This window comes from Zalophus californianus, chromosome 10 (assembly GCF_009762305.2).
Source record: "Zalophus californianus isolate mZalCal1 chromosome 10, mZalCal1.pri.v2, whole genome shotgun sequence".
NCBI lineage: Eukaryota > Metazoa > Chordata > Mammalia > Carnivora > Otariidae > Zalophus > Zalophus californianus.
This window is the reverse complement of record NC_045604.1, coordinates 56,454,679-56,526,767: the sequence shown is the minus strand read 5'-3', so window position 1 is coordinate 56,526,767 and position 72,089 is coordinate 56,454,679. Positions and strand designations below refer to the sequence as shown.

Here is a 72,089-nt window from a genome sequence, read left to right as displayed (position 1 = left end):
TTTCACGGATTTCTGCTTGATCTTTATTATTTCTCTTCTCCTGCTGGGTTTAGGCTTTATTTGCTGTTCTTTCTCCACTTCTTTAGGTGTAAGGTTAGGTTGTGTATTTGAGACCTTTGTTGTTTCTTGAGAAAGGCTTGTATTGCTATATACTTTCCTCTTAGGACTGCCTTTGCTTCATCACAAAGATTTTGAACAGTTGTGTTTTCATTTTCATTGGTTTACATGAATTTTTAAAAATCTGCTTTAATTTCCTGGTTGACCCATTCATTCTTTAGTAGGATGCTTTTAACCTCCATGTATTTGAGTTCTTTCTGACTTTCCTCTTGTGATCGAGTTCTGGTTTCAAAGCACTGTGGTCTGAAAATATGCAGGGACTGATCCCAATCTTTTGGTATTGGTTGAGACCTGATTTGTGACCTAGGATGTGATCTATTCTGGAGAATGTTTCATGGACACTAGAGAAGAATGTGCATTCCGTTGCTTTTGGATGGAATGTTCTGAATATGTCTGTGAAGTCTATTTGGTCCAGTGTGTCATTTAAAGTCTTTATTTCCTTGTTGATCTTTTGCTTAGATGATCTGTCCATTTCAGTGAGGGGGATGTTAAAGTCCCCCACTATTATGTATTGTTGTCAGTGTGTTTCTTTGCTTTTGTTATTAATTGCCTTATGTAATTAGCTGCTCCCATGTTTGGGGCATAGATATTTACAATTGTTAGATCTTCTTGTTGGAGAGACCCTTTAAGTAGGATATAGTGTCTTTCCTCATCTCTTATTACAGTCTTTGGTTTAAAATCTAATTTGTCTGATATGAGGATTGCCACCCCAGCTTTCTTTGATGTCCATTAGCATGGTAAATGGTTTTCCACCCCCTCACTTTCAATCTGGGAGTGTCTTTGGGTCTAAAATGAGTCTCTTGCAGACAGCATATCGATGGGTCTTGTTTTTAATCCAATCTGATAGCCTGTGTATTTTGATTGGGGCATTTAGCCCATTCTCATTCAGGGTAATTTTTGAAAGATATGAATTTAGTGCCATTGTATTGCCTGTCAGGTGACTGTTACTGTATATTGTCTGTGTTCCTTTCTGGTCTATGCTTCTTTTAGGTTCTCTCTTTGCTTAGAGGAGCCCTGTCAATATTTCTTGTAGGGCTGGTTTTGTGTTTGCAAATTCCTTCAGTTTTTGTTTGTCCTGGAAGCTTTTTATCTCCGCTTCTATTGTCCATGACAGGCTAGCTGGATATAGTATACATGGCTGCATGTTTTTCTCATTTAGTCCTCTGACTATATCATGTCAGTCCTTACTGAGCTGCCAGGTGTCTGTGGATAGGTCTGTTGTCAGTCTAATGTTTCCAGCATTGTAGGTTACAGATCTCTTGTCCCGAGCTGCTTTCAAGATTTTCTCTTTGTCTCTGAGATTAGTAAGTTTTACTATTAGATGTCAGGGTGTTGACCTATTTCTATTGATTTTGAGGGGGTTTCTCTGTGCCTCCTGGTTTTAGATGCCTGTTTCCTTCCCCAAATTAGGGAACTTCTCTGGTATAATTTGTTCCAATATACCTTCTGCCCCTCTCTTTCTTTCTTCTTCTTCTGGGATCCCAATTATTCTAATATTGTTTCATCTTATGGTAGCACTTATCTCTCAAATTCTGCCCTTGTGATTCGGTAGTTGTTTATCTCTCTTTTTCTCAGCTTCTTTACTTTCCATCATTTGGTCATCTAAATCACTAATTCTCTCTTCTGCCTCGTTTATCCTAGCAGTTAGAGCCTCCTTTTTGATTGCACCTCATTAATAGCCTTTTTGATTTCAACTTGGTTAGATTTTAGTTCTTTTATTTCTCCAGAAATTGTTTCTCTAATATCTTCCTTGCTTTCTTCAAGCCTAGGTAGTATCTTTAAAATCGTCATTCTGAACTCTAGTTCCAACATCTTACTAATGTCTGTATTGATTAGGTCCCTGGCATTCGGTACTGCCTCTTGTTCTTTTTTTTTTTTTTTGAGGTTTTTTTCTGTCTTGTCATTTTGTCCAGATGAGAATAGATGAATGAGAGAAAAAAATGCTAACAGGGTAACAATGACCCAGAAAAATATACACTAAACAAATCAGAAGAGGCCTGAAACCAGGGGAAAAGAAAGGGAAAGAAAGAAAAAAAGAAAAAGAAAAAGATAAAAAAAAAAAAACAAAGAAACAGAAAACCAGAATATGATCAAATACGATCAGGCTGTTGCATAGATCAGTGCCACACACTTGTTTTTGGGTGTATTTTGGTCTGTTAGAAGAAACTGCCCCCCAATATGTTAAAGAAAGAGAAACGTATATGTACAAAAATAAGGGTAAATATGATGAAGGGATGGAATATGACTGTAAAGATGAAAATTATAAAAGATTTTATAAAAGGAATTGATAAGATAAGAAGTTGGTTGAAAAGAGAAAGAAGAGGAATTAAAAAAAAAAAGGGAGAGAATGTGATCAGGCAGGAGACTAGAACAAAGCCATACACTGGAGATTAAGGGTATATTTTGGTCTGTTATAAGAAACTGTATCCCAAAATTTTAAAGAGAGAACAACTTATATATATACACCAAAAATAAGGTTAACTACTATGAAGGGATAGAATATGACTCTAAAAACGAAAAATAAAAAAGATTTTTTAACAAAGGGATTGAGAAGATATTGGTAGAAAAAGGGAAAAAATTTCAAAAGAAAAAAAGAAAATTAAAAAAATTAATTTTGAATGATTAAAGAATCAGAGAGAGAGAGAGAACAATTAGGCAGAGGGAGAGGGAGAAGTAGACACCCTGTTGGGCAGAGAGCCAGACATGGGGCTCTATCCCAGGAGCCGCCCAACTGGCTGGGCCACCCAGTCACTCCTACCCCTAACTTTTAATGTTTCTTGAAGCTATTGTAAGCGGTGCTATTTAAAATATTTTCCTAATTATTCATTGCTACCACATAGAAATGCTGTTGATTTTTGCCTATTGACTTTGTATTATGCAAAATTATTAAAATAGCTTATTAATTCTAGTAGTTTTCTAATAGATACTTTGGGAGTTTTTAATGCACATAATCATGTCATCTGCAAATACAATTTTTCCTTTTTCCATTTTAATGATTTTTTCTTTTGTCTTATTGTACAAGCTACATCTCCAGTATAACATTCAATAGAAGTGATTAGAATGACCATCTTTGTTTTGTTCCCAATCTTAGGGGAAATTGCATTCACTATTTCACTATTAGGTGTAATATTGACTGTGAACTTTTTGTAGATGTCTTTTATAAGGTTGCAGAAGTTTTCTTCTGTTATTATGTGGTGAAAGGTTTTTTTTTTTATCATGAATGTGTGAAATGCTTTTTCTGCATCTACTGAATAATCATAATACTTTTCTTCTTTGATTTGTTGATGTGGTGATTTATATTGAGTATTTTTCAAATGTTAAAGAAACTTTGTATTCTGGTGCTAAATCCAATTTATCATGATATATTGTCCTTTTTATCTAGTGCTGGATTTAATTTGCTCATTTGTGCTAAGGAATTTTGCATCTATGTTCATGTTGGTCTGCAGTTTTTGTTTCTTTTGTTTTTGTTTTCTTTGGTTTTAGTATCAGGGTAATACTAGCCTCATAAAACCAGCTAGTATATAAGTGTATACACTTATATATATATATATGTATACAGCTAGTATATATAGTGTATACACTATAAGTGTCCCCACCTCCTCTTTTTAAAAACTTTTTGTACAATATTCATAGCATTTATTTTAATTTTTTAAAATTTAGATAGTTTTTATTTTACAGTATAATATTATCATGAGGGTTAACTTTATTATTTTTATTTTATTTAAAATCAATTAATTAACACATAGTGTATTATTAGTTTCAAAGGTAGAGCTTAGTGATTCATCAATTGCATATAACACCCAGTGCTCATTACAAGTGCCCCCCTTAATGCCCATCACCCGGTAACCCCATCTCCCCACCCACCTCCCCTCCAGCAACCTTCAGTTATTTCCTATAGCTAAGAGTCTCTTGTTTGTCTTCCTCTCTGATTTCATCTTATTTTATTTTTCCCTCCCTTACCCTGTTTTGTCTCTTAAATTCCACATATGAGTGAAATCATGTGATAATTGTCTTTCTCTGATTGACTTATTTCACTTAGCATAATGCCCTCTAGTTCTATCCATGTCGTTGTGAATGGTAAGATTTCATTTTTGATGACTGAGTAATATTCCATTATATATATATGCCACTTCTTTATCCATTCGTCTGTCAATGGATCTCTGGGCTCTTTTGGACATTGCTGCTATAAACGTTGGGGTGCATGTGCCCCTTGGAATCACTATGTTTGTATCCTTTGCATAAATACCTAGTACTGCAATTTCTGGGTCATAGGGTAGCTCTACTTTAAAATTTTTGAGGGACCTCCACTATTTTCCAGAGTGGCTGTACCAGTTTGCATTCCCACTAACAATGTAAGAGGGTTCCCTTTTCTCCACATCCTCACCAAAATCTGTTGTTTCCTGACTTGTCTATTTTAGCCATCCAGATGGTGTGAGGTGGAATCTCATTGTGGTTTTTATTTGTATTTCCCTGATGCCAAGGGATCTATTGAGCATTTTTTTTTTCATGTGTCTGTTGGCCATTTGTATGCCTTTTTTTGAGAAATGTCTGTTCATGTCTTCTGCCCATTTCTTGACCGGATTATTTGTTTTTTAGGTGTTGAGTTTGATAAGTTCTTTATAGATTTTGGATACTAGCCCTTTATCTGATGAGACATTTGCAAATATCTTCTCCCATTCTGTAGGTTCTCTTTTAGTTTTGTTGACTGTTTCTTTGCTGTGCAAAAGCTTTTTATCTCGATGCAGTCCCAATAGTTCATTTTTGCTTTTGTTTCCCTTGCCTTTGGAGATGTGTCTAGCAAAATGTTGCTGAGGCCGAGGTCACAAAGGTTGCTGCCTGTGTTCTACTTTAGGATTTTGATGGATTTCTGTCTCACATTTAGGTCTTTCAGCCATTTTCAGCCATGGTGTAAGAAAATAGTCCAGTTTCATTCTTCTGCATGTGGCTGTCCAATTTTCCCAACACCATTTGTTGAAGAGACTATCTCTTTTCCATCGGATATTCTTTCCTGCTTTGTCAAAGATTAGTTGGCCATAGAGTTGAGGGTCCATTTCTGAGTCCTCTATTTTGTTCCATTGATCTCTGACTCTGCTTTTGTGGCAGTACCATACTGTCTTGATTATTACAGTTTTGTAACAGAGCTTAAGGTCCAAATTGTGATGCCACCAGCTTTGGTTTACTTTTTAAATGTTCCTTTGGCTCTTCAGGGTCTTTTCTGGCTCCATACAAATTTTAGGATTATTTGTTCCAGCTCTGTGAAAAAAGTTGATGGTCTTTTGATAGGGGTTGCTTTGAATATGTGTATTCCATGAGTATGGAATGTTTTTCCATTTTCATTGTGTCTTTCTCAATTTCTTTCATAAGTGTTCTATAGTTTTCAGAGTACAGATCTTTTACCTTTTTGGTCAGGGTTATTCCTATGTATGTTTTGGTTTTTGGTGCTGTTGTAAATGGGATTAGTTCCTTGATTTCTTTCTTCTGTCTCATTGTTAATATATAGAAATGCAACAGACTTCTGAGCATTGATTTTATATCCTGCTACTTTACTGAATTCCTGCATGAGTTCTAGCAATTTTGGGGTGGAGTCTTTTGGTTTTTCAACATAGAGTATCATGTCATCTGTGAAAGTTAAAGTTTGACTTCATCTATTTTGGTTGCCTTTCATTTCTTTTTGTTGTCTGATTGCTGAGGTTAGGACTTCCAGTATTATTGAATAAAAGTGGTGAGAGTAAACAACCCTGCCGTGTTCCTGACTTTAGGGGAAAAGCTCTCAGTTTTTCCCCATTGAGGATGATATTTGCTGTGGGTTTTTTGTATATGGTTTTTATGATATTGAGGTATGTTCTGTCTATCCCTACATTGCAGAGAGCTTTAATCAAGAAATGATGCTGTATTTTGTCAAATGCTTTTTCTGCATCTATTGAGAGTATCATATGGTTCTTGTCCTTTCTTTTATTAATATTCTTTCTTTTATTAATTATTCTCACATTGATTTATTTGTGGATGTTGAACAACCCTTGCAGCCCATGAATAAATTCCACTTGGTCATGGTGAATAATCCTTTTAATGTACTGTTGGATCCTATTAGCTAGGATCTTGGTGAGAATTTTTGCATCCATGTTCATCAAGGAAATTGGTCTCTAATTCTCCCTTTTTATTGGGGTCTTTGTCTGGTTTTGAGATCAAGGTAATGCTGGCCTCATAGAATGAGTTTGGAAGTTTTCCTTCCATTTCTATTTTTTGAAATAGCTTCAGAAAAATAGGTACTGATTCTTCTTTAAATGTTTGTAGAATTCTTCTGGGAGGACATCTGGTCCCAGACTCTTGTTTGTTGGGAGACTTTTGATTACTGTTTCAATTTCTTTGGTGCTTATTGGTCTGTTCAGGTTTTCTATTTCTTCCTGTTTCAGTTTTGGTAGTTTATATGTTTCTAGGAATGCATCCATTTTTTTCCAGATTGCCTAATTTGTTGGCATATAGTTGCTCATATTATGCTCTTATAATTGCTTGTGTTTCTTTAGTGTTGGTTGTGATCTCCCCTCTTTCATTTATGATTTTATTTATTTGGGTCCTTTCCCTTTTCTTTTTGAAAAGTCTGGCTAGGGTTTATTGAACTTATTAATTCTTTTTTTTTTTTTGAAGATTTTATTTATTTGACAGAGATAGACACAGCAAGAGAGGGAACCCAAGCAGGGGGAGTGGGAGAGGGAGAAGCAGGCCTCCCGTGGAGCAGGGAGCCCAATGCGGGGCTCGATCCCAGCACCCTGGGATGACGACCTGAGCCAAAGGCAGACGCCCAACGACCGAGCCACCCAGGCGCCCTGAACTTATTAATTCTTTCAAAGAACCAGCTCATATTTTATTGACCTGTTCTACTGTTCTTTTGATATTTTTACATTAATTTCTGCTCTAATCTTTTTTTTTTGGTTAAGATTTTTTTTTAATTTTATTTATTTGACATAGAGAGAGACAGAGAGAGAGAGGGAACACAAGCAGGGGGAGTAAGAGAAGGAGAAGCCAGGCTTACTGCTGAGCAGGAAGCCTGATGTGGGGCTCGATCCGAGGACTCTGGGATCATGACCTGAGCTGAAGGCAGATGCTTAACCATCTGAGCCATCCAGGTGCCCCTGCTCTAATCTTTATTATTTCTCTTCTCCTGCTGGAATTAGGCATTATTTGCTGTTCTTTCTCCAGCCCCTTTAGGTGTAATGTTAGGTCATGTATTTGAGACTTTTCTTGTTTCTTGAGAAAGGCCTGTATTGCTACATACTTCCCTCTTAGGACCTTCTTTGCTGAAGGAGGTTCTGAACTGTTTTCATTTTCATTTCTTTCCATGAGTTTTTTAATTTCTTTAACTTCCTGTTTGACCCATTCATTCTTTAGTATGATGCTCTTTAACTTCCATGTATTCGTGGTCCTTCCAAAATTTTTCTTGTAATTGAGTTCAATTTAAATTGAGAAAATTTTAAAGCATTGTGGTCTGAGAATATGCATGGTATAATCTTGACCTTTTGGTACTGGTTGAGACCTGATTTGTGACCGAGTATGTGATCTATTCTGGAGAATGTTCCATGTACACTTGTGAAGAATGTACATTCTGTTCCTTTAGGATGAAATGCTTGAATATATCTGTGAAGTTCATCCAGTCCCATGTGTCATTCAAAGCCCTGTTTCCTTGTTGATCTTCTGCTTAGATGATCTGTCCATTGCAGTGAGTGGGGTGTTAAAAGTCCCCTATTATTATTGTATTATCAGTGCATTTCTTTAACTTTGTTATTAATTGGTTTATATAACTGGCTGCTCCCAAGGCAGGGGCATAAATATTTACAATTGTTAGATCTTCTTGTTGGATAGACCCTTTTACTAAGATATAGTGTCCTTTATCTGTTATTACTGCCTTTGGTTTAAAATCTAGTTTGTCTGATATAAGGATTGCTACCCAGCTTTCTTTTCATGTCCATTAGCATGATAAATCATTCCCCACCCTCTCACTTTCAATCTGGGGGGTGCCTTTGGGTCTAAAATGAGTCTTTTGAAAACAGCATATTGATGGGTCTTGAATCCAATCTGATACCCTGTGTCTTTTGATTGGAGCATTTATCCATTTACATTAAAGTAATTATCAAAAGATATGAATTTAGTGCCATTGTATTACCTGCAAAGTAACTGTTTCTCTAGATTGTCTCTGTTCCTTTCTGGTCTTTGTTAACTCTTTGGCTCTCTCTTCATTCAAAGGATCCCCTTTAATATTTCTTGCAGGGCTGGTTTAGTGTTCACAAAATCTGTTAGCTTTTGTTTGTCCTGGAAACTCTTGATCTCTCCTATTCTGAATGACAGCCTTGCTGGATAAAGTATTCTTGGCTGCATATTTTTCCCATTTAGCACATTGAATATATCATGCCAGTCCCTTCTGGCCTGTGAGGTCTCTGTGGACAGGTCTGCTGCCAGCCTTATGTTTCTACCCTTGTAGGTTAAGGACTGCTTGTCCCAAACTGCTTTCAGGATTTTCTCTTTATCTCTGAAATTTGCAAGCTTCACTATTAAATGTTGAGGTGTTGACTTATTTTTATTGATTTTGAGGGGGGGATCTCTGTGCCTTCTAGACATGAATGCCTGTTATCTTCCTCAGATTAGGGAAGTTCTCAGCTGTAATTTGTTCAAATAAAACTTCTGCTCCCCTTCCTCTGGGACCCATATTATTCTAATATTATTTTGCTTTATGGTATCGTTGATTTCCTGGATCCTCCCTTTGTGATCCAGTAGTTGTTTTTCTCTCTATTTCTCAGCTTCCTTTTTCTCCATCATTTTGTATTCTATATCACTAACTCTCTCTTGTGCCTCATTTATCCCAGTAGAGCCTCCATTTTATTACTGTATCTCAATAATACCCATCTTGATTTCGACCTGATTAGATTTTAGTTCTTTTATTTCTCTAGAAAGGGATTCTCTAGTGTCTTCTATGCTTTTTCAAACCAGGTAGTATCTTTATAATCACTATTTTGATTTCTAGTTCCAACACTTAATTGTATCCATATTGATTAAATCCCTGGCAGTGAGTGCTGCCTCCTGTTCTTTCTTTTTGGGTGACTTTCTCTGCCTCATCACTACATCCAGAAAAGAATAGATGAAAGGGAGAGAAAGTACAAAAAATAGCAACAAAAACACCAGAAAAATACGAACAAAACAAATCAGAAGAAAACAGAAACCAAAAAAGAAAAAAGAAAAAAATCAAACAAGAAATAAAAACAGAACACAACAATAAACTATATCCTGGGTGTATTTTGGTCTGTTTGTTAGAAGAAACTAGATCCCAAAATAGGAAGGAAAGAAAAACTTGTATATATATAATCAAAAATAGAATTGAATACAATGGACGGAAACCAAAAATGAAAAAAAAATATAACATAAATCTAAAAATAAAAATTAAAAAGACTTAAAAAAAAAAGTTGGTAAAGTAAGAAATAGCTGAAGAGGGAAAAAAAAACCTGTAAGACTAAAGAATAATAATAAAAAAACATGGATGCTCTATACTGTTTTCTGCTAGCGCTGGAGTTTTGCAGTTCTCTATAATCCATAAACTTGGTGTTAGCTGGATGTTCCTGCTGGTCTTCTGGGGGAGGGTCCTGTTGTGCTGATTCTCAGAGGTCTTTCAGGACTGCACTCCCTTGCCAGGGGGCTGGGCTCAGTGCAAGCAGCTCCAGATTGCTCTATGTGGCTGTTTTGCTCCCTGAAGTCTTTCAACACCAATGAGGGGTGGGGGCTTTGAAAATGATGGCGCCCTGATCTCTAGCCCTGGAGCTGAAAATTCCCACCTCCCACTCTTCAGTGAGCCCTCACAGAAAAGCAGTCAGTAATTCATGTCTCCCTGGTTTCAGTCCAGACTCTGTGTTCATCCACCTGTGACTGAGCATTTTTATCTCAGGCATGCAACCCTCTTTCCAGTCTCCAAATTTATAGACTCCTATGGCATGGACCCGCCATTCCTCCTTGGGGGAGAAGTGGGGGGTCTCCCTACTGTTCTGCCTCTTACTGGGCTGCTGCTCAGAGAGCAGTTGCCTGACCACGCAGCGGTTCACGGTTTATGGCAACACTGAGCAGAAAGCCCTCTCCTGGGCTCTCTGAAGCTGGCTTCCCTGCTCTGATGCTTGGGAACTCTGCCACAATCAGGCACCTCTGTTCTTTTTGTGACCCTGGGGATCCTGAGACCATGCTGTCCCACCTGGGATTTTGCCCCACTTTGCCACCTGGGCACCTTTCAGGCAGGGAAGTCCCTTACTGGAGCAGACTTCTAAAAGTTCCAATTTTGGGGGCGCCTGGGTGGCTCCGTCGTTAAGCGTCTGCCTTTGGCTCAGGTCATGGTCCCAGGGTCCTGGGATCGAGCCCCGCATCGGGCTCCCTGCTCAGCAGGAGGCCTGCTTCTCCCTCTCCCACTCCCCCTGCTTGGGTTCCCTCTCTCGCTGTGTCTCTCTCTGTCAAATACATAAAATCTTTTAAAAAAATTAAAAAAATAAAAGTTCCAATTTTGTGCTCCACTGCTATATCACTTTTCAGTAGCTGGCTTACAGAGGCTCCCTCCCCCCACCATTTATCTTCTGCTATATCGCTTCAGGTTCACTTCTCCACACCTCCTACCTTGCAAAAAGTGGTTGTTTTTCTATTTGTAGAATTGCAGCAATTCTTTTCTCAGGTTTCCAGTTGATTTCACAGGTGTTCAGAATGATTTGATAACTATCTGAATTTCAGGGACCAGACAAAACTAGGGTCCCCCACTCCTCTGCCATCTTAACTCCTCCCTCCCATAGTATTTCTTTTTAAAATGTTTTATAGAATTCACCAATACTTCCTTTTGGGTTTGTTCAATGATTCTTTTCTCTGCTATTCCTAATTTGCTGATAAACTTATTGAAAGTATTATCCATCCCCAGCATTCTGTTTTGTCATTTCTAGATTTTCCATTTGAGTTATTTTATATAAAATAATCTCTTTGCTGTAATTCCCCATTTATTCATGTAGGTTGTCCATTTTTTCCATTCGATTTTAAAAAACATTTTTATCATAATTATTTTAAAGTCCTTGTCTAGTAATTCCAATATGTGGGCTACTCCTGGGTTTGTTCCATTTTATCATTTCATCATGGGTCATATTTTCTTGTTTTTTGATTGTATCTCATAATTTTTGAGTGAATGCAAGACACGGAGTAGAAATATAATATATAATGTAGTAAATAACATTTACTCTCTGAAAAGGGCATTTCTCTTCTTCTGTGAGGTCATTAATTACAGAATTCATTTAAAGTAGTCTGTAATTTGGGCACCTGGGTGGCTCAGTTGGTTAAGCAGCTGCCTCAGAATTTAGCAGGCCTATGTATCTATGTAAAAAGGTGATCTTCTCTCATTCTTCTTCCTCTCCTCTAGAATTGGACTACTATTGCCTCATCTTTGGCAGTGCCTAGAGTGCAGGAGGGTTTTCTCAGTTCTGCTGCTCCTCCCTTAGATTTGGGGAGAGTTGTGTTCTTGTGTCTTCAGAGTGCCATCTCTCTCAATGCTCCTTTGCTTCCCTCAGCATCAGACTGCTCTTGCCTAGGGCTTGGTGCAAGGCTTGGAGGGTGTGTGGGGGGGTCTAGGGGAAGATAGAGGAGATTCCACTTGCTTTTCTATCTGCCCTTGGACTTAAGCAGCCCTTGCTTGCCAGAGCCTCAGAAGGAATCTCTTTCAAGTCTCGTTTTCCTTCTCCAGTGGCAGACAGTTACTGTCTTATACTCAGTGCAGTGTCCAGAGCACAGAGGGGCTTCACTGACTTTCCCCACTCTGTCCTCAGGCTTAGGCATGCTCCGCATACCTGTGACTTAGCAGACAACTTTCTACTCTCCTGCCCTGTTCTCAATCTTTTCATGAACTCTCAGCTAAAGACAATGAAAAGAGTGGATGAATACTGAAGACTCTCCTTGTGTCCAGAACTCTCAAGATTTTATAATGCTGTGTCAGCCCACATGTAGCCTCTTGACCTTTAAAATTTCAACTGTTTTCTTCTTACTCATGGCTGTGGTAACTTCCTTCCCATTCTGCTGCTCTTTTAAAGGTGAAACAGTCATGCATATTGTTTCTCCTTAAAGGAACTTGCCACTCTTCTGGTTCTAGTTCATTAGGTTACTTTTTGACATCAGACTGAAGCCTTAACTTAGTTAAGTCATATTATCATTTACATTTAGCTTAACCTTCATTTCTTAAGTGAGAGTTTCTATGTTCTACATCATAAAATGCCCCTTTTTTCCCTCCCATAGGTTTTTGTTCCCCTCCCCTGTTTATAGTAGTTATCATACTTTTACAGACATTTTAAAATGTCTGTAACTTTCTTGAAGGCAGAGATTATGCCTGTATTAACTCACTGTTATATACCCTAGACTCTACTGTGGAGCCTGGTATTAGGGGGCACTCAAGAAAATATTTGTTGAATGGAATTGAAATTGTCACTTGATTTCCTGGAAGATATTTTGGGTTCTTGGCTGAATGATAAAGGAAGGGTGATCACTTCTTTTTGGATTTGAACAGGGCCACCTAAACCCTAGTTGTTTCATTAACAGTTTGAATTATCATCTCCTTCCATTCCTAGTGTTGTTGGGAATGTCATATATCCTTGAAGTTATGATCATGGTCTGGCATTATATAGTCTGTTTTTGTCCCATCTCCTCAACTAGTAGCTGATTGACCTTAGGCAATTATTTAATGACTCAGAATCTCATTTTCCTTATTCATTAAATATCTATCTCATTGAGTTGGTGTAAGAATTAACTGAACTAATGTGTACAAAGACCCAGAACCTAGTACATATTCAATAAGAGGTAGGTATTGTTTTCACTACTTTTTGATCCCCTCCTTATTGTTTTTCTAAGAAGGGAAGAAAGTTACCATCCATTAAAAGGACTTTCTAAGAAGGAACAAGCAATTTCACATATTTCCGTCTTCTAGATCCAGTATATTATTAAATTGCCTCTTTTCTTTCTTCTTTACTTGGTTTTATCTTAACTGATTTACTCAGGAGCTGTTGACAAAACAGAACAAAAGAAAGCCAAAAAGAATCTTGAGAGTCAAATATGGGTGTGTCCATATTAATATACTGAAATTTAATCAGGCAAGAACTATTTTATCCACTTTGAGGAGGTGCTGATATATAGAGACTGTAAACTATCCAGACACCTAAATATTCTTTATCTTTAAGAATTTTAACATTAGGGTGCCTGGGTGGCTCAGTCGGTTAAGTGTCTGCCTTCGGCTCAGGTCATGATCTCGGGGTCTTGGGATCGAGCCCCATGTCAGGCTCCCTGGTCAGTGGGGAGTCTGCTTCTCCCTCTGCCCTTCACCCACTCATGCTGTCTCTCTCTCTCTCTTTAATAAATAAATTTTAAAAAAAATTCTAGCATCCAGTTAGGTTTACAGGCACTGTGGGAGTGCTGAGAGTTAAGCCTTCTAACACTAAAGTAAACTCAGGGCATTCCTCTGAGAGCTGAAGTTTTTGTATGTCCTTTGAGCCCTTTCTTTGGACTCTTTTCCTTCTCTGGAAAAAGGGGCTGGAGAGGGCACCTGGGTGGCTCAGTTGGTTAAGCGACTGCCTTCGGCTCGGGTCATGATCCTGGAGTCCCGGGATCGAGTCCCGCATCGGGCTCCCTGCTCGATGGGGAGTCTGCTTCTCCCTCTGACCCTCTTCCCTCTCGTGCTCTCTATCTCTCATTCTCTCTCTCGCAAATAAATAAATAAAATCTTAAAAAAAAAGGGGGGGGGCTGGAGAGCAGGTCTGTCTGCATCCAAGGGTCTCCTATTGTGATTTGTTTATCCCAGGAGCACATTTTAATTTCTTCATTGACAGTATCTGATCTAACCTACCCAATCTTCTGGTTTAACTGCATGAACATGGTTTGGCTACTATTGCTTTTAAGCAGAAGCCAACCAATATTGGCACAGTAACAACACTGCCAGGAGAAAAGGTTTGGACCACTTGGTAACATTACTCAGAAATAGTGTCATGAGTACTAAACCAAATCCTCAATCAACTGGGGCAATCAAAGATCAAGATTAGGTTACAGGTTGGCCTGAGAAACAGATTAGCATGAAGGACATAACAGATGCAGCAGTTATGCATCTAGTTAAGTCCTGCTTATTCCTCAGAGCTCAGCTCAAGGGTGACTTTCCCAGGACAATGTTCCCTGACTAGAACATATCCTCCTCTGATGGGTTTTCATGGCATGCATGTCTTTCCTTCTTAGCACTCATCATAAAGACATGCTTTCATGTGTCTGTGATTATCTGGCCAATTCTTATTGTCCTCACTAGGCTGTAAACTTCATGAGAATAACGGATTGAGATTATGTTTGTTCACTACTTGATCTTTGGTGCCCTGTACAGTGGCAGGATCATGCTAGGTGTTCAAAAACCTATTTTTAAATGAATACATAGGTGTAGAATAGGGTGTTTAGACATGAATTTTCATTCTATATTAGATCTTATCCAACCATCAATGTTCCATGATTCCCCCAAACTACAGGTGTTCTAAGCTTTAGGGTTTGCTCCCTCTCAGGTGATACGCAGTAAAGTCTACAAAGTCCTAGATGATCTGTACACCTGCTCTTCTGCTGGTCCTCCTTTTGTAAATAGCTGCTTTGTGTGCCTCTTCAAATCTGGAATTTTGATTTCAATCACTTGAATACTGACAATTGAATATTAACATTAATTAATATTAAAATTACTATCAATTTTATATTATTCTGGTCTCACATTGGTTAATGCTGATTTTAAATGTGGTTCTAGAGTTACCTGATTTTAAGAACAACCAATCCTCATGGTTTCCTAAAAATGTGTATATCTTAATTTTTTAGTTATTTGGTAAAACTGCTCTGAGTATGTACAGAACTTTCACACATGTCAAAAACCTACGACGACTTTCAGGCCTTGATAAAACCTCCAGAGTCCAGATAAAAGAAGTGTAGGAGATGAGGAGAGGAACAGGGAATGAGCGATGGAAAAATAGAAAAAGCAAGGAGGGGACAGTGTGGATAAGTGAATTGCCACCAGGAATTTTTTTGCACTGGGTTTCTAATCCTTGTTCTATAGAATATGTGGAAGTGTAAAAAAATCTGGCTGATGTTTGGCTTATGGCATTTGGTTTCAAGATTCATTTTCATTTTGAGAGGGAAGAATTCTCTGTATAATGATTATTTTACTGGCCTCATCAGTAAATCTAGGAGTTGTTTTTCTACCAGAGGTGATGGATTTGCTGTTGATGTAGCCCTCATCTTTTACTCAGTCCCACCACTGGCAGGTTTTACAGATTTATAAAAGAGATGAGTCAATTAGGAATCCAGCCTGCAGTTATAAAGTGGAACAAAAGTTAGAAGGTTTAATTTGGCTTCAAATGCAAGTCTGCCTCACTTATTCTCTAGATACCGTGGATGTACACATGCGAATGCTAATAGACACAATATTTTAAATGACATCCCTGAACCCGCCAACGTTCCCAACTGCACAAAATATACTTGCTGGCCAAAACACTATTAACATCAGCCCGAAAAATGACCCAAGGGAGTCAAGTAGTTTATGACTTTGGTTGTCACTAGTTATTTAATTCATTCAAAGTACCTTTATAACTGGAATGATAGGAGCTTTCACAGTGATCTCAGAGATCTTGATAGATACACCAGGAGCAAAGGAGGGACAGCTTTTCAGCATCACTCCATTTTTGTCTGGCTTTCATCAGAGAGCCAGAGCAGTTGGAGAGTGGTCTACTGAGTCTGTGCAGAGAAGGGCCAGTCAGTGAAGCTGCAGGGCTCACCCTAGCCTCACGTTGGTATTTCACATTAATGTTTTTGTGTGATGCATACAATTGAATTGCTGGTGTCACCTATGCCCAGGATTTATACAATCATTCTTTTGGACATAGTGGAACTAAAACAAATATGTTCTATCCTTAGTATCAATCAGAAGACAACTTTAGCTTAAAAAAAAAAAAAGGAAAAGCAAAACATACTTGGTCTAAGAAGTTACCCTGTGTGAAAAAGGAAGACTGTCCAGCACATATAAATCATGGCGACTTCTCTCTGCAGTAAGCCCTTTTTTCCCCTCAGAATTATCATTTTGTAATCAGAAAAGCCCTGGAGTTTAAAGTATACCTCGTACAAATGTCACTTCCAAGCTTCAGTGCTAATCCAGAGGAAATATTATCCTAGTGGTCTCCAAGGCCCAATGTCTAGGTGTTGGATACATGATAAACTTACATGGAGCTTTCTTAGTGAGATATAGTCCTCCAGAGGATTGAATTTTTCAAGGCTTAGTACAACCCAACCCCTTAAATAAGATTTAAGCTTCCCTTGTCAGGTTCTTTTAAGAGCTTTTTAAATTTTTTTTATTTGCTGCTTTGACCAGGTTCTAATCCCTAGTCCCCAGTGACAACCTTTGGGCATCTCAACTATTCTGAGTCTGCTTTCCCAGGGCCCGGTACAGCTTACACAACAGGAGATTTTTTTTTCCTCTCCCACAGAAGAGCCTCATTGAAATAATTTGAGATGGAAAATTGTAACAATAAGACTGTCTTGTTACTTTACTGATAATATGACAGATTTTTTTTTACTATTTTTTCCCCATTTTATAGACAGTTCTCTTGAATGGATTAAATCATGATAGAACACTAAGTATTGGAAATAAAGAATGGGTCTACCAGTTTGTACCTGAATCTTGGACTTCCCAGTCTCCAGAACTGTGAAAAATAAATATCTGTGTTTAAGCTACCCAGTCTACGGTATTTTTTACAGCAGCCTGACAAAAATTACAAATTTTAAACACTTTCTTGTGCCTAAAAATAATGGGGAAATTTCAAGGCCCCAGAAACAAGAAGGGAACTCAAAGCGAGAGTGAAAAGTTGGAATGGTTACCATTGCATCTCATGGAATTAGCTGATTAATATATATTTTCATATATATATTACTACATTAATATACATATTTTCCAAGGAAGACAGCAGAGCAATGAAGGTAGGGAAAAGTTCCTCACTGTATTTATATAACTGTCTAATTCTTAAAAAATAAAATAATCTGAAGCTTACATGGTATACTACATTTGATTACATTAGATGGTCACATGAATGCTTGTTTTAGAAAGAGAGAATATTTTATTTTGTATTATATATTGTGGATGGGGCAGCATATTCTTTTCTGTACTTAGGGCTCCTAAAAATTTATATCTGGTCCTGACCTATGTTCAGTTTCACAATATCAGAGATTAGTTTAAACAGAATGCTTAACCCCAAACCTAGTTTGCTAAATGCACAATGGGTTAAGTATGGAGGCTCATATACTTATGAAAACATTGTTGAGTAGAAAGCCAGGGGCAAATTAAGTAGGAGCCAGGGTATCAGGTGGAAGGGAAGTATGATGAAGGGGGGGATGGGAGCACAGCACTGTTTTCAAAGATAAGTCTACCAGAATTCTCATATATAAAAATTAAAGTCTGCTCTTCTGGCCCATGAGAGGGTGGGGAGAGAGTCCACTTGCTTGTCCACTTCATCATGCTCAGGCCCTAATCTTTAAAGAAGACCTATTAGTACTGATAAGGCAAATTCTCTTCACATTCCAATCCACATTTCAACTTCTTCCCTCAACTTGCCTTCCTACCGAAAGGGGAAATAAGGGTTGAAAACTGAAATATGAGGATATCAGTCTGAGACTTCATCATACTTATTAACTCTAACTAAGATGAAGAAAAGAAGTATAACTTTATTTTATTATATTAATAACTATTATCTAATATTTTTTGGTTAAGGTGTAAAGATTAATTTGCCTAGATAGTGTTCTATGCACTTTTATCTATTCAAAGTCCTATTGAAATATGAAATTATGGAAATTATGTGAAATCAAGCTTCATGATATTTTAAAGGAGAGTTTGATAAGAAGTTGAATGTTCTATTATATTATCTATAATACAATAATATATATAATTTTTATATAATGTTTTATAATTCTATAGTTTATACTTTCTTCAACTAACATTAAGTGAGGAAAAAGAGAAAAGTACACACACACAGACACACACACACACACCCCAAACAGATGCTTTAGACAGGGACATTATTCCCTTTATTAGAGATGTGAATATATATTTTTTTAAATTTAAATGTTTGGGGAATCAAACCCCCTAATGAGAACTAGACAGGAAGGAGTCCTTCAAGGACCGCTTCCACCTTTCCATCTGTTAAATTGAATGACTTGACCTGAAAACTATGGGCTTAAATATTTCTTCAGCTGCAAAGGTTCACTTATCTCAAACCCCATTTTAATTTAATAAGGAACATGAAGTTGAAATCTGACTGCTAACCTTTAATCTAATTGGTTTATATACCCAACAGGCAGCCTTTCTGTACTCTGTGAAGTTCTATGGTGGATGTAAATAGTCAACTAAACTTGACTCTTGTACCATATATTCCAATCACATATCAGGTAATGGACTTTGTTAAGACTTCCAAATTATAATCAGGAGTAATCTTGATTGGGTGCCTGTTCCTTAAACAAAACAAGATAAAGAAAGAGGCAAATACTCTATATGAAGTTGGACCAGTACAGGGTGGAGTGAGGCCTGGTGGTCAGTTTGAGTTGCTCCTTTTTTCAACTATTTTTCATACTGCTGTCTCATTCTAGCTTAAAGTCTACTTCCATGCCCACTTTAGCAGAAAGACGCATTGAATTTATCAAGCAGAATTACTTATTCTGTATTCTCATCATTAATTTTTACTAAAACCTGTATATGAGAATATACATTGATGATTTTATCCTAAATTTAATTTCACTGATTTTGGATTATTATTTTAGCCTTCTAAATCTACCTCCCTGGGTTGCAGTTGAGAATCCTCATTCAGGTGCTTTTATTTCAGCCTTGCTTTAGCCACCAATCTATATATATTATTCTTCATCTTTTTTTCTATAAGATTGTTTGTGTTATTCTACCAGTTTGTACCTGAATCTTGGACTTTTTTTTTTTTATAGGAACTATTCTTTTATAGGAACTATTCTTTTATAGGAACTATTTATTTAGTACCCAAATTTTTCTTTTTAGGAACTTTTCCTAAATTCTTTTATAGGAACTATTTATTTAGTACACAAATTTTTATTGATTATTGATGCTCTAAATATTTCTTATCTTTTTGTTAGCTGATCTTTCACTTTCTTTTTGGTTTCTTTTGATGACTAGAAGTTCATTATTCAAATATTAATCTAGTCAAATTAATTAACTCTTTTCCTGTATTTTTAAAAAATATTTTATTTATTTATTTGAGAGAGAGAGAGAGCATGAGCAGGGGAGGGGGCTGAGAGAGAAGCAGACTCACTGCCATGGGGTTTTGCTCCATCCCAGGACCACGGGATCATGACCTGAACCAAAGGCAGATGCTTAAGTGACTGAGCCACCCAGGCACCCCCTATGGTTTTTGTTTTTTTGCATCTTAAAAAAACGTATTCTTTTTCACCCTGGTATCCTAAATATGTTTCCCTATAACTTGTTCAAAGAGTTTTAAAATTGTGCTTTCCACCCTTAAGTCTTCAATCTACCTGGAGTTGGTTTGTGCAGGACATGAGGTAGGGACCCAATTTGTACCAACATCAGGACTTTTATTAAAAATATTTTTTCCCTATTGCAATACTGTCTCTGTCTTATATCAACTTACTATGTATAAATAGATTTGTTTTGGAGCTCTACCTTGTTTTAGTAATCTTTTTACCTATTCCTGTACTAATAATACACTGTCCTCATTTTCTTCTCCTGAAGTAGATTTTTTAAGTTAATTTTTCAGTGAGTGCCTATGAATGGTAAATTCAGTCTTGGCCTGAAAATAACTTTATTTTATCCGTTTTGTTGAATTTTCAGTATCAAGTATTATGGAATTTTAATTTGATAGGCAGTTTATATTTAGTAGAATTTCCAAAATACTTAGCTTATCATACTACTGAATGAAAATGTTTTCTATATATTTTTTCCTTTATCTTTTTTTACTCTGGGTCTCTCTTCATGATCATCTGTGAGAAGGCAAACCAATCTGAATAAATTCAGAGTTCCCACCTTCTCTTGCTACTGTCATGTTTCCTTCCTCTACATTTGTTGCTTTCCTTTCCTGCCTGGAAATTAGATGCCTGTGGTAGACTCAAGATCTAGATCTTAACCTCACTCACTCTGTGTGAATATAGGTGAGTGGTGTGAGGTGGTAACAAAGAGAGCATTTCAGCTGGGAAGGAAAAATTATTTGCATAAGGAAACAAATGCAATGAGCCAGAAACTTGGTGCAAGCTATACCAGTATGAGAAATAGTCACAAAATCTAGCACGACTCATAGAGATAAACAAAAGCTGACAAAGGCATTTTGTATAAACCAATCAGTCTTTCATCTCCACTCAGGAATTATGGGTCTGAAATATAGAGGTTTTAGAGCATTTAATAATCCTTCTCCAAACACAAATAATTAATGTCCATTTTATAGTGAAAGAAATTAATTTTTTATGTAAAAACAGAGAAACTTGCCAATATCCATTGCCAAATAAAGAATACTGGGTAGCTGAGGTCAGTGACTGCCAGTCTCTTTCCTAGGACCAAATATCCCAACCTTTTCAGCATATCAAAGGCCATCAAAACGTCACTGATGTTGAGGTTAAGAACCTGCCTCCTATTAGATGTATTGACAAAAGCAAGTAACAAAGGAAGATCCCTTAGTTTTCTTCTGCTGCTGCTTAGTTTTCCCTATAGCAATAGAAAATTCTGAAGAATAGATGACTGAGCTCTAATGGCACATTTCATTTGGATTTATTTTCTTTTCAACTTTGAAATGCATCCTGTACAAATAATGTCCTGAGTAGGTGGTGAAATTTCAAGGTAAGAGGCACATTGAAAATACCCCACACATTTCACATTGAAAATAACCCAAGAAGAGCCATATAGACAAAGTATTTTCAAAACCTATAACTTACCAACTTTCTTCCAAAGATCATAATGATAATACCTAGCACTTATTGAACATATACTGTGTGACAACCAGGGTGCTTTTTTTTTTTTTTACATGGAGTATATTTGGTTCTCACAATGATTATATGACATATATACTATCATCATTATACTCCTATTACAGAAGAGGGAAGTGAGGCTCAGAGACTAAGAATTCATCAAGGTTGTTCAGTATGTAAGTGGTAGAAATGAGCTTCTATCTTAGACAAAGCTGCTTCAGTTAAGAACTTTTCCTCTTAACACCATGAAATGCTCACTTTGTTTCCCTGTTCTGTATGGTATCATCTACTTTATATCCATCTTCATGAGAACTGAGTACAAATGAGGCAGGATGGTATTTGTGTTAGATGAGACTCCATGTTGCCAGCAATGCCAACCGAAGCTGGCATTAAAAACAATAGATTTAGATAATGTATCAGCTTCCAACTGAAAATGGGACCTGGGAGAACACTGTGTATTGATTGGCTCAGGATGGGATGTTGTACCCCTCCATGAAACACACGCTGCAGCAAGGGGAAAATGGATAACTCAGATTGCAATTTGGGCAATTCCTGAAGCCAGGGATGGGGACAATTTCATCAAAATTGAATGGCTGCCCCTTGAGGTGGATTGAGGGGAAATGAGAAAATAGAAGCTTAGGAAAATAAAGGAAAATAAGTCAGAGTCAAGCAAATGGAATCCTTACTTCCTTGTCCAGTAAAATTAACATGTAAATTAAACATAAAGAAAGATCATGGTTAGATTCCACATCTTAGAAAACTTCCACTGATGATGTGTGAATTAGCTATCTATTGTTGTGTTGAAACAAATTATCCCAAAATTAGGTGCTTAAAAGAAGAGACATTTATTTCCATAGGTCAGTAACTTGGGCATAGCTTAGTTGGCTCAGGGATTTTTGCCAAGTTGGCTGGGGGAAGATCTTCTTCCAAGCTCACTCAGTATTGTTGGTAGAATCTAGTTCCTCCTGTTGCACTCCAGGCCTGCTGTACGGAGGGCCTCTCCATAGGGCAGCTCCCAACAGGCACTGGCTTCCCTCAGAGCAAGCAAGCAACAGAGGAAAAAAAAAAAAGTCCAAGATAGTCTTTTTATATCCTGATCTTAGAAGTGACATCCTGTCATGTCTGCCATATTTTATTCTTTAGAAGTGAGTCAGTAAGTCTACCCCACTTTTTAGAAAGAGGATGATGCAAATGTGTGAATATCAAGCAGGAGCAGGGGATCTTTAGGGGCCATCTTAGATGCTGCCTACCATATTGTATGCATTGATGCATCTGTGTTTGTGTGTCTACATTTGGAGTTGGTGGGTGGTCTGGAGTCACACATGATATGGGTCCAATAGAGTATTGAGGTCTTATGGACTTTCCTGTTAAGGACATTAGGGGGATAAAATGGTAGTCATGTTTCCTATAAGAAACAAATGGCATTTGCAAGTTGAGAGTTTGAGCCAGTTTAATAAAGGGACTATTTACAAAGGTGTAGGTAAGTATAGCAAAATTGCAAGGAATAGTGCATTACTCCAGGGTTTGGAACAGCCTGACACATCACTACCCCAAGGGCTGAAACAGTAAAGGAGGGAGCAGTTATCAGAAGTAGGACAAGATATCTGTATGAGAAGACGCTGGGCAGGAGCTGTGACTTTCCACCAAAGGAAGCAGTCAGCCTATGGCATCTCCACAGGGAAAGGGCCAGGGGAAATAAATATATCAGCTCACTCTCCTCCAGTCTCTTGCTTTCACTACCCATTGGCTGAACTCAACTAGAACCAAGAAGGCAAGGGAGTCCACTGGTGTTGTCAACACAGGTCAGCCTCGGGGATACACAGTATGTGGGAAGAGTGGAGAATGGACCCAGAGGGATGATCAGAAGTACAGAAACCAAGTGAGTACTTATGAGGAAAATCATCCCCATGATAGAGAGAGAAGAAGAAACAGGCTTACAGGATGAGGTGTTGTTTAGAGCAAGCTAGATGGAAGGGTTTGGTTTGCTGGCAGAGATGGGTATTTAACATCAAAACAGGCTTTCATATAGTTGTGTCTCTTGAAGAACCCTTAGAAATGGGAAACACATATCCACCCTTATGACATGATTTGGGCAAGATTGCACTGATGAGAGGAGCATGGTTGGCTAGGATGACTTAGAAGGGTCCTTGTAACTTGAGGATTCTGCGTTCCAGGAGGCGTGATGGAAATCAGGAAACAGGATCTCCTGCGAAATATTCCCCATGCTTTGAAATGGAAATTGAGCTATTCCAATTTAGGAATCAAATTAAAACAAATAGGGTGTTAGTGGGTCGTGCTCCCCCCTGTTTGAAGTGGCAGCTAAAGAAGGCACGCTGCTTTTTCCTGGATGAAGCAGGATCACACTCAGCCTGTTTTCATCTTTACTTAGCACCTGCTGACTTGGAGTGGTGTCGCCCAAGCAGTCAGACAGGGGGGACGTGCCAGGAGCTTGACCTCCCGCGCATGCTGCCCCTCCCCCACGCCCCATGACAGCCTCTCTTGATACAGATGGACAGGGGCTGGTTTAAAATGACAGTCTCAAGTTCGTGTAGGAAGAGAGGGCTAATTCAAAGAAACAGCCAGGCAAGCTTCCTTTCTCTGTAGGAATAATTATCATCCCCCTTCACCATGGCTCACCTGGGAGCCCATTTTGCCTTTAGATCCCGCTGGCAGAGGACCGATGATGAACTCTGTCGACACAGCATGTCCTTTATCCTTCACAAAGCCATTCGCAGTGACTTCTTTCAGAGTTATCGCTACCTGCTGGAAAAAATTCCCCTGGGTAAGTGAGTCAGAACTACTAGATAAGGGACAAGAAAGGGGGACTGTGTGAAGTCGTGGGACCTCTGCAAGAGTTCTTGTCCTTAGAACAAGGACACTTTTCAGATAAGAAGAACCCACAACCAGTGTCGGGGGCTTAAATGTTTCAATGGCACTCTTTCTTGCAGGGTGCAAAGATCAGGTGCTGCCTGGCAAGTCAGGCCTCTATTTTGGGATTCCCATGCACACTCAGGAACTGTGATTTGCTTCCCTGGGTGTTGGTTGGCCTGAGTACCAGGCTTACAGAAATTCATTTCCTGATTTTTGAAGGACATTTTTAATATTTGCCAAAATTGAGAAGGGGGGCAAATTAGGTAACTCAAAGATGAGAGTATTAATGTGGTAGTATGGCAACTAAGAGTTAAAAAGAAAGACTAAACGATAAGGTGTCCTTGTTCTGTGTGTGTGTGTGTGTGTGTGTGTGTGTGTGTGTGTGTGTGTACATGAGCCCACACTCCACACAATCCTTTCTGGTTTTCCTGAGTCACAGTAATAGAGAGCCGAAAAGGAGCAGATTTTAGTCTGTTCTTTGAATATTAAGAAAAAAACCTGGGGCAGTGGTCTGGCTCCCTTTTCCCTATTTCCTCTAGTTTTCAGGGAATTAGACAATAGGGCTATAAAAAGCTTATCGGGTTTGTCTACACTACTTTTCTCAGCCTCTGTGAAAGGGGTTACTTCAAGGAACTCTTAACAGCACTGAAGAGGAAATAACTTGTGATTAAAGAGTGAAGTGTCCCCCTTTGATTTATATTTCCCCCCCAATGAAAGCAGGACCAGTATGTATGACCCCCAGTCTGTTTTCTTAAGCCCCATTGTGCACTTGATGTGGCCAGCATTTCTAGACATCATAGGAGCTATGTAACTCTTTGTACTGCATTCAAGAAACTAGTTGCTAGAAGCCTACCAGATTTTCTTTGTATAAACCCATTTCTGAAGGGATCTTTAAATCTATACATACAATGCTTTCATCTCATATTTATGCAATGCTTCTTTAAAAATTTCCTTATTTATGATTTTATTTGATCCTCACAGCTACATTAGGGATGGATAGGATAAGTATCACTATTTTTCTACTCCCACCTTCGCACCGTCACCCCCCATCTTACTTTTTCAAATGGGGAAAAGAAAATTTAGAGATGATGAGATCTTATCTAGACAGATCTCATTTAGATATCAAAGCAAGAACCAAGACAAGAGCTTTTTCCGGTAGATCACACTGCCCGTAAGTAATTCTTTTAGGATGTATTATGCGTCTCATTTGTATCCAAATGGGAAAACTAGAGCAGTCCATTTGGAAGGTGAGAACGTTCTGGTTGCTCCACACACTAGCAGAGCACTGCTTTTCTAGAGACACTCTTGAGAGTCTTGTGTGTCGCATCTCAATAACAGTAGCTTGGTGGCCTTAGCTACAGTAGACTGGAGAAAGATATCAATTACAATGACTAAGATACTCACTAAGGGGCAGATGGCTGCCAAATTTTAAAAATAATTACTAGAGAGGAAAAGGAACTCAACTCTGAAAGTAGCAGAAGATGAATTAAAAAGGAAGAATAAAACAGTATCTTCTGAAAATCAGGTGAAAATTAATTGGGGAAAAGGAGACTATAATTTATTTTTGGTCTCAATCCCTTTTTTCTGATCAGTAGAGTCATTCTGATTATACTAATTTTTCTCCTCTGTAAGTGTGCTGATGGTTTATCAGTGATTTCCAATCTTTAAAAAATTATTAAAAAAAACAAACGTTTTGACAAAGTCTTCCACGGAAGCCCAGTGTAAAACAGGAAAAAGTGAAAATTTTCTGCTTAGGGCTGGGGACAGGGTGTGTTCCCTGCTCTATCCCAGCCTCACCAGTGGCTCCTGAGGCACTTCTGTAACACCCATCGGTTTCCATTAATACTGTTTGAAAACCCTTAGTCCATTTCTAAGCCAAACATGACTCCATTTTACGTAGTCCATTTTCCATAAATAGGTACTGCTTATTTTCTCTGACTCTGATAATTCAGCCCAGGAATTGGTTTCCCCTGAGAGTAACAGAGGTAGCTTATCCACAGTATCTCACTGATTTTAGCAATCAGGGGCTATATTAGTCTGTATGGACGATGCTATCCTGCAATAACAAACTAACCCTAAAATCCCAATGGCTGAGCATATAAAAGTTTATTTTATGTTTTTGCTGTATCATTTCAACACGCATTATGGGGGAGGGGAGCTGTGTTCCACATAGGCATTCAGGGATCTAGGATGATGAAGGCTCCACCCTCTGGGACACTGCTAGTCACCATGGTAAGGAAAGATAGGAGCTAAAGTTTTGCCTTTTAGCCCGGAAATATTTCATCCCAGAGGGACATACATTACAAGTATTTAGATACCATTGCTCAGAACCAGTTATATGGCCCTGTCAAACTGCAAGGATGCTGAGCAATGTAAGGGAGTATATGTATATCTGGTCACTGGCAAATGTTTCTGCTGGGGGGAAAACATTGCATTTTAGAGATAGAAACACTGGACATTTCTGATCAATTCAATTTAGTGTAAGAGACATTTACAGAGCTCTGTCGTGCAAAACGCTGTTTGGTGTATTGGAGAAGATTCAAACAATAAAACACAGTCTCTGTTCTTCAGAATTTTATAAACTGGAAATGGAGGCAAATAAACAAATAACTTTTTATTAATCCTTAAAAGGTTTAAATTAAGATTACAGGAAAGGCAGGCTGTCAACTTTGTGAAAACTCAGCTTTTTTGCAGGGTTTTCTTCTCATGGCAGAAGATAAAGCCTCTCCAGGAGACCATAAGCTACTTGCAGGTGCAGAAAGGAACCAACACATGTGTCTCATCCGCCAGTATGACTTTTATCCAATCACCAGTCTTCTGCAAACCCTTGATTATCTTGCTTAACCCTTGGGTTTTGCCCCTAGGAGATTTATAAGTTCTATTTGTGGAATGCATGTACCTCTATTAGTTCCCTGATGGGAATCTAGTTCCCATGACTCATTTATCTCATCCTCTTCTATATCTATAGAATTTAGCATTTACCATGGTTCCTGGCACATAGAAAGAACTCAGTATCTGTTCACAGCAGATTAAATGCCCCCTTAGTAATAAATGCAGATCACTAAAGTCTTGAGTTCAAATCCTGATACTGCTACTGATAGAGAAAGTCACCACTGCAAGTTACTAAAGTCTCTGACTATCATTTTCCTCAGGGCAATTGAAAGCATATGTATATAGTAAATAGTCAATGCTCAATAAGGATGAGTTTTTTCTTTTCCTTCCTCAGAGCCAGGCCTCTTTTAATGTTACCATGTGGTCTTCTCTAGAACAGGCATTACCAAAGACAATAGGCTTAGCTCGCTGTATGGGACTTTTCAGGCAGCAGGGGATAGTAAGCTTTTCAGTTTGAAATGAAAACTTAGCCAGTGGAGCCCTCCCCAGCTCCACTCAAGTGTTTTGGAATTGGTTTCCCCTCCTTTTTGATGATTTCAAAACTTCATAGAAATGAAAATAAAGCCCTACTTTTGAAAGGTTAGGGAATGGATAGTGTAGGGTCCGCACAGAGAGTTTATTGTTTCGGGTAATTCTTTGATTCCCTCTTTCCTGCCTTCCTCCTTCCAACTCCCTGCATTAGGTAGCCAGTCCCACAAGCACACTATGCAGGGACATTCAGTCATGGGGACATTTGCTGGAATAGCCATGGCTAGCTTCAGAAATTTGTGGAGAAGCAAGAGCACACATACTGCAAATCTCCAATGAAGGCTTAGCTATGCCACCAAATACAACACCTGTTCAGGAAGAAATGGGAGCAAGCCTGTTACTGTTCTCAGTGGTTTGCATGTTACTATCTCAGGGACTCCTGACAGTGTGCCTATTAGGTGGTACTGTTTTTTTCCGCACCTTATATACAAGGGACTGATGTGCCCTGGAGTTAAGTAACCTACTGAATGTCACGTGGCTGTGAGTGGGGGAGCAGGGTTAGAACTCAGGCAGACTGACTCCAGAGTCTGCCTTTTTTGAGTCTCAAAATCAGGTTGCCTCCCAGTGAAAATGGCAACTTGAGTTATGTAGGCAGCGATTTAAGTTTTACCACGTTTTTTTTTGACAGGAACATAAAACCTAGTCTATGAAGAGCATTGGCTTTGTACTGAGATAATCAACAAGATGGGCAGGCCGGTGAGTAGGTTCACGTCATCTAGTTATACCAGCAAAAGTGCACTTGGGGGTTTGGAGTGAATGATTTTTCCAAAGGTGGCCGTTTGCGATCAAATAGGAAATAAATAGGAAAAAAATTGTATACATCTCCAGTTTGTATACCAGTGCTCAAGGGGGCTTATTTAAGGCCCATTGGAGATGTTTCTATAAGTTAACCACTCAGTAATCCTCTAACGCTTATCCACAGTGTATTTCCGAGTACATAGAAGTCAATGACTATTTGTTAATCATATGCTGACTAAGAGTCTATTACTCCTGTACATTGTTAAAGGCTTAGTCTTACTTCACATTTAGAACAGTGGTTCCAGAGAGTTTAGCAGAATAGGGATGGGGTAGGACATGGCTATGACACTTCAATTCTATGTGATATTAAGTTACTAAATCTTTCTGAGTCTCTCACCACTCATCTGCAAAATGGTGAATATAACCCAAGTTTTGTGTTATTATTGTGAGGATTGAAAGAGATAATGTGAAGAGATAATATGAAAGTGCTTAGTATAATGCCTGGTGCCTGGGAGGTACCCACCAATTTTTAGTGCACATCCTTCACTTACCTCTGTCTTTCACCTGGAATAAGTTCCTAAGGAGGAAATTGATAACAATGGTCACCTCTTTGCCATCACAATTAAAAGCCAGAGTTAATAGAAACACTTCCCATAAGACATGTGGGACTGTCAAATAAAACTCAGCATATAACCATTGGCATTTTTGAAATTGATTTTACCCCTGTGGAGGCATGGCTGCACAACTCATTGAAGAGTGATACATTGTTCAAACGTTTGCTGTTTTAAATTATTATCTTATGTTAATCACCATACATGACATCATTAGTCTTTGATGTAGTGTTCCATGATTCACTGTTTGCATATAACACACAGTGCTCCATGCAGTACGTGCCCTCTTTAATACCCATCACCAGGCTAACCCATCCGCCAACCCCTCTGGAACCCTCAGTTTGTTTCTCAGAGTCCATAGTCTCTCATGGTTTGTCTCCCCTCTGATTTCCCCCCCTTCATTTTCCCCTTCCTGCTATCTTCTTCTTCTTTTTTTAACGTATAATGTATTATTTGTTTCAGAGGTACAGGGCTGTGATTCAACAGTCTTACACAATTCACAGCGCTCACCATAGCACATACCCTCCCCAATGTCTATCACCCTCAGTTTGTTTCATGAGATTAAGAATTCCTCATATCAGTGAGATCATATGATACATTTCTTTCTCTGATTGACTAATTTCGCTCAGCATAACACCCTCCAGTTCCATCCGCGTCATTGCAAATGGCAAGATTTCATTTCTTTTGATGGCTTCATAATATTCTATTGTAAATATATACCACATCTTCTTTATCCATTCATCTGTCAATGGACATCTTGGCTCTTTCCATAGTTTGGCTATTGTGGACATTGCTGCTACAAACATCGGGGTGCACGTACCCCTTTGGATCCCTACATTTGTGTCTTTGGAGTAAATATCCAGTAGTGCAGTTGCTGGGTCATAGGGTAACTCTATTTTCAACTTTTTGAGGAACCTCCATACTGTTTTCCAGAGAGGCTGCACCAGCTTGCATTCCCACCAACAGTGTAGGAGGGTTCCCCTTTCTCTGCATCCCCGCCAACATCTGTCATTTCCTGACTTGTTAATTCTAGCCATTCTGACGGGTGTGAGGTGGTATCTCATTGAGGTTTTGATTTGGATTTCCCTGATCCCGAGTGATGTTGAGCACTTTTTTCATGTGTCTGTTGGCCATTTGGATGTCTTCTTTGGAAAAATGTCTGTTCCTGTCTTCTGCCCATTTCTTGATTGGATCATTTGTTCTTTGGGTGTTGAGTTTCATAAGTTCTTTATAGATTTTGGATACTAGCCCTTTATCTGATATGTCATTGGCAAAGATCTTCTCCCATTCGGTCGGTTGTCTTTTGGTTTTGTGGACTGTTTCTTTTGCTGTGCAAAAGCTTCTTATCTTGATGAAGTCCCAATAGTTCACTTTTGCCCTTCCTTCCCTTGCCTTTGGTGGTGTTTCTAGGAAGAAGTTGCTGTGGCTGAGGTCGAAGAGGTTGCTACCTGTGTTCTCCTTTAGGATTTTGATGGACTCCTATCTCACATTTAGGTCTTTCAACTATTTTGAGTCTCTTTTTGTGTGTGTGGTGTAAGGAAATGGTCCAGTTTCATTCTTCTGCATGGGGCTGTCCAATTTTCCCAGTACCATTTGTTGAAGAGACTGTCTTTTTTCCATTGGACATTCTTTCCTGCTTTGTCGAAGATTAGTTGACCATAGAGTTGAGGGTCCACTTCTGGGCTCTCTAATCTGTTCCACTGATCTAAGTGTCTGTTTTTGTGCCAGTACCATACTGTCTTGATGATGACAGCTTTGTAAAAGAGCTGGAAGTCCACGACTGTGATGCCGCCAGCTTTGCTTTTCTTTTTCAACATTCCACTAGCTATTCGGGGTCTTTTCTGGTTCCATACAAGTTTTAGGATTCTTTGTTCCATTTCTTTGAAAAAAGTGGATGGTATTTTGATAGGATTGCTTTGAATGTGTAGATTGCTCTAGATAGCATTGGCATCTTCACAATATGTGTTCTTCCAATCCATGAGCATGGAACGTTTTTCCATTTCCTTGTGTCTTCCTCAATTTCTTTCATGAGTTTTCTGAGTACAGATTCTTTGCCTCTTTCATTAGATTTACTCCTAGGTATCTTATGGTTTTGCATGCAATTGTAAATGGGATCGACTCCTTAATTTCTCTTTCTTCTGTCTTGTTTTTGGCGTATAAGAATGCCACTGATTTCTGTGCATTGATTTTATATCCTGCCACTTACTGAATTCCTGTATGAGTTCTAGCAGTTTTGGGGTGGAGTCTTTTGGGTTTTCCACACAAAGTGTCATATCATCTGCCAAGAGTGAGAGTTTGACTTCTTCTTTGCCAATTTGGATGGCTTTGATTTCTTTTTGTTGTCTAATTGCTGTGACTAGGACTCCTAATACTATGTTGAATAGCAGTGGCGATAGTGGACATCCTAGCTGTGTTCCTGACCTGAGGGGGAAAGTGTTCAGTTTTCCCCCATTGATAATGATATTTGCTGTGGGTTTTTCATAGATGGCTTTTATGATCTTGAGGTATGTACCCTCTATACCTCTACTCTGAAGAGTTTTGATCAAGAAAGGATGCTGGACTTTGTCAAATGCTTTTTCTGCATCTATTGAGAGGATATATGGTTCTTGTTCTTTCTTTTATTAATGTATTGTAGCACATGGATTGATTTGCAGATGTGGAACCAACCTTGCAGCCCAGGGATAAATCCCACTTGGTCATGGTGAATAATCCTTTTAATGTACTTTTGGATCCTATTGGCTAGTATTTTGGTGAGAAGTTTTGCATCCATGTTCATCAAGGATATTGGTCTGTAATTCTCCTTTTGAATGGGGTCTTTATCTGGTTTTGGGATCAAGGTAATGGTGGCCTCATAAAAGAAGTTTGGACGTTTTCCTTCCATTTCTATTTTTTGGAACAGTTTCAGGAGAATAGGTATTAATTCTTCTTGAAATGTTTGGTAGAATTCCCCTGAGAAGCCATCTGGCCCTGGGCTTTTGTTTGTTGGGAGATTTTTGATGATGGCTTCAATTTCCTTAGTGGCTATAGGTCTGTTCAGGTTTTCTATTTCTTCCTGGTTCAGTTTTGGTAGTTGATACATCTCTAGGAATTCATCTATTTCTTCCAGATTATCTAATTTGCTGGCATAGAGTTGCTCATAATATGTTCTTTTTTTTTAAATTTTTTATTGTTATGTTAATCACCATATATTACATCATTAGTTTTTTGGTGCAGTGTTCCATGATTCATTGTTTGTTCATAACACCCAGTGCTCCATGCAGAACGTGCCCTCCTCAATACCCATCACCAGGCTAACCCATCCCCCTACCCCCTCCCCTCTAGAACCCTCAGTTTGTTTTTCAGAGTCCATCATCTCTCATGGTTCGTCTCCCCCTCTGACATACTTCCCTTTTCTTCCTCTCCTGTTATCTTCTTTTTTTTTTTTTCTTAAAATATGTTGCGTTATTTGTTTCAGAAGTACAGATCTGTGATTCAACAGTCTTGCACAATTCACAGCGCTCACCGTAGCACATACCCTCCCCAATGTCTATCACCCAGCCACCCCCTCCCTCCCACCCCCAACCACTCCAGTAACACTCAGTTTGTTTCCTGAGATTAAGAATTCCTCATATCAGTGAGGTCATGTGATACATGTCTTTCTCTGATTGACTTATTTCACTCAGCATAACACCCTCCAGTTCCATCCACGTCGTTGCAAATGGCAAGATCTCATTCCTTTTGATGGCTGCATAATATTCCATTGTGTATATATACCACCTCTTCTTTATCCATTCATCTGTCGATGGGCATCTTGGCTCTTTCCACAGTTTGGCTATTGTGGACATTGCTGCTATAAACATTGGGGTACACGTACCCCTTCGTGTCCCTACATTTGTATCTTTGTGGTAAATACCCAGTAGTGCAATTGCTGGATCGAACGGTAGCTCTAATTTCAACTGTTTGAGGAACCTCCACACTGTTTTCCAGAGGGGTTGCACCAGCTTGCATTCCCACCAACAGTGTAGGAGGGTTCCCCTTTCTCCACATCCCCGCCAACATCTGTCGTTCCCTGACTTGTTAATTTTAGCCATTCTGACGGGTGTGAGGTGGTATCTCATTGAGGTTTTGATTTGGATTTCCCTGATGCCGAGCGATGTTGAGCACTTTTTCATGTGCCTGTTGGCCATTTGGATGTCTTCTTTGGAGAAATGTCTGTTCATGTATTCTGCCCATTTCTTGATTGGATTATTTGTTCTTTGGGTGTTGAGTTTGATAAGTTCTTTATAGATTTTGGATACTAGCCCTTTATCTGATATGTCGTTTGCAAATATTTTCTCCCATTCTGTCGGTTGTCTTTTGGTTTTGTGGACTGTTTCTTTTGCTGTGCAAAAGCTTTTTATCTTGATGAAATCCCAATAGTTCATTTTTGCCCTGGCTTCCCGTGCCTTTGGCGATGTTTCTAGGAAGAAGTTGCTGCGGCTAAGGTCGAAAAGGTTGCTACCTGTGTTCTCCTTTAGGATTTGGATGGACTCCTGTCTCACGTTTAGGTCTTTCAACCATTTGGAGTCTATTTTTGTGTGTGGTGTAAGGAAATGGTCCAGTTTCATTCTTCTGCACGTGGCTGTCCAATTTTCCCAACACCATTTCTTGAAGAGACTGTCTTTTTGCCATTGGACATTCTTTCCTACTTTGTCAAAAATAAGTTGACCATAGAGTTGAGGGTCCATTTCTGGGCTCTCGATTCTGTTCCATTGATCTATGTGTCTGTTTTTGTGCCAGTACCATACTGTCTTTATGATGACAGCTTTGTAATAGAGCTGGAAGTCCGGAATTGTGATGCCGCCAGCTTTGCTTTTCTTTTTCAGTATTCCTCTGGCTATTCTGGGTCTCTTCTGGTTCCATACAAATTTTAGGATTATTTGTTCCATTTCTTTGAAAAAAGTGGATGGTATTTTGATGGGGATTGCATTGAATGTGTAGACTGCTCTAGGTAGCATTGACATCTTCACAATGTTGATTCTCCCAATCCATGAGCATGGAACATTTTTCCATTTCTTTGTGTCTTCTTCAATTTCTTTCATGAGTATTTTATAGTTTTCTGAGTACAGATCCTTTGCCTCTTTGGTTAGATTTATTCCTAGGTATCTAATGGTTTTGGGTGCAATTGTAAATGGGATAGACTCCTTGATTTGTCTCTCTTCTGTCTTGTTGTTGGTGTATAGGAATGCCACTGATTTCTGTGCATTGATTTTATATCCTGCTACTTTACTGAATTCCTGTATGAGTTCTAGCAGTTTTGGGGTGGAGTCTTTTGGGTTTTCCACATACAGTATCATATCATCTGCAAAGAGTGAGAGTTTGACTTCCTCTTTGCCGATTTGGATGCCTTTGATTTCTTTTTGTTGTCTGATTGCTGTGGCTAGGACTTCTAATAGTATGTTGAATAGCAGTGGTGAGAGTGGACATCCCTGCCGCGTTCCTGACCTTAGGGGAAAAGCTCTCAGCCTTTCCCCATTGAGAATGATATTCGCTGTAGGTTTTTCATAGATGGCTTTTATGATATTGAGGTATGTACCCTCTATCCCTATACTCTGAAGAGTTTTGATCAAGAAAGGATGCTGTACTTTGTCAAATGCTTTTTCTGCATCTATTGAGAGGATCATATGATTCTTGCTCTTTCTTTTGTTAATGTATTGTATCACGTTGATTGATTTGCGGATGTTGAACCAGCCTTGCAGCCCAGGAATAAATCCCACTTGGTCGTGGTGAATAATCCTTTGAATGTACTGTTGGATCCTATTGGCTAGTATTTTGGTGAGAATTTTTGCATCCATGTTCATCAGGGATATTGGTCTGTAATTCTCCTTTTTGATGGGGTCTTTGTCTGGTTTTGGGATCAAGGTAATGCTGGCCTCATAAAATGAGTTTGGAAGTTTCCCTTCCATTTCTATTTTTTGGAACAGTTTCAGGAGAATAGGTATTAATTCTGCTTGAAATGTCTGATGGAATTCCCCTGGGAAGCCATCTGGCCCTGGGCTTTTGTTTCTTAGGAGATTTTTGATGACTGTTTCAATTTCCTTAGTGGTTATAGGTCTGTTCAGGTTTTCTATTTCTTCCTGGTTCAATTTTGGTAGTTGATACATCTCTAGGAATGCACCCATTTCTTCCAGGTTATCTAATTTGCTGGCATATAGTTGCTCATAATATGTTCTTATAATTGTTTGGATTTCTTTGGTGTTGGTTGTGATCTCTCCTCTTTCATTCATGATTTTGTTGATTTGGGTCATTTCTCTTTTCTTTTTGATCAGTCTGGCCAGGGGTTTATCAATCTTGTTAATTCTTTCAAAGAACCAGCTCCTAGTTTGGTTGATCTGTTCTACTGTTCTTTTGGTTTCTATTTCATTGATTTCTGCTCTGATCTTTATGATTTCTCTTCTCCTGCTGGGTTTAGGCTTTATTTGCTGTTCTTTCTCCAGCTCCTTTAGGTGTAGGGTTAGGTTGTGTATTTGAGACCTTTCTTGTTTCTTGAGAAAGGCTTGTATTGCTATATACTTTCCTCTCAGGACTGCCTTTGCTGTATCCCAAATATTTTGAACAGTTGTGTTTTCATTTTCATTGGTTTCCATGAATTTTTTTAATTCTTCTTTAATTTCTTGGTTGACCCATTCATTCTTTAGTAGGATGCTCTTTAGCCTCCATGTATTTGAGTTCTTTCCGACTTTCCTCTTGTGGTTGAGTTCTAGTTTCAAAGCATTGTGGTCTGAAAATATGCAGGGAATGATCCCAATCTTTTGGTACCGGTTGAGACCTGATTTGTGACCTAGGATGTGATCAATTCTGGAGAATGTTCCATGGGCACTAGAGAAGAATGTGTATTCCGTTGCTTTGGGATGGAATGTTCTGAATATGTCTGTGAAGTCCATTTGGTCCAGTGTGTCATTTAAAGTCTTTATTTCCTTGTTGATCTTTTGCTTAGATGATCTGTCCATTTCAGTCAGGGGGGTGTTAAAGTCCCCCACTATTATTGTATTGTTGTCAATGTGTTTCTTTGCTTTTGTTATTAATTGCCTTATATAATTGGCTGCTCCCATGTTCGGGGCATAGATATTTACAATTGTTAGATCTTCTTGTTGGATAGACCCTTTAAGTAGGATATAGTGTCCTTCCTCATCTCTTATTACAGTCTTTGTTTTAAAATCTAGTTTGTCTGATATAAGGATTGCCACCCCAGCTTTCTTTTGGTGTCCATTAGCATGGTAAATAGTTTTCCACCCCCTCACTTTCAATCTGGGGGTGTCTTTGGGTCTAAAATGAGTCTCTTGCAGACACCATATTGATGGGTCTTGTTTTTTAATCCAATCTGATAGCCTGTGTCTTTTGATTGGGGCATTGAGCCCATTTACATTCAGGGTAACTATTGAAAGGTATGAATTTAGTGCCATTGTATTTACTGTAAGGTGACTGTTAACTGTCTGTTGTCTGTGTTCATTTCTGCTCTTTGCTGCTTTTAGGTTCTCTCTTTGCTTAGAGGACCCCTCTCAATATTTCTTGGAGGGCTGGTTTCGTGTTTGCAAATTCCTTTAGTTTTTGTTTGTTCTGGAAGCTTTTTATCTCTCCTTCTATTTTCAGTGATAGCCTAGCTGGATATAGTATTCTTGGCTGCATATGTTTCTCGTTTAGTGCTCTGAAGATATCTTGCCAGTCCTTTCTGGCCTGCCAGGTCTCTGTGGATAGGTCTGTTGCCAATCTAATGTTTCTACCATTGTAGGTTACATATCTCTTCTCCCGAGCTGCTTTCAGGATTTTCTCTTTGTCTCTGAGACTCGTAAGTTTTACTATTAGATGTCGGGGTGTTGACCTATTATTATTGATTTTGAGAGGGATTCTCTGTGCCTCCTGGATTTTGATGCCTGTTTCCTTCCTCACATTAGGGAAGTTCTCTGCTATAATTTGCTCCAATATACCTTCTGCCCCTCTCTCTCTCTCTTCTTCTTCTGGGATCCCAATTATTCTAATGTTGTTTCGTCTTATCGTATCACTTATCTCTCGAATTCTGCCCTCGTGATCCTGTAGTTGTTTCTCTCTCTTTTTCTCAGCCTCTTTATTTTCCATCATTTGGTCTTCTATATCGCTGATTCTCTCTTCTGCCTCATTTATCCTAGCATTTAGTGCCCCCATTTTTGATTGCACCTCATCAATAGCCTTTTTGATTTCGATTTGGTTAGATTTTAGTTCTTTTATTTCTCCAGAAAGGGTTTCTCTAATAACTTCCACGCTTTTTTCAAGCCCAGCTAGTATCTTTAAAGTCATGATTCTGAACTCTAGGTCCGACATCGTACTAATGTCCATATTGAGTAGGTCCCTGGCTGACGGTACTACCTCTTGTTCTTTTTGCTGAGGTGATTTCTTTCGTCTTGTCATTTTGTCCAGAGGAGAATAGATGAATGAGAGAACAAAATGCTAACAGGTTTACAACGTCCCCAGGAAATATACTGTATACAAATCAGAAAAGACCTGAAACCAGGGGAAAAGAAAGGGAAAGAAAGAAAAAAGAAAGAGAAAAAGAAGAAGAAAAAAAAAAGAAAATAAAAGATAAAAACAAAAACAAAACAATACAAAAAAAAGCAGAATATGATCAAATATGATCAGGCTAGTGCATAGATCAGTGCCACACACTAGATTTTGGGCGTATTTTGGTCTGTTAGAAAAAAGTGCCTCCTAAATTTTAAAGGAAGAAAGACATATATGTACAAAATAAGGGTTGATACAATGAAGGGATGGAAGATGACTGTAAAGATGAAAGTTATAAAAGATTTTATAAAAGGACTTGGTAAGATAAGTTGTTTGAAAAAAGAAAGAAGATTTAAGAAAAAAAAAGAAAAAAAAAAGGAGAAAGGGAGAGAATGTGATCAGGCAGGAGACTAGAACAAAGCCATGCACTAGTGATTTAGGGTATATTTTGATCTGTTAGAAGAAACTGTACCTCAAAGTTTTAAAGAGAGAACAACTTATATATATATGCCAAAAATAAGGGTAACTACTATGAAGGGATAAAATATGACTCTAAAAATGAAAAATAAAAAATGTTTTTTTTTTCTTTAAAAAAAAAAGGGATTGATAAGATGTTGGTTGAAAAAGGGAAAAAGAAAAATAAAAAAAAAACAGTCAACAAAAATTAACTTTGATGAAATAATGAATCATGGTAAAAAAAAAAAAAAAAAGCCATGAATCTATGTGCAGTATTCCCCTAGCGTTGGAGTTCTCCCATTCTCCTTGATCGATCAACTTGGTCTTGGCTTGCTGGCTGTTCGTGCTGATCTTCTGGGGGAGGGGCCTGTTGCTGTGGTTTCCAAATGTCTTTGCCGGAGGCGGAATTGCCCTGCCCTTGTCGGTCCGGGCTAAGGAAGCTGCTCCGGTTTGCTCTCAGGAGCTTTTGTTCCCTGCAAGCTCTCGGTACAGCTTTGGAGGACCAGGGCAGAAATGGTGGCCTCCCAATCTCCACTCGGAGGAGCTGAGAACTCGGGGCCCCGCTCCTCAGTGCGCCCCCAGAGAAAAGCAGTCACTTCCGTGTCCCCGGTCTCCGGCCGCACTCCGTGCTCACCCGGTCTGTGACCGAGCGTTGCTATCTCTGGCACCCGACCCCGCACGGAGTCTCCAAACCCAGCAGATCCCTGCAGTGCGTTCCCGCACCGCTCCTCCCCGGGAAGGAAGGGGAGTCTCCCCGGATCTGCTGCTTGTTGGGTCCCTGCTGGGGGAGCCGTGCCCCGACTGGGCCGCAGATCACAGTTTATGGCAACCCCGAGCTGAGAGCCCGCGCCTCGGCTCCGTCTCTGCAGCCGGCTTCCCTGCTCTGATATCTGGGAGCTCTGGCGCACTCAGGCACACCCGGTCTCTCTGTGACCCCAAGGGTCCTGAGACCACACTGTCCCGGGAGGATTCCACCCCCCCGCTTAGCCACTGCAGCGACGTCCCTCCGCCGAGCCAACTTCTAAAAGGTCCGATTTTGTGCTCCGCGGCTCTAGCACTTGCCAGAAGCGGCTGGCGGAGGCCCCTCCCCCGCCGTCTATCCTCCCAAATATCGCCTCGGATTCACTTCTCCGCACGTCCTACCTTCCAGTAAGTGGTCGCTTCTCTGTTCAGAGAGTTGTTGCTACTCTCCTGTTCGATCTCCTGTTGAGTTTGTAGGTGTTCAGAATGGTTTGATCCCTATTCAGCTGAATTCCTGAGACCAGACGAAATCTAGGTCTCCTACTCCTCCGCCATCTTGCTCCGCCCCCCCATAATATGTTCTTATAATTGTTTGTATTTCTTTGGTGTTGGTTGTGATCTCTCCTCTTTCATTCATGATTTTGTTGAGTTGGGTCATTTCTCTTTTCTTTTTGATAAGTCTGGCCAGGGGTTTATCAATCTTGTTAAATCTTTCAGAGAACCAGCTCCTAGTTTCGTTGATCTGTTCTCCTGTTCTTTTGGTTTCTATTTCATGGATTTCTGCTTGATTTTTATAAATTCTCTTCTCCTGCTGGGTTTAGGCTTTATTTGCTGTTCTTTCTCCAGCTCCTTTAGGTGTAAGGTTAGGTTGTGTATTTGAGACCTTTCTTGTTTCTTGAGAAAGGCTTGGATTGCTATATACTTTCCTCTTAGGACTGCCTTTGCAGCATCCCAAAGATTTTGAACAGTTGTGTTTTCATTTCATTGTTTTTCATGAATTTTTTTTAATTCTTCTTTAATTTCCTGGTTGACCCATTCATTCTTTACTAGGATGCTCTTTAGCCTCCATGTATTTGAGTTCTTTCCGACTTTCCTCTTATAATTGAGTTCTAGTTTTAAAGCACTGTGGTCTGAAAATATGCAGGGACTGATCCCAATCTTTTGGTACCGGTTGAGACCTGATTTGAGACCTAAGATGTGACCTATTTTGGATAATGTTCCATGGGCACTAGAGAAGAATGTGTATTCTGTTGCTTTCGGATGGAATGTTCTGAATATATCTGTGAAGTCCATTCGGTCCAGTGTGTTGTTTAAAGTTTTTATTTCCTTGTTGATCTTTTGCTTAGATGATCTGTCCATTTCAGTGAGGGGGATGTTAAAGTCCCCCACTATTATTGTATTATTGTCGATGTGTTTCTCTGCCTTTGTTATTAATTGCCTTATGTAATTGGCTGCTCCCATGTTAGGGGCATAGATATTTACAATTGTTAGATCTTCCTGTTGGAGAGACCCTTTAAGTAGGATATAGTGTCCTTCCTCATCTCTTATTACAGTCTTTGGTTTAAAATCTAATTTGTCTGATATGAGGATTGCCACCCCAGCTTTCTTTTGGTGTCCATTAGCATGGTAAATGGTTTTCCACCCCCTCACTTTCAATCTGGGAGTGTCTTTGGGTCTAAAATGAGTCTCTTGCAGACAGCATATCGATGGGTCTTGTTTTTAATCCAACCTGATAGCCTGTGTATTTTGATTGGGGCATTTAGCCCATTTACATTCAGGGTAACTATTGAAAGATATGAATTTAGTGCCATTGTATTGCCTGTCAGGTGACTGTTACTGTATACTGTCTGTGCTCCTTTCAGGTCTATGTTACTTTTAGGCTCTCTGCTTAGAGGACCCCTTTCAATATTTCTGGTAGGGCTGGTTTTGTATTTGCAAATTCCTTTAATTTTGTTTCTCCTGGAAGATTTTTATCTCTCCCTCTATTTTCAATGACAGCCTAGCTGGATATAGTATTCTTGGCTGCATATTTTTCTCATTTAGTGCTCTGAATATATCATGCTAGCCCTTCTAGCCTACCAGGTCTCTGTGGATAAGTCTGTTGTCAATCTAATGTTTCTACCATTGTAGGTTACAGATCTCTTGTCCTGAGCTGCTTTCAGGATTTTCTCTTTGTCTCTGAGACTCATAGTTTTACTATTAGGTTTCGGGGTGCTGACCTAATTTTATTGATTTTGAGGGGGTTTCTCTGTGCCTCCTGGATTTTGATGCCTGTTTCCTTCCCCAAATTAGGTACGTTCTCTGCTATAATTTGCTCCAATATACCTTCTGCCCCTCCCTTCTTCTTCTGGGATCCCAATTATTCTAATATTGTTTCATCTTATGGTATCACCTATCTCTCAAATTCTGCCCTCGTGATCCAGTAGTTGTTTAGCTCTCCTTTTCTCAGCTTCTTTATTTTCCATCATTTGGTCTTCTATATCACTAATTCTCTCTTCTGCCTCATTTATCCTAGCAGTTAGAGCCTCCCTTTTTGATTGCACCTCATTAATAGCTTTTTTGATTTCGACTTGGTTAGATTTTAGTTCTTTTATTTCTCCAGAAATGGGTTCTCTAATATCTTCCATGCTTTCTTCAAGCCCAGCTAGTATCTTTAAAATCGTCATTCTGAACTCTAGTTTTGACATCTTACATTAGTAAGATTAATGTCCATATTGATTAGGTCCCTGGCAGTTGGTACTGCCTCTTGTTCTTTTCGTTGAGGTGACTTTTTTCTGTCTTGTCATTTTGTCCAGAGGGGAATAGATGAATGAGAGAACAAATGCTAACAGGGTAACAACAACCTCAGAAAAATATACACTAAACAAATCAGAAGAGACCTGAAACCAGGAGAAAAGAAAGGGAAGGAATGAAAAAAGAAAACAAACAAACAAACAAACAAACACCAGAATATGATCAAATATGATCAGGCTGTTGCATAGATCAGTGCCACACACTAGATTTTGGGCATATTTTGGTCTCTTAGAAGAAAAGTGCCTCCCAAATTTTAAAGAAAGGAAAACTTATGTATGTTCAAAAATAAGGGTAAGTACAATGAAGGGATGGAATGTGACTGTAAAGATGAAAATTATAAAAGATTTTATAAAAGGAATTGATAAGATGAGAAGTTGGTTGACAAAAGAAGAGGAATTAAAAAAAAAAGAGGGAAAGAATGTGATCTGGCGGGAGACTAGAATAAAGCCATACACTAGAGATTTAGGGTATATTTTGGTCTGTTAGAAGAAACTATCCCAAAATTTTAAAGAGAGAACAACTTATATATATACCAAAAATAAGGGTAACTACTATGAAGGGATAGAATATGACTGTAAATATGAAAAATAAAAAATATTTTTTAAAAAAAGGATTGATAAGATGTTGGTTGAAAAAGGGAAAAAGAAAAATTCAAAAAAAAGAAAAGGAAAGGTAAAAAAAATTTAACTTTGAAAGACTAAAGAATCATAGGAAAAAAATGAATTCTATGTGCAGTATTCCCCTAGCGCTGGAATTCTGCCATTCTCATTGCTCAGTAAACTTGGTCTTGGCTGGCTGTTCTTGCTGATCTTCTGGGGGAGGGGCCTGTTGCCGTGGTTCTCAGATGTCTTTGCTGGAGGCGGAATTGCCCTGCCCTTGCTGGTCCGGGCTAAGTAATCTGCTTGGTTTTGCTCTCCTTAGCTTTTGTTCCCTGCAAGCTTTCCTTACAGCATTGAAGGACGAGAGTGAAAATGGCGGCCTCCCAATCTCCGTCCTGGAGGAGCCGAGAACTTGGGCCCTGCTCCTCAGTGCGCCCCCAGAGAAAAGCAGTCAATCACTCCCATCTCCCCGGTCTCCGGCCACACTCCATGCTCACCCGGCCTGTGACCAAGCATTTCTATCTCTGGCACCCGACCCTGTGTAGAGTCTCCAAACCCAGCAGATCCCTGTGGTGCACTAGCACTGCTCCTCCCAGGGGAGGAAGGGGAGTCTCCCCAGATTTGTCGCTTGTTGGGTCCCTGCTGGAAGAGCAGAGGCCTGACTGTGCCGCGGATCATGGTTTATGGCAACCCCGAGCTGAGAGCCTGCTCCTTGGCTTCATCTTTGCAGCCGGCTTCCCTGCTCCGATACCTGGGAGCTCTGCCGCACTCAGGCACCCCTGACCTTTTTGTGACCCTGAGGGTCCTGAGACCACACTGTCCCAGTGAGGGTTCCACCCTCTGCTTAGCCACTGGAGCGACGTCCCTCAGCAGAGCTGACTTCTAAAAGTTCCAATTTTGTGCTCCGCTCTCTATCATTTGCCAGAAGCAGCTGATGGAGGTCCCCTCCCCCCGCCATCTAGCCTCCCAAATATCACCTCAGAGTCACTTCTCCTCATGTCCTACCTTCCAGAAAGTGGCCGCTTTTCTGTTCAGAGAGTTGTTGCTATTCTTTTCTTTGATCTCCTGTTGAGTTTGTAGGTGTTCAGAATGGTTTGATCCCTATCCAGCTGAATTCCTGGGACCAGATGAAATTTAGGTCTCCTACTCCTCTGCCATCTTGCTCTTCCCCCCATTTGCCATTACTTTTGCAATGCAGATGCTGTAAGATTATTTTGGTTTAAAGAAGTGGAGAACCAGATAACTTCCTTTTTTATTTAGCAGGCTTTTAGATACACACATGGCATGAGAAGGATGAGATATGGGTTTTGGATTTAAATAGACCTGGGTTTAAATTCCAGTTGTGTCCTCACTAGCTACTCGATCTTGGGTAATTTAGGTAACCCCTTGCTGTCTTGTGTTCTTCCATAGTAATAATATCCATCTTACCTATTCTGTTAGATATGAACACTAAGCATTGGTAGTGCATACATCCATGTTTGATCAATGGTAGTTACTATTTTTTTATTATATGGGTATGCCTAGTTAGGAGGATAGATATCTTATAAACTATTTGAAAAGTGTAACTTGTGTCACTTATGTCAGCTTTTCCCTCTAGCCACTCTCTACTTTGTTGAACTTGTATGCTATTAAAAGAACAAAAAGTGAGACAATATTCATTTAGTTTGTGGAAAGAGGCCAACTATGTGTTAAGATAATGGTAAGTGCTGGGTTGCAAAAACAAGTAAGATACAGCCTTATCCTGAATAATTCAGTGTAGGAGAGAGACCTACAGAGAGATTTTTTGTGGAATATAGAAATAGAGTGATAGAGACCCCCACAGGACGCAGCAGAGGTGCACAGGACATGTGGGTGACTGCTGAATCAGTGTCTGACTCTTCCGATGCAAATCTCCCCACGAGAAATCTGTCCCTACTATCTTGGCCTGACTTCTAGACTTCTAAAATTTGATAATAGGTGAGGTGGAATGCTCAAGTAGGAATAGAGAGTTGGGAAGACGTTCAGCCAAGTGGGTAGGGAATGTGACGTGGGGTGGTAGATCCTTGCTGAAGTGGGGAAAGTGTGCTGTCCCTCCTGCCCTCCCTTTGGTCACCTCATTTGTGTTCAAACCTGGAAAGAATTAGGAACAACTGAATTAGCCCTCAGCTGAAAAAGAAGAAGCCCTCTAAAACTTTCAGGGTAGGTAGTGCATTATTTTAGAGATAAAAAACACCAGACACCTAAAGCATTCAGGGAGCAAATCAAACTTAGAGGGCCCCTCAGGGCAATTCCAAGACTTGATAATGACAAGTATTCTAGTATTATGACACACCAGACCTTTGGATTCCACCAGAAACACTGATAAAGTTTTACTTCCCACTCTCCCCTGCTAGTGAAAAAAATAGAAATGAGTTCACTTTTTTAATGATTCCACATATAAGGTGTTTATCTTTCCCTGTCTAACTTATATCACTTAACATAATGCCCTCAGGGTCCATCTGTGTTGTCATAAATGAAGGATTTCCTTCTTTTTATTGGTTGAATAATATTCCATGGTACCTAGATACTTTCTCCCTCCCTCCCTCCCTTCTTTCTTTCCTTCCTTCCTTCCATCCTTCTTTCCATTTTTACCATTAATTCTTTAATGGCTAAATTAGGAAGTGCTCATTTGCAAATCTCTTTTATGGAAGGTCTTACCCTTCATAAAGCCATCTCCTAATTGGGCTTTTTAAAAAAAATAATAAATAAAAGGCTAACATGATCTAATATCCTATCTCAAATCATTTCAAACTAAATGTCTAAACTTAACCTACCTATCCTCTCAGATCACTTTTCAGTTGACAAACAGTTTTAACATCTGAAACGAAGTGTAAAATAACCTCAACCAACCATTTAGAAATACAAAAAAGGAAGGAAATGGAAAGAAAAAGACAAGAAGATACTCAGCAGACATAAGTGCTTAGCGTTTAACAAAATTTTCCTTAGAGAGTTCACAAGATCCAAATTCTTCTTCAGGGCAAATCACCTTATGTACTACTTTCCTTTTTGTAACAAGTAAACCATTGCAAGGGTCTTGGGAGTTCAGCCCATAATGTAGGACAAGACATAAGTACCATATTATATCAAGAACGACTAGAACTCTATCAAGAACTCTGTCTTAGACTACCCCAAATTTCACAGAGGCATTGCAATCCTACAAGAATGAGCTGCTAGATGTATTTCTATAATAAAAAAGCACAGGCTGATGACTGATTACCTTATCTGAGTCAACTTGCACCATTGCGGGAGTTATCAAGAAAGGAGAACCTGGGGCTTGCCATGACACCTCATATATCGTTTTAGTGAAATGCTCCTGTCAATTAGGTGAAAATGAGAACTCAAGCCCATAACCATAAAAACCTACCCATTGAGTCTGACCCCTGCTGGGCTTGGCATTCATTTGTGGTCTAAATGTTGCTGGCATAATGGACCATTCCCATTTCCAGATTAAGGGTTTTAATAGACTTCACCAACTAGTTGACTTAAGCAGGTGATGATGAGTGTGGCTGCTTTGCTGCTTTGGTTGGATCAACGAGAGTACTGGCCTGTGGCTTGCTTGTGATCCTGGGCAGCATGCAACTTGGGGAAGACTCTATGAGCTGTGATTTCTTAGCTTGGTTTTCTGAGACATATAGAAGAATTTGGAGCACTCATGTGTTACTGGGATGACTATACTTGATTTTTGTCATCCCTGTAGAATTTATTGAGCCACCTGCTGTTTACACAATACTTTACTAAGTGCTAGGGGAGAGAGATTGGTGTAGGGTAGTGGTTCCCAATGTTTTGAACCTGAGGACTCTCCTTTTAATGTATTTTCTCAGTCAGTTGTTAATATGTGTATAAAATGGCAAAAAGGCATCTATATATTTAATACTTTTAAAAGATTTGTATTAAAAAACAATCTATAACAGTTAATATATATGGAGCTATAGTATATAATATTGTTAGTCTCTAGAAAATGTACATTGGAAATGATTCTTATATCCCTTTCAGGAAACTCAGGACCATTCAAGGGTCCAAAAATTGGCTCCGATGTCTTTGAGTTGGAAAATACCGGTGTAACTCCACAGATGGAATGTATTATGATGAAACATTATAAATGGTGTTTGTTGGATTTTTAACTTTTAGAATCAAAATTTGGGACTATGTAATTGTTATTCAATCAAGAGCCAAGCAGTGCATTAGTCCAATTTCGCAACTGTGGTGTTACCTGATGAAAAATGATTCTAGTTAAGGTTAAATAGATTCTCTTTTCTTATACTCTTTCTACTGAAAATTATGTCTATTTTGATTTGCTTTATATCCTGATCATAACATTTTTGTACTGTTATATATTTTGCTTGGAGCTTTCACCTGTCTTTTATTTGTGACGCTTGAGATAAAAAAAAAAATCTTCTTTAGGATATCACTAACATCTCTTTGATTCTTACTTACTCTATTGCCTAGAATCCAATTCATTCTACTTCTGGATGAACTTATGTTTCTGAAGCCTATAGTTTCTGTTGTAATAAAGACTGATTTCTTTCTAGATCTGATAAGTATCTGTCATTTTGGGATTTCTTTTCATTGGATTCCTGGGTTAATTTCATTATCTTTTGACACATATCTTCTCTTGATTTTAACCCTTATTGGTTTGGAATATAGCTTCAAGAAACTTCTGAAGAATGAATCCATGGTGGGTAAATATTCTTTCACAGTTTGACTGGGTATTAAGTTTTAGGTTCAAAATCATTTTCTCTCAGAATATTGATGACATTGCTTCTTTGTTTTCTAGTGTTTATTTTTTTCTTAAAGATTTTATTTTTAAGGAATCTCTACACCCAATATGGGGCTTGAGCTCACAATCCCCAGATCAAGAGTCACGTGCTACTGACTGAGCCAGCCAGGTGCCCCTGTTTTCTAGTCTTTCTTTCTCTTTCTTTCTTTCTTTCTTTCTTTCTTTCTTTCTTTCTTTCTTTCTTTCTTTCTTTCTTTCTTTCTTTCTTTCTTTCTTTCTTTCTTTCTTTCTTTTTCTATTATTTTCAGTTAGCCACCGTATAGTACATCATTAGTTTTTGATGTAGTATTCAATGATTCATTAGTTGCATATAACACCCACTGCTCTGATGAGATCTATGTTATAAGCCTGATTCTAGTCCTTTGAATATATTTGCCAGATAAAATATAAAACTCCAGATAAATTTGAATTTAAAAGGATCAACAAATATTTTTTATAAGTATGCCCTGTGCAATATACAACATTTCAAGTATACATATACTAAGAAATCTTTATTGTTTATATGAAATTCAAAACTAATTGCTTGTCTCATATTTTTATTTGCTAAATCTGGCAACCGTCCTTGAGGGTCAGTCACCTTTTTCATTCTAAATAGCTTTAGGATCTTCTACTTTTAGGATTCTTACTCTTTGTGTTTTGAAATTTCCTAAGGATTTGTGTAAATGTGGCTTTTACTTAATTTATTATTATTATTATTATTATTTTAAATCCATGCTGCTCAGTACTTGTTGGACCCTACAATCACTTTCAGCTCTGGGGAATTTTCTTCTATTATTTCTTCAATAATTTTCTTCCTTCCATTTCTTGGTTATTGAGATTCCTAATTGGCTTGATGTTTGGGCCTCCTGAATTATCTTTATAACTCTAATCTATTTATCTCAGTTTTTCATATCTGCTTTTTATTATGTTCTGACACATTTATTCAATGTTCTATTCCAAAGTTTTTGGTAATCAAAACTTTAATTTCTAAGAATTCTTTGTTATTCTTCAAATTATCACTTTCTTGGAATCTTATTTTTGATTTATGGATGCACCAGTTCTCATATCTCTCCAAGGATATATTTTTTCTGTTTAGCTTTGTTTTAAATTCTCGTCCATTTCCTGAACTATTTCTATTTCCTTTGGGGTCATTTCTAATACTTTATCTCTATCTTTTTCTTTCAGACTGCTGTTTTACCCCCATGTGTTTGGAAATCATTTTTTATCCATAGTTAGGAATAAAGGACAGGTTCAATGATTCTAGGTAATGGGGAAGGTTTCCTCTGTTAAATATGTCTTCCCTGAATAGAAAAGATGACAAGGAGCTGTACATGTGCAGGTAGATCTGACCATACTCTGATCTGTGTGAGCAGATGAGAGGCTTGGAGTCATCTATATGGTAAAATGAGTAGTATTCCAGGATCCTAACACTAACTGCTTTAGGTCTCCTTAGGCAATTAAGTTAAAACAATTTTTTTAGAGAAGACACTCCCACACCCAGGATTATAGCTGTGCTGCCTGTTGCTCTTGGGAGGTGCATTTGTCTTCTCCCTGGTTGCCTTGTAGAGAGATTTTTGATTAACTCTTATTTCCTTTTGCATCTATCCAAGGCTGCAAAATCTTTTAGCTTTGTTCCATCTGCTTTTTTCTTCCAGACATTTGTTGAAATCATGAATCCATCAGGGGCTCCCCTCTCATTTTCTTCACTGTTATGTGTTGAGTTTATTAAAACAATTTGGGGGGAATATGAGGAAAAAAGGAAGACAAATGCATGTATTCAGCCTACAGTCTTGAAACAGAAATTCCTTCCTTTCATCCACTCTCTATCATTTCCTCCTGAATGTCCTCTAATGAAAAGATTTCATATCTGAAGAGGTGCATTTTCATCTACAAAAAACCCACATGCATCCACATTTACTCTTCAGAAATTGGAATGTATGTTTTTCTAAAAATAAATGTCTTAAAATAATATCTCATATGGTTTCTTAAATAATGAAGTGACATAGTATATGTGAATGTGTGTAACACACTAGCTGGTATAGATAGTTGCTCGATAAATCTTTTCATCTTTTTTTATTATTTTATTTTCAGAAGAAAGATCTCAAGCACATCTTCTGTAATGTTGGTACAAAGAGATAGTTCAGTATGAGTTGCTTGAAAAATTGGTGAAAAAAAAAATAGCTACCCTGAATGTACCTTGTGATTAGAAGTAAGGACTAATGATTAAATTCTCATAAAACATTTGGAGCTCAAAGATAAAACTCACCATGAAACTTGTGACGTTCTTCATTCTAGTAGAGCAAATGCTGTTAAACTTTTAAAAAATACAGTAAGAAGCTAAAGTTTCATTAAACTATAGAGTTAGTAAGTCATGAAAATGCCACTATGCATGAGATACCTGAAGATCGGAGGGGTTAAGAAGTTTTCCTAAGGTTCCATAATGAGTAAGTCACTGAACCAGAACTCAAACCCAGATATTCTGACTATGCCTTTCCTCCACAGCAGAAATTCAGAGACTTCTAAGAAGCAATTCAATATATGATAAGTTTTAATTTGTCCTGTCATATTAATATTAATAAATGTTAATAATATTTCATTTGCAGTGAAATTGTATGCGTTAACAAGCCAAGTCATCAATGGTGAGATGCAGGTCTATGCCAGAGCTAAACTTTTCTACCAAGAAGTACCTGCTACAGAAGAGGGTATGATGGGAAATTTCACTGAACTGTCTAACCCAGATATCCGGGCTTCTCAGGAATTTCTTAGGAAATTTGTTGGGGTGAGTTATTCAACTGCAGCTTGATAAGGAAGCAAAGTCATTGCAAACATTGAGCTCACATGTTTCTGTGTTGTCATTTAAGTCATATTGAAGACATATAACTCAGTCAAGAGTTTAGCCTGAAAGCCTGTTTTAAGATATTCAGAAAGGATGGGTTGCATCAAACCACTTGGCATTTCATCATCCTAGTACCAGCTAATCTCTCATGCTTCAGAGGAAGGTGAACTAGCAGTGCTAATATTATAATTTGGGGATTAAGAAGACATCTCTTTTTAGAGTCTCACAGATGAAACAGTTGACACCCAAATGATTGATGAGCGATCATGCTATTTGGGATCCTGGGGCGATTTATTGATTTCCTGTAATACAAATTTAATATAGTAAGGAAATGCATGCTTGTGTTTGGTTTTAAAATAATAAGTACAGTAGAATCTCTTCATATTATTAAATACATAGTGCAGACTTTGCCTTGAAAGAATATGATCTCTTTGTAGCTCTGGTCTTGGGTGAAACTATTTCCTTGCTTCCCCATCATATGGAGACAGACTGTATAGTGTAGTGGCCAAAATCCTGGGCTTCAGAGTCATTAGGTTCTTCTACTTAGGGTATAAGCAACCTTGGAATTGTTTCTTAAATGCTCTAAGTCTCAGTTTTCTCACCTGTGACTAGGGCATAACCATAGAACCTACCTCAGGATAATGTGAAGATCAAATTAGATATGTATCAAGTGCTTGTTTTGTTGTAAATAATTATCACCCAATAAATCTACTTTATTTCTACTACTAATAATAACAGGCTTTCATAAAATGCATTCATTACAGTTTAAGAAACTTTATTTAGTTGTTAGAATAAACTTAATAGAGCTGCTGAAACAATAAAGCTGCTGTTGGTCCTACTAAAGACAAAGTTTTAATTGGCAAACAGGTTTCATCCCAAATCATTTTGAAGTCATCTATTGGAAATTTGGAGCCCATTTTATTCTGATAAAAGCACTGGGTATTATATAAGACTGATGAATCATAGGCCTGTACCTCTGAAACCAATAATACATTATATGTTAATTAATTGAATTTAAATAAAAAATGTAAAAAAAAAGAAACATTATAAATATTTGGGTTAGGTTGTCAACTTCCTTAGAAGCACACTCTTAAGAATATCCCTAGTGTTGAGGTGAGGTTCACTTCGTATCCAACCTCCCTAGAGCACCAAGTGCCCGAGCAGAAAGAATTGGATCAGGATGGGGCACCCACTGGGGCCGACGTGTGTGAGCATCAGCTGTAGCTACAAAGGACTATAAGGCTGAAGATGATGGCCATGGCTGTTTATAGATCAGGGAAACCTGGAATATTTCTAATCAGTATTGCTGACTGATTTCATGGAGAGGTTTTTCTGAGATAGTCAATCTGCTAAGCACTTTAGAAGTATTGTCTTGATTATGTTTCACAAGAATTCTAGAAGGGCAGTACTATTATTATCCTTGTTTTTTTGCGTTGTGGAAACTGAGGTTTGGAGATGTTAAATAAGTTGCAAAGGTGATGCAGGTGGTAAGAGACAGAGCTGGGACTTAAAGCCCAACCAGGTCTTCTGACACCAAACTCTTTACTCTTAACGAGAACATATATTTTTTTCCCATTTGTCTCATGAAGCGGAAAAATCCTTGCTTTGTGTGTGTGTGTGTGTGTGTGTGTGTGTGTGCGCGCGCGCGTGTGTGTGTGGGCGTGTGTGTGTGTGTGTACCACAGACCTCAGTTCTCCTCCAGCTTGGCCGAAAGTAATCCCTCCTGCTTGCCTTGTGGTGAGGCCGACTTTGATCCCAGTGCATTTAAGAAGCTTAGTTAGTAATCCAGCTGTCTTGTCACTCCATGTGGAATGCCAAGCTGACCACAAGGATGCTGGTCAGACAGAGCCCATGCACACGCCCATGGACCTGGGAAAGGAAACAGACTTATGCTTGCATATTTATGTTGGAAAAGAAAAACCTGCTCTTTTCAAACAAATATAAGGAGTCCTTCTTAGTAGACAAGGCTCATTGTGAAACCATGACCTCTAACTAAGTACAAACAGTCTTTTTTAAGAAATGATATTTTGGTCCTTTGACCTTAATAATCTGCTAAATTAGTAACCAGGTCAAGATACAAGGAGCTAGGGAATGAGTATCTGACATGATTTATCCTTATGTCAACTGGGGAAAGGCAGATTGTTTAATTTAAAGTTTTGTTTTCCTTTCACCACTTAGTGACACAGGACAGTGGGAAAAGGTTTTTAAACTTGTTACAAATATGTTTACTTTAGCAAATAAACAAATGATACCAAGATGATGTCAATGGCATGGCCGATAACTTTCCTCAGTTTTAGCTTTCTAGTGGGGGAAAGCAGCAATTTATAAAAAGTGACCAGTATTTGATGGTATTTATCTTTTGACCTCTTGCAGCTCTAGGTCTGACTTGTTCTATTTCATGGTTTTTATACAGTGGCATTTAACACTTTCCTTTTAGTTTTAAATTCCACTAGATGAACTTAAAATGATCTTCTTCAAAACAAAATATATAGGCAGAATCAAAACTAAAATGAAATTCCTAAGAGAATTTTGCTATTTTATATTAATCCATACGTAGGAAGAAAGCATCATAAGTGTCAATGAAACTAACAAAATGGGAAAAGATGGAAGAGGAGTAGGGTGCCCTATTCCAGCCAGCCCCAGAATTGAGCTGGATGTCTACCAGACCACTCTGAACACCCACAAAATAAGCCTGAGATGTAAGAAGATAGATCTAGATCTCTACAAACAGAATATTACAGGCAGTTGGTTTCGAGGTACGAAGGGGGAGCCGTGATTCCTCAGGCAGGTATCAGAGGATAAACAGCAGGGGGAGGGAGCCTGGCCATCAGCTATCAGTGAACAATAGCCTCCCACACTGGTGACAGGGCACAGACTTGCAAACTGGTAGCAGTGGGGAAAGGACTTTAGGGCAGCTCCCCAGACGGAACCCTGGAGTGGCTGGGCTGCCAGGCGAACTGGGGGCGGCTAGTGGCTTTAGAAGCACAAAGGGCAGAGACATACCCCAACGTGGAGGTGAGGACTGGGAGCACTGAAGAGGGGCGCACAACCCAGGACAGCAGTTTATAGCAGCACAGACAGAAATGGAGATAGTGTGGCCTGGAGAGCTCACTGAAGAACAGACTGCAATCTCTTTGCTCTGAGTTAGAGGGTTGGAAACGTTCTTTTCTGCTCTGACTCTTGGAAGAGACAGGGAAAGCTGCCAGGGAAAGCTGCCAGAGAACAAAAGCCCCCCAAAACTGGTTTTCACTGAGCCCATCCCCCACCACAGGGGACAGGGCAACTCTGCCCAAACAGTGCTGCCTGAGAACAGTGTAGCAGGCCCCTCCCCCAGAAGACAGGTTGGGAGACAAGAGGCCAGCACCCTAAGGTCCCTAGAAAACAGGTGCATCTTGCTTGGGTTGTGGTCAATAATTTGGATTCTATACATTCCCTCAACCACCCCTCAACAGAATGACTAGGAGGAGGAACCCCCAAAATAGGAAAGACTCAGGGATTATGACTTATGCCACTGACTTAAAAATGGATTCAGATATAACCAAGATGTTGGAGAAGGAATTCAGGCTAACAGTTGTGAAGACAATAGCTAGAATGGAGAAATTGATTAATGGCAACATAGAGTCTCTAAGGGCAGAAATGAAAGCTGAATTGGCAGAACTTAATGCTATCAATGAGATCCAATCTAATCTAGATAATCTAACAGCTAGGGTAAGTGAGGCAGAAGAATGAATTAGTGACCTGGAAGACCATTTAATAGATAAAAAGGGAAAAGAGGAGGCCATGGAAAAACAACTCAGAATCCATGAAAATAGAATCAGAGAAATAAGTGACATCATGAAACATTCCAATGTCAGAATAATTGGAACGTTTAGAGAGAGGACTAGAAGATATATTTGAGCAAATCGTGGCAGAGAACTTCCCTAATCTGGAGAATGAAACAAACATTCATGTCCTAGAGGCAGAGAGGACAAGATCAAGGAAAACAGGCCAACACCCCGGCACGTAATAGTAAAACTTGCAAACCTTAGAACCAAGGAAACCATCTTAAGGGCAGTAAGGGGGAAGAGATTCCTTATGTTCAGAGGGAGGAACATCAGAATAATGTCAGACCTATCCACAGAGACCTGGCAAGCCAGAAAGGCCTGGCAAGACATATTCAAGGTACTAAATGAAAAGAACATGCAGACAAGAATACTTTATTTGGCAAGGCTGCAATTCAGAATGGATGGTGAGACGAAGAGCTTCCAAGACCAGCAGAAACTGAAAGAATATGTGACCACTAAGCTGGCCCTGCAAGAAATATTAAGGGGGATTCTATAAAAGGAGAAAGACCCCAAGAGTGATATAGAAAAGAAATTTACAGGGACAATCTATAAAAACGAGGTCTTCATAGGCAACATGATGACAATAAATTCATATCTTTCAATAATCATTCTCAACCTGAATGGCCTAAATGCTCCCATAAAACGGCACAAGGTTGCAGATTGGATAAAAAGACAGGACCCATCCATATGCTGTCTACAAGACACTCCTTTTGAACCTAAAGATACATCCAGACTGAAAGTGAAGGGATGGAGATCCATCTTCCATGCCAGCGGACCTCAAAAGAAAGCTGGGGTAGCAATTATTAATATCAGACAAATTATATTTTAAACTAAAAACTGTAGTTAGAGACACAGAAGGACACTATATCATTCTTAAAGGGTCTATCCAACAAGAAGACCTAACAATTGTAAATATCTATGCCCCCAACATGGGAGCAGCCATCTACATAAGCCACCTGTAAACCAAAATAAAGAGTCATATTGATAACAATACATTAATTGTAGGAGACTTCAGTACTTCACTCTCAACAACGGACAGATCATCTAAGCAGAAAATCAACAAAGAAATAAGAGCTTTGAATGACACACTGGACCAGATGGACCTCATAGATATATACAGAACATTGCACCCTAAAACAACAGAATACTCATTCTTCTCGAGTGCACAAGGAACTTTCTCCAGAATAGACCACATACTGGGTTACAAATCGGGTCTCAACCGATACCAAAAGATTGAGATTATTCCCTGCATATTCTCAGACCATAATGCTTTAAAATTGGAACTCAATCACAAGAAAAAATTTGGAAGAAATTAAAACACTTGGAAGCTAAAGACCACTCTGCTCAAAAATGTTTGGGTCAACCAGGAAATCAAAGAAGAACTTAAACAATTCATGGAAAGCAGTGAGAATGAAAACACATCGGTCCAAAACCTATGGGATATAGCAAAGGCAGTCCTAAGGGGGAAATACATAGCCATCCAAGCTTCACTCAAAAAAATAGAAAAATCCCGAATTCACCAACTAACTGTACACCTTAAAAAACGAGAGAAAAGGCAACAAATGATGCCTAAGCCATGCATTAGAAGAGAAATAATTAAGATTAGAGCAGAGACCAATGAATTAGAAACCAGAAACACAGTAGATCAGATAAATGAAACCAGAAGTTGGTTCTTTGAAAGAATTAATAAGATCAATAAACCACCGGCCAGACTTATCCAAAAGAAAAGAGAAAGGACCCAAATTAATAAAATTATGAATGAAAGGGGAGAGATCATGACTAACACCAAGGAAATAGAAACAATTATTAGAAATTATTATCAACAACTATATGCCAATAAACTGAGCAATCTGGATTAAATGAATGCCCCCCTGGAAACTGCCAAGACTGAAACAGGAAGAAATTGACAACTTGAATAGGCCAATAACCAGTAACGAGATTGAAGCAGTGACCAAAAACCTCCCAAAAAACAAGAGTCCAGGGCCTGATAGATTCCCGGGGGAATTCTACCAAACATTCAAAGAAGATATAGTACCTATTTTCCTGAAGCTGTTTCAAAAAACAGAAACAGAAGGAAAGCTTCCAGACTCATTGTATGAGGCCAGCATTACCTTAATCCCCAAACCAGGCAAAGACCCCATCAAAAAGGAGAATTTCAGACTGATATCCCTGATGAATATGGATTCCAAAATCCTCAACAAAATCCTAGCTAATAGGATCCAACAATACATTAAAAGGATCATCCACCATGATCAAGTGGGATTTATTCCCGGGATGCAAAGGTGGTTCAACATTCGCAAATCAATCAATGTGGTAGAACACATTAATAAGAGGAGAGAGAAGAACCATATGGTCCTCTCAATTGAGGCACAAAAAGCATTTGACAAAATACAGCATCCTTTCCTGACTAAAACTCTTCAGAGTATAGGGATAAAGGGAATATTCCTCAAGTTCATAAAATCCATCTATGAAAAACCCACAGCGAATATCATCCTCAATGGGGAAAAGCTGAGTGCCTCTCCCTTAAGTTCAGGAACACGTCAAGGATGCCCACTCTCACCACTATTGTTCAACATAGTACTAGAAGTCCTGGCAACAGCAATCAGACAACAAAAAGAAATAAAATGTATTCAAATTGGCAAAGAAGAAGTCAAACTCTCTCTTTTCACAGATGACATGATACTTTATGCGGAAAACCCAAAAGACTCCACCCCCAAATTACTAGAACTCATATAGCAATTCAGTAATGTGGCAGGATACAAAATCAATGCACAGAAATCAGTTGCTTTCTTATACACTAACAATGCAACTGTAGAAAGAGAAATTAGAGAAAGGATCCCATTTACAATAGCACCAAAAACCATAAGATATCTCAGAATAAACCTAACCAAAGAGGCAAAAGGTCTATACTCTAAGAACTATGGAACACTCATGAAAAAAATTGAAGAGGACACAAAAAGATGGAAAAACATTCCATGCTTATGGATTGGAAGAATAAACATTGTTAAAATGTCTATGCTACCCAGAGCAATCTATACCTTCAGTGCCATCCCGATCAAAATTCCAATGACATTTTTCAAAGTGCTAGAACAAACAATCCTAAAACTTGTATGGAATCAGAAAGGACCCCAAATCGCCAAGGAAAGGTTGAAAAAGAAAAACAAACCTGGATGCATCACATTGCCCAATTTCAAGCTATATTACAAAGCAGTGATCACCAAGACAGCATGGTACTGGCACAAAAACAGACATATAGACCAATGGAACAGAATGAAGAGCCCAGATATGGACCCTTAACTCTATGGTGAAATAATCTTTAACAAAGCAGGAAAAAATATGCAATGGAAAAAAGACAGTCTCTTCAATAAATGGTGCTGGGAAAATTGGACAGCTATACACAGAAAAAGGAAACTCGACCATTCTCTAACACCATTCACAAAGATAAACTCAAAATGGATGAAAGACCTCAATGTGAGACAGAAATCCATCAAAATCCTAGAGGAGAACATCGGCAGTAACCTCTTTGACATCGTCCATAGCAACTTCTTTCAAGATACATCTCCAAAGGCTAATGAAACAAAAGCAAAAATAAACTTTTGGGACTTCATCAAGATAAAAAGCTTTTGCACAGCAAAGGAAACAGTCGACAAAACAAAGAGGCAACCCACAGAATGGGAGAAGATATTTGCAAATGACATTACAGACAAAGGGCTGGTCCAAGATCTATAAAGAACTTCTCAAACTCAACACCCAAAAAACAAAGAATCCAAAAATTGGGCAGAAGAAGGGCCCCTGGGTGGCTCAGTCGTTAAGCGTCTGCCTTCGGCTCAGCTCATGATCCCAGGGTCCTGGGATAGAGTCCCACATCGGGCTCCCTGCTCGGCAGGAAGTCTGCTTCTCCCTTCTCGCACTTCCCCTGCTTGTGTTCCTGCTCTCACTATCTCTCTCTCTGTCAAATAAATAAATAAAATCTTAAAAAAAAAATTGGGCAGAAGACATGAACAGACACTTCTCCAAAGAAGACATACAAATGGCTAACAGACACATGAAAAAATGTTCATCATCATTAGCCATCAGGGAAATTCAAATCAAAACCACACTGAGACACCACATTACACCAGTTAGAATGGCAAAAATTGACAAGGCAAGAAACTTCAAATATTGGAGAGGTTGTGGAGAAAAGAAAATCCTCTTACACTGTTGGTGGGAATGCAAGTTGTTGCAGCCACTTTGGAAAACTGTGGAGGTGCCTCAAGATGTTAAAAATAGAGCTAGCTACCCTATGACCCAGCAATTGCACTACTGGGTATTTACCCAAAGACACAGATGTAGTGAAAAGAAGGGCCGTATGCACCCCAGTGTTCATAGCAGCAATGTCCACAATAGCCAAACTGTGGAAAGAGCCGAGATGCCCTTCAACAGACGAATGGATAAAGAAGATGTGGTCCATATATACAATGGAATATTCCTCAGCCATCAGAAAGGATGAATACCCAGCTTTTACATCAACGTGGATGGGACTGGAGGAGATTATGTTAAGTGAAATAAGTCAAGCAGAGAAAGTCAATTATCATGTGGTTTCACTTATTTGTGGAACATAAGGAATAGCATGGAGGACATTAGGAGAAGGAAGGGAAAAATGAAGGGGGGAAAATCAGAGGGGGAGATGAACCATGAGAAACTATGGACTCTGAGAAACAATCTGGGGGTTTTAGAGGGCAGGGGTTGTGGGGGGATGGGTTAGCCCGGTGATGGGTATTAAGGAGGGCACGTACTGCATGGAGCACTGGGTGTTATATGAAAACAATGAATCGTGGATCACTACATCAAAAACTGATGATGTATTGTATGGTGACTAACATAACATAATAAAATAAAATAAAAAAATCAAGGAATGGGAAAAAATCTTTATTATTAAAAAAAGAAAAAAAAGAATAACAAAATGTGTTGTGATGAGCACTGGGTGTTATATGCAAATAATGAATCACTGAACACTACATCAAAAACTAATGATGTACTATACAGTGGCTAACTGAACATAATAAAAAAATAAGCACAATATTCAACTCTAATATTTTTTCAAAGTCATTATATAATAAAAGTGTTTTTCAATTAAAAAAAGAAAATAACAAAACATCTTGTTTTGAATTCATACATTGTGTGTAGGTCTAATCACATTCATGGAAAGACACCAGGTTTCAGTAGGGGCAGCCATGGTATCCAAGAGGCAGGAGATGTCCCTGACATCCATCTTTAAATACTCCTTCCCAGAGGAGCTGCATGTGAATGAGAGAGAGAGAAATTCGGTGCCAAGATAGGGGAGGCAGTGCCAGTACATTAGTGGAATAGAATAAAGAGAACTAAGCAACAGTGGTGAGAGGCTAGTGGAATACAGAATTAGGGTGAAAGTTACCTTAATGTATTTTTAAATAACCATTGTTACAGAAGTAACTATAGTCAAATATCACACATCTAAATTGGAGAAAAATACAAATCAGAAGGTGAGAATTTTCAAAGGAATTCTATTTCAAACATTTCGCTTCTCTGAGCTTCGGTTTCTTTGTCTAAAAAAGTAGGGAAATTAGACATGAGTGCTTTAAAAACGCTAGGGTTTTGCTGAGATCCTTCAAGGTCTTATTGGGAGAATGATAGGGAGGGTGAGTGGGTGAGGCCCTACCTCCCATTAACCAGAACAGCTTTGTGTTTATTTAGTTCATTGAGATAAAGGAGATCAGCTATTATCATCTAAACTCCTCTGGCACAGGTCTCTGAGCCTTCTTTGCTTTATCTTTCTGTGGTTCTAATTCTAAGACCACTTGCTACAATAATGCAAGCAACATGATCCATAGAGACTTTAAGGCCAAGTAATGATAAGAAAAATTTGTAGTTATAATCTCTAATTGAGCATATAAATTTCTACTAACATCATTTTCAGTAGCCTAAATGAATTTTCCTATACTTTCCCCATCTTGTTTATGTTACAGATTTACTTAAAAGTGTTTCTTTATGGTGTTCACAACATAAAACTTTAGCCTAGGCCTTTTAATTTTTCTGATTTAGTTTACATTATAATATCTGAATGAGGGAGGTGACATAGTGTAAGTAGGAATGGCAAATCCATGGCACATGTACCACCACTACCCTTTCACATACTCATGGCAGACATTACTAGTCAATCACAGAACTCTTTCCTTCATTGAGTCTCAATGAAGCCTTACAATTTTTTTCAACATAGCATTAGACAGATACTACCAAGCGAATCTGAGGGGGCACTTGAGGTGACAACACTAAGGTAGAACTGTTTTTGGATTCACACAGTTCCCTGTTCAAGTCCTAATTCTGCCATTAGCTGTGTGGTATTGGAAATCTAAGTTTCCTCAGCTTCAAACCTGGGAATAATCATTATTTGATAGAATTGTTTTGATTATTATAATTATTACAGATGCAAAGAGCCTCTATGTATAAGCACTTGATAAATCATGGATATTATGATTCCATTTGAAAAGAAGCTACAATTGCTTCAGTTTTTGTTCTTCATTGTGCCTTTATTGCTGTAAAGAAGGCCTTTTGGGTGGGCTAGAAAGCAGCATTTCTGTTGTTTCCTTCTGCTCAAACGTCACCTCTTGGTCCTCAGCCAAATGTTTTTTTTAAAGTCTTTAGTTGCTGTGAAAACAAGAGTAGGTTTCTCAAGGTCTTGATTGGCAACATAAATATCTTATTACTGTAATTTCTAGCACAAAACATATTTAGCAGTCATCCCAATTATGACCAAGTAATCTAGACAAGATAATATTTAGAGACTGAATAATATGTATCTCAAAGTTTCAGCTGGTCATATATTTATGTGTCTATGTATATGTCTGTGTTTATGTATGTTACTTTATAGAAGGAAGTGTTTTTCTTCTTTCTTTTTCTTTTTTTTAATTTTATTATGTTATGTTAGTCACCATACAGTACATCATTAGGTTTTGATGTAGTGTTCCACGATTCATTGTTTGTGTATAACAGCCAGTGCTCCATTCAATACATGCCTTCCTTAGGACCCATCACTGGGCTAACCCATCTCCCCACCCTCCTCTGCTCTAAAACCCTCAGTTTGTTTCTTAGAGTCCATCGTCTCTCATGGTTCATCTCTCCCTCCGATTTCCCCCCCTTCATTTTCCCTTCCTTCTCCTAATGTCCTCCATGCTATTCCTTATGTTCCACAAATAAGTGAAACCACATGATAATTGACTTTCTCTGCTTGACTTATTTCACTTAGCATAATCTCCTCCAGTCCCATCCATGTTGATGTAAAAGCTGGGTATTCATCCTTTCTGATGGCTGAGTAATATTCCATTGTATATCTGGACCACATCTTTATCCATTCATCTGTTGATGGGCATCTCGGCTCTTTCCACAGCTTGACTATTGTGGACATTGCTGCTATGAACATTGGGGTGCATATGGCCCTCCCTTTCACTACATCTGTGTCTTTGGGGTAAATACCCAGTAGTGCAATTGCTGGGTCATAGGGTAGCTAGCTCTATTTTTAACATCTTGAGGCACCTCCACACTGTTTTCCAAAGTGGCTGCAACAACTTGCATTCCCACCAACAGTGTAAGAGTGTTTTCTTTTCTCCACAACCTCTCCAACATTTGAAGTTTCTTGCCTTGTCAATTTTTGCCATTCTAACTGGTGTAATGTGGTGTCTCAGTGTGGTTTTGATTTGAATTTCCCTGATGGCTAATGATGATGAACATTTTTTCTTGTGTCTGTTAGCCATTTGTATGTCTTCTTTTGAGAAGTGTCTGTTCATGTAGAAGCAAGTTTGAGAAAGTTTTCACTGGCTGATTTGCCCCTGCACCACCTATCTATCCATCCTTCACCTCCAGTTGATTTAGTGTACAGACCTACTTTATAAAAACAATTTAAGGGGGAATTTGTGCCCAGTAAACCATGTAGTTTCTCTTACAAAGGCAGAAGACAATATCTAGCAAGAAAAGAGACAAGGAGACTTTGCTGCAAACACCTTCTATCCATGTGACTGTGCTGTGTGTCATCAGGGCTGGGTTTGAAGTAAAATTCTGGCCTGAAAGGCTCTCTCTCTGCTTTGCTTTTCTCTTTCCTTTCGTTTCCTCTCCCCTCCTCCTCCCCCCTCCTCCCCTCCCCTTCTTCTCCTCTCCTCTCCTCTTCTTTCCTCCCTCTATTTCTTCCTTCCTTCCTCCTTTCTCCTTCCTTCCTTCTTTCCTTCCTTCCTTCCTTCCTTTTTTTAAACAGTAAGCTACCCTGCAGGTCCATTTAGCTGTTGGCTTGACCTGAATTTGCAATTAATACAATTCTCTTTTTAAAGGGCTTTCAGTGGCCCATTTCTTTGAGAAAATTACCGAGTTTTTAGACCTAAGATATTATTTTTTAAAATCTTACTTTGAAATTCTTTTGAAGACCTTTATTTGGATAAAATAAAGAAAGTGAAAACTAGCAAATTTGGATATTTTTTGAAAAAGGTAACTGGAAGTTCTAGAACTTCATCATGGTAGTGGGTACATGCCTGTATACTTTGTTCAAACTCATTGAATGGTACATTTAAAATAGTGCATTTTATTACATGATACTGACCAAAATAAAGTTGGTTTAAAGAGGTTATTGGAGTATCCTAGACTCAGGGTCAATGTCTGTATTTGAAGTGTTCCACAAGGTACCTTTCTGCAGGGCCCTGGGAGAGCTGGGACAGACTGCACCTTGGATTGCGGCTCTGGGATAAGAAGGGTCAGCAAGCATGTCTTGTTGCCGGTTTTCAACAGCATGGAACTGGTGGGCATGACAGAATCGTTCCTCCTGGAAGCCCAGAACTACCTGCAGGTCAATGGGGACAAGGTAGAAAGCTACCACTGCCAAAGCCTGCAGGAATTTACACCCCCATTCGGCAGATATGATGTCATCTGGATTCAGTGGATCTCTGGTTAGTCCTACATGGTCTAACATTTGCCTTTCTCCCCTTCCCAGATAGAGAAGACAATACCGGGGGTAATTTGAGGATTTATGGAGAGGAAGCAAAGACGTAAAAGGAGATATAGTTGTAGTTGTGCTTAGAGCAGTTAGCTAGACTTAGGAATCATAGAAACCCCCAAAGCTCTGGTACTCCCAATCTCTCCCCTAGGATCCTCTGCTACAAGCCTGAAAGTTCCCATGATGGAATACCTTAGTACCAACTTAACTCTAAGAAGAAAACCAAATACTTGAAAAACTTTAAAAAGTGGAGTCAAAAAAAGTTTATCCCCATTTATTGGCAAAACTAGACTGTCTTAGATTTAAATTTCCAGGAAATGAGGTAGCAATGAATTAGAATTTGGTCTGAGTGTGTGTGTCTAGGACACACAGAGGAGTGATGACAAAATTAGGTTGTCCGGGGACAATGGCAGGGACTCTTGGGCTAGGCAATAGTTTATTTTGTGCCTGTGAGGTAGATAGACTAGCTAGTTGACTACCTATTTTATTTTATTTATTTATTTTTTTAAAGATTTTATTTATTTATTTGAGAGAGAGAGAATGAGAGATAGCATGAGAGGGAAGAGGGTCAGAGGGAGAAGCAGACTCCCTGCTGAGCAGGGAGCCTGATGCAGGACTCGATCCTGGGACTCCAGGATCATGACCTGAGCCGAAGGCAGTCGCTTAACCAACTGAGCCACCCAGGCGCCCTGAATACCTATTTTATAGATGGGACATGGAACCTCCTCAGAGAGGATACCTGTCCTCTTACTTAAATTCTCAAAGTCCCCTGCAACTAGACCAATTCAGGCTATTAAATAATTCATGGATGAGTGAACAAATGGTCTCCTTATTCTTAGCCTTGTGGTCTTTCTTACCTTCCTACTCTCCTTCCTCCCACTCACCATTTCATCCTGTTCCCCCATCTACTTGGCCTCATCTGTAGGGTACCTGACTGATAAAGACGTTCTTGCATTTCTTTCCTGGTGCGGAGCTGGCCTGAAAGAAAATGGTGTCATCATACTGAAGGACAACGTGGCCTGGGAGGGCTGTCTCTTCGATCTCTCTGACAGCAGTGTGACTCGGGACATAGACATCCTCTGGAGCCTCATTAGGAAGAGTGGGCTGGTGGTGCTGGGCCAGGAGAAGCAGGATGGCTTTCCAGAGCAGTGCATCCCAGTGTGGATATTTGCATTGCACAGTGATGGACACTTCTGATCGGCGGTGGGAATGTAGGGCTGGACTGCACAGGGTGCTTTGGGACAGAGGTCCTCTCCTCATAATTCATGGGGTATGGAGAGAAGAGATGCAAGGCCTGTCTGGAAATGATTGATGTAGTATGTACAAGTTTCCACTAATTTTATAAGGACATGCACACACTTGATGGATTTTCTGGAAGATAAATAGAGTGAAACATCAGGAAAAATGTTTTAAGAACTGCTTGTATACACCTAAACTGTACAAGTGTATACAAAAACAGAAAAGGGATCAATGTTCACAAATTCTAAACTGCCTTGCTCTGTGAAGATTTGCATTATGGAGTATCCCAGGATGTGTGGGTTAAAGTCTAGACCCCCTTTCTTTGCCCTCATACTAGATACATTCAATTTCATTCCTCTTTGGGACTACTACTTTTAGACAAAAATCTCACCCGAATTAAGAAGGCACCAGTCAAAATAATCTTATGAAAACAAATCCATTGCTTAATTTTTTCTTTAGCCTTTCTCTTCCCAGAAAAAGTATATGTGGTTTCACTTTCTATTTTGGGTCAATTTCACCACCGAATGATGTAATATGGATGTAATTTGATAACAGAAGTCTACATTTCAGTGATGAGGAAGTGTCTCCTTTCAGGAGAAAATATTATATGTTGAAATTTCAGCTGTGAACATGTAAGTAAATGTCCTTGATAATCTAATTTTAGCCATTGGCCTCCAACACTTCTTGCTTCATTGCAGCCACTCCTGTTTCTTTATATGAATGTACATTGGAAAGAGAAGGGAAATGATAAACCATGAAAACTAAGCTAACTGGATTAATTTAAGGCATTGATTTAATTAAAAATAATCTAGGGGCACCTGAGTGGCTCGGTTGTTTAAGCATCTAATTTTTAATTTTGGCTCAGGTCATGATCTCAGGCTTGTGAGATTGTGTCCTGTATCAGGCTCCATGCTAGGCATAGGATCTTCTCTCTCCCTCTCCCTCTGCCCCTCCCCACCTCAAAAAAAATCTAAAATCATTAAAAAAATGTAATTTAATTTTTATTAGCAGAATGTTTAAATATAACTGATTTAAGGCACTCCAATATCTTCATGTTGAAAATATACATATTTGTATATTGACATATATTTGTATCTTGATATATATTGAGTCTTGTATGAGATACAAAATATCAATTTAAGTAAAGAAGGTCTACTGCATGGATATGCTATAACCATAAAAATCATACTTGTAAGTCAGAGGTCTAACTTAGGAGGAAAACAATCATTATGAAACATTTATTACCTTGTTAGAGGATTAGTGTGTTAGTTTTATTTATGTCCTTGAAAATTAAGTCACTTAGTTTGCCTCTGGCACTTTCTACCTGTTGTGTTACTCACCATGCTCTAGGGTAACATAACAGAATGTGAGCTGAAACCATTAGAGAACAAGCCAAAGACCAGAACTAAATCAAATGGCAAGCCATTGCTAAACAAACTGAGTATGGCAAAACAAGGGCATTCGTGTTTTAATCCTCTGTGCCTTGGAGCAAATTAGCCAAATTATTTTTTTAAGGCCCATTTCAGAAATTTTCTTTTTCTTTTATACCAGCACCCTTAATTCTCTTACCTCTTGACTTTCTGTTTTGCCAATATTCAAATGCTAGTTGACAAATCATCAATTTTCTCTGCTCCTGGGTTTTTGAGCTTTGGAGGAAATAACATGGTTGTTCAAGAAATATGTTCTTTAACTCGGATGAGTCTTGGAGGTTGACCAGTAGTCCCTTTATGTTCCTAAGTCAAGTCACTTTACAATTCTCCTCAGATAGTTTTCAGATCTTTACTGCTTTACACAATTTCCCAACTCCATATCCATCCTAACTTAATTGAGAAAGTAGAAGTTGGGTAGTACATTGCATTAACATCCCCTCTCAATACTGCTAATAACAAGTACAAGGTAAAGGGAAGAGTGGCTGGAGAGGAGAGGTCATTGGAGCCAGATCATATTGTCTAATGGGTCATGCTAAGGTTTGGATGTGTTATACAAACAATAAGAGAAAGTTCTAGAGGATTTAAGTAAGGACTGATTTTCCTAGTCCTGGGAGTAGAGGTGTAGATCGTGTAGAAGGAAGACATTTAGAGTGAGACCTACTCTGGGCATCTTCAATCTAATTCAACAAGCCAAACACACTGCTGATGTTCATTGATACATCTGTGTTGTGGTGCAAGTGAGAGTCTATGTTAGTCCCCCAATTCTGTCCATATTCCACCTGCCTTGGAATCATGTGGGAAGCTTTTATAAAATAGAGGTTGACAGGTCCTGTCCCCATGAGAATCTAGTTCTGTGAAGTGGGCTCAGATATAATCTGGATTTTTTATAAGGTCTCAAACTGACTCTGATAATTAGTTTTGTTTGAGAATACTGATGGGAAAAGAAGTGTGGAGCTGGGCTATTCAGAGCCACAGAAAGATAAGGTAGGGAAGGTGAGAGTATGGGCCTGTTTCAGGGAAATAGCTAGATAGTGAAATCCATTCTCCACACTGAGGCAGTCTTTCTGAAATATAAATCTGACTATGTCATGTATAAACTTTCAATGACTCCCCATCACAAATGGGGTGAATTCCCATCTCCTTAGAATGACATATAAAACCTTTTGTGATCTAGTCCTGCTTTCCCTCTGCAGCTTCATATTTTCCACATCCTCTGCAGCTGTACTTAACTACTTCAGTTCCCTAAAGGAGCTATGATTTACAGCTCATGGCAGTTATAGATATTACTTCCTTAGCATAGAACATCTCTCATTCTTTTTTGTCTGGCCCAGACTCTTTAGATGTTGCTGACTCTAGGAAAGCCTCCCACAGCCCCTAGGTGCTGGGTCAGGTGCCCTCGCTCTGTGCTACCTTCATACCCCGTGCTTAACATATCACAGCCCTCGTCATGTGGCATTGTAGTCAAGGCTACTTGATATTTCCTCTGTTAAATTCTGACCTCTTTAATGGAGCATTCATGATTAGAGTCTCAGTCATAGGCATAGGCCCTAGTACAGCAGAAATTCAAGCTTTTGTTGAAAGTATAAAAGGTGATGTTACAAGTAGAAAGACTCAGGAGCAGTCTAAGTTTCTGGCATCAAACATGAATCAGAGCAAAGTAGTGGGTAAAAAACAAGGGTTTCTGAAGTTGCATGAGCACTGGGATGTGTAAAACTGGTCAAAACAGTGATCAAACAATTCAAGCTCACAAGAACTAGGAAATGCACAGAAACAAGAAGGCAGTGAGTTCAGGGATCAAGCATCTGGGAGGAGATTGTAGCAAGGAAATTAGGTTCTGAGGTGAAATGCTGTCTAATTAGGAGGTCTCTTTTTCTAATAGGAGCCAACCCAAGGGCATAGCCAACCCAAATCCCATAGATTCATCAGGTGAGAGGGTGGATTTCATAAGAGAGATACATTAAAATTGTGTGTACGTCATAACAAAGCAACTCCTAATCCTCTCCCATTTCCTGGTAGGCAACAAATCCAAAGAAACAAACTAGGTTATAGATGAAGTTAATCCTTCTGTGAATATTGAATACAAGTAGAAAGTGCTCACCTGTACTTCACAGATGAATTAATTGCAAACATGCCTGCAATTCTAGATGAACTTTGGAGGACCCCTTGGTTTATGTAGTGATTCATGAATGGGTGCAATCTTCACCTACCTCCTCTTCTGAGAACCTGAGCCACCACTCCTAAACACCAGCATAGGAGCATGCCAAGTCTTTAGGGGTCAGCAATTTTATAGATTTGGGACCATCATAAAAATATAAAACAAAATGAATAAGGTCATCCATGTGAAAGATGATCTGCTTTGTATTATGGACACATTTTTGGCCCAATCCTGTTTTTTTTCTATCTCTACCATTTCCTGAAACTGGCCTGCTTTGAGTGATATATTGGGGAGAAGACCTGTGTCAGATATATTCGGCTGCCTGTCATGTATAATTAAAACCAGTTGTGTTATGCTTTCTTTAGTTCCAGCTGACGCTTTGATGCTTTGGTGTCCATGCCAGAAAACTACCTCTTATAATCATCAGAGGCCAGTGTTTTTGCAGAGGTCACTGCAAGCTAATTAAGCAAATATGTGAAAAATAGTTTTAAATTATCTCAATTAGTAGAGTGTGTGTATAGATGTATCTAGAGTGGGGTTGAGGAGAGACTTTAAAAATAATAACTGACTTGCAGAGTTAGTGATTTGGTGACAGAGACCTATGCATATACAGTACATTTGTAGGTTCATTAAGTTGGCATGGTCTGACCTTTTGCTATATGACAGGCAAATAGACATATAGAAAATGTCCAAGAAGATCATGGCTCTGTAATTGGAAATACAGATAAATAAATAGTAATGAATCAGTACAAAAAGGACTAGAACAGAAGTATGGACAAAGAATTAAAGTAATAGAGAGACCAGAATGACTCAACACATCTCTGCGATTTGAGGAATGCCACACAGAATCCATTCATCCAACATTTTTTGAATACCTACTATGTGTCATCCAGGGCTTAAGGGTCTCAGGATACACCAGGGAACCAAATCCAAAAATCCCTGGCCTTGTGGAGTTTGTATTCTAGGAGATTTGGGGAATGCAGTAAATATAAATTAGTAAATTATTTGTTATGTTAGAAAGAGGTAAGTTTTGGAGAAAAAAAGGGAAAAATAGAGAAGAATAAGGGGGGGATTGAGAGTCATGAAGGAAGGCTGTAATTGAAAATAGTGGCTAGCATTGGCTTCCTTGATGAGGTGACATTTGAGCAAAGAAGTGAAGAGGGTGAGGACATTGGCCATGTGGATGTCTGGAGGAAGAGGGGACAGCCAGTGCAAATGCCTCAAATCTTGAATATGCTTGGCTTATTTGGGAACCAGTGAGGAGGTCAGTGCAGCTGTAGCAGGGTGGATGAAGGAGAGAGTGCAATAAGGTATGAGATTTAGGGATATGGCTGTGGCCAGATCATGTAGGGTCTTGAAGATTATGGAAGGGGCTTTTATTCTGATTCAGAAGGGGAACTATTGAGAGTTTTGAGCAGAGAAGTGACATGATCTTTTCTTGACCTGAGAACAGATAACAATGGATGGAAGCAAGGAGACCAGATAGACCAGGAATTGGTAAACTATGACTCCTGGTCCAAATTCAGGTTGTTGCTTTTGTGTAAATAAACTTTTATTGGAACACAGTTGTGCTCATTTGCATTATAACAGCAGAGATGAGTAGTTGCCACAATGACTATATGGCTTGTAAAGCAGAAAATATTTACTATATGGCCCTTTACAAAAACACTGTGCTGATTCCTAAATGAGAATATTGTAGTAATTCAGGAGAAAAGTAATGTGGCTCAGACCAGAGTGGTAGCACTGACAGCAGTGAGAAATGTTTGGAGTGTGGATATATTTGAAATGAAAGCTGACTGGGCTTGCTGAATGGTATGTGTGGGAGTGTAATGAAGAGAGAAGCCAAGGATGAGTCTAAATTTTTTTTTTTAAATTTGGGTTCTTTTTTATTTTATTTTATTTATTTATTTGAGAGAGAGAGAGAGAGAGAGCCCATGAGAGGGGGGAGGGTCAGAGAGAGAAGCAGACTCCCCGCTGAGCAGGGAGCCCAATGTAGGACTCGATCTGGGGACTCCAGGATCATGACCCGAGCTGAAGGCAGTCGCCCAACCAACTGAGCCACCCAGGTGCCCCAAGTCTAAAATTTTTGACCTGAACCACTAGAAGAACATAGTTGTTATTATTTGAGGTATGGAAAGTGGGTGGTGACCCAGTTTTCATGGTGAGAAATCAGGAATCAGAAGAGCTTAAACTCAACATTTCTGAATTTTCAGATGACACCAAGTGAAGATGTTGAGAAGCTGAGTGAATATGCAAGTCTGACATTCAGGAGAGAAGTCTGGGATGGAGGTGGAAAATCAGCATAGAGATCGTATTCAGTGTTGTGATTGGAATGAGTTTACCAGAAGAATGAGGGTGAATAGAGAAGAGAACAACGGGTGAGCCCTAAAGCATGTCAACATTAAGAACTTGGGAAGAAGAGGGCAAAAGCAGCAAGGGAGACTAAGGAGTGACCAATAAAATAAACCAAGATTGGGGTGTTCTGGAAGCCATGTGAAGAAAAGATATCAAGAACAGAGGGACTGATTGTATCCAATCTTTCTAATAAGTCAAGTAAGAGGAAAACTGAGGACAAACAGTTTTGGTGGAGCAGGTAGGAACAAAAATTGGATTGCAGTAGTTATAAGTGACTATGGGAGGAAAGGAATTATAGAGAATGGATATAGACAACTTGTTCAAGGGGTTTTGCTAGAAATTTGTAAACAAGGCAGTATCAGGCAAGGGAAGTAGGGCAAGTGAAGGGTTTTGTTTTTGTTTTTAAGATTGGAGAAATAAATTATATGTTTATACATTGATGGGAAAGATTTGGTAGAGAGGGAGAACTTGTGATTTAGGAAAAGAAATGGAAGAATTGTTAAAGCAATGTCATTGAGAAACTAAGAAAGATGGGAACTCGTTTGCGAGTGAGGAGATTGACTTTCAATAGACTCATGGGTGAATCCCCTCCAGTTGCAGGTAGGAAGTAAGTAAGGAGGTGAGAGGGAATATCAAGAAGGTTAGAGATAGTGAAAAGATAGGTCATTGGGTTGAGATCCTGGTGAAGTTGGAATTGGGTCACTAGAGGAAATGAAGGGATAGATGGATGTTATGGTCAGAGAATGGAATGAATTAAATTGAGATTATGGAGGGATTATTGATAATGACAAGGTCTAGGGTTATGAATATATAAATGAAGCAGTATGGAGGGCCAGATCACTGGAAGAGAGGAGTTCAAGAAATGGAGAGGCTAGAGTGTTGGACTGAATCATCTACTGTGTATATGGCAGTCATCCAGGAATGGAGATGTTAGCAGGATTGGAGACAGTGAAAGTGAACCAGGAGGTAAAACCAGTGGGAAGTAAACAGATATATCCTAGGGGCTGGTTGGTGACATCACAATGAAGGATAATGGGCAATATGATTTAATTATATGAGATTCAATCCTGAGAATGTCTAGGGAAGAGAGAGAGGGAGGAGAATGGTTTGGGAATAGCAATGAGGAGCATGGACCACAGCTATCTCATATCTGATTTAAACTCATGATTTCAGGGTCTTGGGATTGAGCCCCACATCGGGCTGCCTGCTCAGCAGGGAATCTGCTTCTCCCTCTCCTCTCCACTCATGCTCTCTCTCTCTCTCACTCATTCACTCTCTTTCAAATAAATAAATAAAATCTTTAAAAAATAAATTTTGTATAAGATTCCAAGGATAAGTGGTTGTTCTTAATATGGAGAGGCTGGGAAAGAGTATTTTAGACATAGTGAAATGGCTGGGCATTTAATAGCATGTACCAAGGCACAGAATTTAAGAAATGGTGAGTATATGAATCTGTCCAGGGCATCCAGTTGGGCCAGAGTGGCTGTAATGTAGAAATGCTGGGGAATGAGAGAGTGTGGTGGAAGAAAATGAAGTTGCTAAAATGTGTAAGTTGGGGCAGACTGTGATAGGTCTTACACATTCAGATTTTCCTATTAGCTAAAGGGGCTGCCTAAGGTTTGTAGCAGGGCACTAACTCACCAGTTTATTTCACAATGTAGCAAGTGATTGGGGACAGAGAAGATAACCAGACAGCTACGTGGTAGGTAAAACTATAAATCAAACGGCCTGAGCTTAGGCAGTGCCCATAGGAGCAGAGGAAATGCAGGGAAAGTGAAATCAACAGGAGTTGGCAACTGATAGGGTGTGGTTAGTGAGAGAAAAAAAGGAATCAAGGAAGACTTGAAGATTTTCAACTACAGTCACTGGGTGGAATATATTAACTTTTATAGTTTAGGAAATAAATGAGAACAACTAAGATACCTTGGCAGATGGCCCACCTTTTAATAGGCAATCACTCAGCAGAGGCTTCATGAGTACACCCTATTCTGTAATTAGCTATTTCTTTCTTTTATGGAACTCAACATTCCTTAAAGTACCTTCAAGACTGGTGAGGATTCCGAGGGACGAACCATATTTTTTTTCCTCTAAATAGTTTAGCCAATTTAGATATGGACTCAGGAATCAAGGATGAAATATTAATGTAATTAAGTGTGAAGCAAGCCAGGAGCCCAAATAAGACTCCCTCTCATGCCCCATTTCCCCCCTACCCCACAAGTCTAGATCTTGGGGCTTGACTGCCCCCACCAGCACAGTGCACCCCACTGCACCCTGACCAGGGGAGACTCAGGTCTGAAGGGTTCATATTTGCCAAGACAGATACAAGGACATCTACAATCTCTCCTGACCCAGGGAGGATAGAAGACTGACAAGAAAGGTTTGTCAGGCATCAGGCACCTACGCTTTCTTTCCACAGTGAAACAAGAGTAAGAAGGAAGACAATGTTGCTCTGTGAATCCAATCAGTTTCCCCAAACTCAACAAGGGAAGTCACTGCTCTTTGTGGGGAAGGAGTAAGATGGAAAAGGGCCCAAAGTCCTCCTTCCTTCCTTCCCCTACTGATCTCTCCTGGAAGTAGAATGAAAATCTCTGCCTCTCTATGGAAATTGAGGAACGCAGTAAGAAGCATTTCCC

The 72,089-nt window shown here is 39.1% G+C and overlaps 1 protein-coding gene across 1 annotated transcript; it reads left to right on the top strand.

Annotated features, from left to right (window-relative positions):
• Nucleotides 1-23,763: 23,763 nt before the first annotated feature.
• On the top strand, nt 23,764-63,474 carry METTL11B (methyltransferase like 11B). Its single transcript, XM_027611906.2, has 4 exons — nt 23,764-23,917; nt 49,232-49,407; nt 61,981-62,230; nt 63,203-63,474. The coding sequence occupies exons 1-4, from the start codon at nt 23,764-23,766 to the stop codon at nt 63,472-63,474; spliced, it is 852 nt and encodes a 283-aa protein (XP_027467707.2).
• The last annotated feature ends 8,615 nt before the right edge of the window (nt 63,475-72,089 follow it).

Bases quoted from the DNA above. Each gene is read 5' to 3' on its own strand.
- METTL11B (XM_027611906.2), top strand. From the start codon at position 23,764: ATGGCTCACCTGGGAGCCCATTTTGCCTTTAGATCCCGCTGGCAGAGG. The intron at 23,918-49,231 runs GTAAGTGAGTCA...TTTCATTTGCAG, and splicing joins GCTGGAAAAAATTCCCCTGG to TGAAATTGTATGCGTTAACA. The intron at 49,408-61,980 runs GTGAGTTATTCA...ACCTTTCTGCAG, and splicing joins TTCTTAGGAAATTTGTTGGG to GGCCCTGGGAGAGCTGGGAC.